The following is a 72,089-nucleotide window of genomic DNA, read 5'->3' as shown; positions in this document are numbered from 1 at the left end:
ACGACTGCTAATCTTCTTCCTTTTCGGCCTGATGACCGTGGAGAATTAAAATACGAGCACCCCGGTGATGAAAGTTCATTAAGAGGCACGAACTCACCGGCACTCAGCCATGTCTCCGTCACAGAGAGGAGGTCCAGTCCGCGGTAGATGAATAAATCCTTCAGGATAAATGTTTTGTTCGTCAAGGATCTTGCCTTAACAACACCGAACTTAACGGGGGTCGGCGCGTCCAAAGCCGCTGCTAATCCAGGTGGGGCCCGACACATAGCCCGCAGGTGGCAGGAATTCACGCCGCGTCTCCGGGGGCGGGGACAGCAGGAGCCAGGCGGGCGAGCTTCCCCTTGCAGGCACAATCCAGGACCCAACGGGATCCAGTGAACGCGGGTGCAGGAAGAAACCAGGTACTGGACCATACCTCCTTCAGGAAGCCACGGAAAGGCGGGCCAGAAGTGCCCTAACTCTCACCAGCTGGCCGCCACGTTTGCCGCAGGGCCGGTGGCGCTTTCGCCGGGGGGGGAGGAGCCAGTAGACGAAAAAGGAAAGCAGGAATTCAGCCAGGTGAGAACCCTGACTTGGACGTCAAAAAACCAACGTCGAAGTTGATCATGTCTATGTGAGCGGGACACAGATCCAACAGCGTTTGGCGATCATACACCAACAGTGAGTTGCCAGGGACAACAAAAAACGTGAACAGCACAAAAACTAACAGAGGCTCAGACTCCCAAAATGCAACACGGAACGACAAAGGAGGTCCTTCATACCGACAGCCATCAGACTGTATAATGCATATGTTCCTTCTTGACTGCACTTAAATGTAGAATATATGAATAATATATTTATATTATTCGTGGGCTTCACGGTGGCAGAGGGGTTAGTGCGTCTGCCTCACAATACGAAAGTCCTGCAGTCCTGGGTTCAAATCCAGGCTCGGGATCTTTCTGTGTGGAGTTTGCATGTTCTCCCCGTGAATGCGTGGGTTCCCTCCGGGTACTCCGGCTTCCTCCCACTTCCAAAGACATGCACCTGGGGATAGGTTGATTGGCAACACTAAATTGGCCCTAGTGTGTGAAAGTGAGTGTGAATGTTGTCTATCTATCTGTGTTGGCCCTGCGATGAGGTGGCGACTTGTCCAGGGTGTACCCCGCCTTCTGCCCGATTGTAGCTGAGATAGGCGCCAGAGCCCCCCGCGACCCCAAAAGGGAATAAGCGGTAGAAAATGGATGGATGGATGGATGGATATTATTCATATATTATATATAATCAGAGGTGGTAGTAACGCGCTACATTTACTCCGTTACATTTACTTGCGTAACTTTTGGGATAAATTGTACTTCTACGAGTAGTTTTTAGGCAACATACTTTTACTTTTACTTGAGTATATTTATAGAGAAGAAACGCTGCTTTTACTCCGTTCCATTTATCTACATTCAGCTCGCTACTCGCTACTTTTTTTATCGATCTATTAATGTTTGTTTTAGTTAATGACAGAGCTTCAAAGTAGAATCTACGCATGCCTGCGTTTCACCAATCACATGCAGTCACTGGCGACGTTGGACCAATCAAACAGAGCCAGGCGGTCACATGACCCGACTTAAACAACTTGAAAAACGTACTGGGGTGTTACCATTTAGTGGTCAATTGTACGGAATATGTACTGTACTGTGCAATCTAATAATAAAAGTTTCAATCAATCAATCAAAAGTGTAAAGGAAAAAATACTTTTTATTTCAACCGTACTTCCCGTCAAAAGCCTAAAGACTGATCGCACAGTTCCTTTCTTCACAATAAAAGTGCCGCTCCATCGCGCCTGCACTAACAAAATAAGAATCTCCGAAAGCCAGAACAAACAAGCTAGCAAGCTACGGAGTTTGCCGCCAATGTATTTCTTGTAAAGTGTATAAATACGAATATGGAAGCTGGACAGATAAGATGCCCAAAACCAACGACTTTCATGTGGTATTAGACAGAAAAGAGGAACTTTTTTTCTCCTACATTTGAAAACGTGGACGTCTGATTCCAATCGATGCAAGTCATCAGAATCAGGTAATACACCAACTTATATTCTCGTCTTCATAAAAGATAGGAATCTATATGTTAAACATGCATGTATATTCATTAAAACACCTTCGACATGTGAACAAAAACGGCAAAATAAATAAATATAAATTATATACTGTATATATAAATGTATGTATATATATATATATATATATATACATACATATACACACATGTGTATATATATATATATATATATATATATATATATATATATATATATATATATATATATATATATGTGTGTGTATAAATGATTTGTGTGTGTATGTATGATATGTGTGTGTATAAATGATATGTGTGTGTATGTATATGTATATATGAAGTAGATCACCTCAACTTGGTCATTTACTAAGTAATTGATAAACGTTGAAAAACTTATTGGGGTGTTACCATTTAGTGGTCAATTGTACGGAATATGCACTGTACTCTACAATCTACTAATACAAGTTTTAATCAATCAATCAATCAATCAATCAAACCAATGAATGCCTACTGAGGCAATGGTACTGTTAAGTTATTGTGGCTCAATGTGCCATTTTTTTAAATTTTATTTTAATGTACTATTATTTAATATATATTATTGTTTTAGTTGCTTAAGAGATATTCCTGGCTCTGAATTTGCTCATTGCTATTTTTATGTTTTTGTGCATTATTAGTTGCCGTAATCAGGTTACTCATCAGTTACTCAGTACTTGAGTAGTTTTTTCACAACATACTTTTTACTTTTACTCAAGTAAATATTTGGGTGACTACTCCTTACTTTTACTTGAGTAATACATCTCTAAAGTAACAGTACTCTTACTTAAGTACAATTTCTGGCTACTCTACCCACCTCTGTATATAATATATGTCATATATTATTTATTAATATTATTGTAGAAAATGATGGATGGATGGTGAGCAAACTGTGGTGCTGAATTTCCCGCAGGGATCAATAAAGTGCTTTCTATACTACTTGATTCTATAAATTAACTTTGATAAATATATTTCTTTGCAGCTTATGTAAAAATAAATATTGTTCAAGTTATATATATACATATATATATATATATATATGTACACACATGTATAGTCATATATAGTCATATTGTCAAGTTCTTCAGGTTTTTCACAGCCGTGCACAAACTTAAAAGGGCCAGTTGGACTCAGGAAGGACACAAAGGGACAACTCAATCCTCTTTCCTTGTGATGTATTGATCTTTGCTTTGAAGCATTCAAATAAACTGGGTTATCGGTGTAAATGAATGGATGAACAGAATGAGTAGTTGAATAGTGGAATAGTTAGTAGTTAATTAGTAGAATAGTAGAATAGTACAGTAGAATAGTAGAATTGTAGAATATTAGAATAGGTTGATAACCTTGACCAAAAAGAAAAAAAAAACTGTTTCATAAACATACATCATCATACATGCTTTGTTTTCCTTTAAATTAATCCAACCAAAATTAATTTCCACTGATAGGGCCTAGGTTCTCCTCTCTGAGCTGCAACCTTATCGTGGTAGAGGAGTTTGCGTGTCCCAATGATCCTAGGAGCTATGTTGTCCGGGGGCATGAAGCCCCATGGTAGGGTCTCCCAAGGCAAACAGGTTCTAGGTGAGGGATCAGACAAAGAGCAGCTCGAAGACCTTTATGAAGAAGAAAAATCATGGACCCAGATTTCCCTCGCCCGGACGCGGGTCACCGGGGCCCCCCTCTGGAGCCAGGCCCGGAGGTGGGGAACGATGGCGAGCGCCTGGTGGCCGGGCCTGTTCCCATGGGGCCCGGCCGGGCCCAGCCCGAAGAGGCAACGTGGGTAACCCCTCCAATGGGCTCACCACCCATAGCAGGGGCCATAGAGGTCGGGTGTAATGTGAGCTGGGCGACAGCCGAAGGCAGGGCACTTGGCGGTCCGATCCTCGGCTACAGAAGCTAGCTCTTGGGACGTGGAACGTCACGTCACTGGGGGGGAAAGAGCCTGAGCTAGTGCGCGAAGTCGAGAACTTCCGGTTGGATATAGTCGGACTCACTTCGACGCACAGCAAGGGCTCTGGAACCACTTCTCTCGAGAGGGATTGGACCCTCTTCCACTCTGGCGTTGCCGGCAGTGAGAGGCGACGGGCTGGGGTGGCAATTCTTGTTTCTCCCCGGTTCAAAGCCTGCACGTTGGAGTTCAACCCGGTGGACGAAAGGGTAGCCTCCCTCCGCCTTCGGGTGGGGGGACGGGTCCTGACTGTTGTTTGTGCTTATGCACCAAACAGCAGTTCAGAGTACCCACCCTTTTTGGGAACACTCGGAGTACTGGAGAGTGCTCCCCCGGGTGATTCCCTTGTCCTACTGGGAGACTTCAACGCTCACGTTGGCAACGACAGTGAAACCTGGAGAGGCGTGATTGGGAAGAATGGCCGCCCGGATCTGAACCCGAGTGGTGTTTTGTTATTGGACTTTTGTGCTCGTCACAGTTTGTCCATAACAAACACCATGTTCAAACATAAGGGTGTCCATATGTGCACTTGGCCGCAGTTCCATGATCGACTTTGTAGTTGTGTCATCGGATTTGCGGCCTCATGTTTTGGACACTCGGGTGAAGAGAGGGGCGGAGCTTTCTACCGATCACCACCTGGTGGTGAGTTGGCTGCGATGGTGGGGGAGGATGCCGGACAGACCTGGGAGGCCCAAACGCATTGTGAGGGTCTGCTGGGAACGTCTGGCAGAGTCTCCTGTCAGACAAAGTTTCAATTCCCACCTCCGGAAGAACTTTGAACATGTCACGAGGGAGGTGCTGGACATTGAGTCCGAGTGGACCATGTTCCGCACCTCTATTGTCGAGGCGGCAGATCGGAGCTGTGGCCGCAAGGTAGTTGGTGCCTGTCGGGGCGGCAATCCTAAAACCCCTTGGTGGACACCAGCGGTGAGGGATGCCGTCAAGCTGAAGAAGGAGTCCTATCGGGTCCTTTTGGCTCATAGGACTCCGGAGGCAGTGGACAGGTGCCGACAGGCCAAGCGGGGTGCAGCTTCAGCGGTCGCGGAGGCAAAAACTCGGACATGGGAGGAGTTCGGGGAAGCCATGGAAAACGACTTCCGGACGGCTTCGAAGCGATTCTGGACCACCATACGCCGCCTCAGGAAGGGGAAGCAGTGCACTATCAACACCGTGTATGGTGCGGATGGTGTTCTGCTGACCTCAACTGCGGATGTTGTGGCTAGGTGGAAGGAATACTTCGAAGACCTCCTCAATCCCACCAACACGTCTTCCTATGAGGAAGCTGTGCCTGGGGAATCTGTGGTGGACTCTCCTATTTCTGGGGCTGAGGTCGCTGAGGTAGTTAAAAAGCTCCTCGGTGGCAAGGCCCCAGGGGTGGACGAGAACCGCCCGGAGTTCCTTAAGGCTCTGGATGCTGTGGGGCTGTCTTGGTTGACAAGACTTTGCAGCATTGCGTGGACATCGGGGGCGGTACCTCTGGATTGGCAGACCGTGGTGGTGGTTCCTCTCTTTAAGAAGGGGGACCGGAAGGTGTGTTCCAACTATCGTGGGATCACACTCCTCAGCCTTCCCGATAAGGTTTATTCAGGTGTACTGGAGAGGAGGCTACGTCGGATAGTCGAACCTCGGATTCAGGAGGAACAGTGTGGTTTTCGTCCTGGTCGTGGAACTGTGGACCAGCTCTATACTCTCGGCAGGGTTCTTGAGGGTGCGTGGGAGTTTGCCCAACCAGTCTACATGTGCTTTGTGGACTTGGAGAAGGCATTCGACCGTGTCCCTCGGGAAGTCCTGTGGGGAGTGCTCAGAGAGTATGGGGTATCGGACTGTCTTATTGTGGCGGTCCGTTCCCTGTACGATCAGTGCCAGAGCTTGGTCCGCATTGCCGGCAGTAAGTCGAACACATTTCCAGTGAGGGTTGGACTCTGCCAAGGCTGTCCTTTGTCACCGATTCTGTTCATAACTTTTATGGACAGAATTTCTAGGCGCAGTCAAGGCGTTGAGGGGTTCCGGTTTGGTAACCGCAGGATTGGGTCTCTGCTTTTTGCAGATGATGTGGTCCTGATGGCTTCATCTGACCGGGATCTTCAGCTCTCGCTGGATCGGTTCGCAGCCGAGTGTGAAGCGACCGGAATGAGAATCAGCACCTCCAAGTCCAAGTCCATGGTTCTCGCCCGGAAAAGGGTGGAATGCCATCTCCGGGTTGGGGAGGAGACCCTGCCCCAAGTGGAGGAGTTCAAGTACCTAGGAGTCTTGTTCACGAGTGAGGGAAGAGTGGATCGTGAGATCGACAGGCGAATCGGTGCGGCGTCTTCAGTAATGCGGACGTTGTACCGATCCGTTGTGGTGAAGAAGGAGCTGAGCCGGAAGGCAAAGCTCTCAATTTACCGGTCGATCTACGTTCCCATCCTCACCTATGGTCATGAGCTTTGGGTCATGACCGAAAGGATAAGATCACGGGTACAAGCGGCCGAAATGAGTTTCCTCCGCCGTGTGGCGGGTCTCTCCCTTAGAGATAGGGTGAGAAGCTCTGCCATCCGGGAGGAACTCAAAGTAAAGCCGCTGCTCCTTCACATCGAGAGGAGCCAGATGAGGTGGTTCGGGCATCTGGTCAGGATGCCACCCGAACGCCTCCCTAGGGAGGTGTTTAGGGCACGTTCAACCGGTAGGAGGCCACGGGGAAGACCCAGGACACGGTGGGAAGACTATGTCTCCCGGCTGGCCTGGGAACGCCTCGGGATCCCCCGGGAAGAGCTAGACGAAGTGGCTGGGGAGAGGGAAGTCTGGGTTTCCCTGCTTAGGCTGTTTCCCCCGCGACCCGACCTCGGATAAGCGGAAGATGATGGATGGATGGATGGGCCTAGGTTTAAGAATAAACTTAAACATTTCCAATAATATGAATGAAATACATTTCAAACAATCCATCCTAATTATAAGAATAAACTTAAACATCACTGATAACTTTTTAAATTTACTTTCAGTCAACTTAAACTATTTTGTAAACATCAGTGAAATTATCTTCTTTACACATTTTCCCCAGTGAAATTATTTTCTTTAAACATTCTCCTCAGTGCAAACAAGCACTTCTTTCCTTTGAGTCCACACAGGAGCTGTCTTCCTTCCTCTTAGCAGCATGTCAAAAAGGGGTGATTGACTGAAGCTCAAACATTTTGAGCATGTGCTCTGAGCAGGTGAACAGGTGAATTCAATCAACCAATCTGTTGGAAGCAGGCGGAGATGTTCAGCCCTCAGCTCTCACTGTTGGCCCTTCAGGCCTGGAGTGTGCTCTACAAATCAGAGGTGTTTGTGCTGCTCTGTACTTTGACTTGACACTTATTGTTAAATGCTGCCCTCTGAGGGCAACCATAACCTTGATGTGGCCCTCAATGAAAACAAGTTTGACACCCCTGCTCTAAAATATAATACTAAATAAATGCATATATTAAATCAACCAGTACTGAATGAATGTAGATGATCATTGCAGTATCAATTTAAAAAAAACTAAACTATGCTGAAACATCAGCAGGTGCTGAGAACCCCGCCTATGACACATTGTGACCAAGTCTGTACTGGAGTCCAAGATAATACTGTCCTTTTCCTCTATCTTTGCTCTGTGTACGATAATACACATTTTGTTGATGAAAGATGTTGTCTCCTTGTGTTCTATATTTGGATAGACAGAGAGACACTTAAAAAGATTACCGTCTCTAAAACCAAATGCAGTCTTGCACAGCCTGCTGTGTACAGCCAGATACAGATAGCTAAATATAGATGGCCTGCCTCCTTTTCGTGTATCTAATACTCCTCTATACTCACGTCATCAAATAAGGAAGAAGTGACTATTGGTATCTATATCTCGATTATGTGCTGCTGGTTGACACATAACCCTTAAGTGCAAAGGCAGAGGATTATTGCTAAAAGTCACGTGACATGTCTCTCAGATGACAATTTATAAAACAAGTTCACTGACTCCAAAAGAAAGAAGACAACTGTCAATTAATTTTTGTAATTAAGTCTGTCAGAACTTAAATAGGCTGAAAAGATTGTAGAAGACCCTAATTTAACTCAACTACGATAGGTTTTCATGAGTTTGATTTCATACATCAACTATTGACAGGAGCTTGTCAGGTTAGGACAGGGGTCAGCAACCCACAACGTTGACAAAAAATACAAAAAAAAAAATCAGTCTGGAGCCACAAAAAATGAAAAACCTTATACAAGCATTAGGATAAAGGCAACACATGACGTAAGTGTCTATATTAGCTGTAATAGCCTACTATCAAAATGATTGTGTCACAGGCTGACACAAATCTTTGTTGAGAGAAATGTTGAAATGTAAAATGTATCGTTCATATTTTTACAACTTTGGAAAACATTAGTACATTAGAGACTACTCGGAGGGTGAGATCACTCCTGGAAATTACTGGCCTAGAATGGCCACAGGTATAGATGTGTGTGTCCAAGTTAAAGGAAACGACAGACTGTTTCCTATTGGTGGATTTAATACAGTCTTTGCAGGCTGTGTAACATTTGCTGTGGTATGGAACAACATGGCACACAAACAACTATCTGACATGCAGCCAATATTACATACAGATAATGTGTCATGATACATGCACATTTAAATTAAAAATAGACAGAGGACATAAGTAAAGGAAATTAAATGAGCTTGAATATACCTACTGTGGAGAGGCGGAGCCGACAGGCTGGCAGCGGGGTAGCGGTCCTGCTCAGGATGGCGGCTAGGGGGCGGAGTGTGCGGCGGAGCGGAGAGGCGGGGCACGCTTGGAGCGACGCTGCAGCAATCAGAGTCAGGTGCGTAAACCACACACCTGCTCTCAATCCCTGCATCTTCTCCTGTAGTTTAAAAGGGGAGAAGGAGGAGCGATCGGGGCAGAAGACGGAGAAGAATTCACGGCAAACGACAACGAAAGCGACCAGACGAGAGATGAGCCCGCGAGGAAGACGCAGTCACCGGCCACCGAAAGGCGAGCCGTGACGAGCAGAAAAGGAGGTCGCGCTAGAAATTGGCGTGACCGACTGGGACCAAACAAGGTTAATTGAAACAATAAACAAGGGTCAAACCTGCTTTGATGCGTCTTGTATAGATGGTCCATGCAACCCACACGATGACGGCTGGAGACCTGTCACACCTACAAACGAGGCATAATGATGCAAAGTGTACATACAGCTAGCCTAAATAGCATGTTAGTATCGATTAGCTTGTAGTCATGCAGTGACCAAATATGCCTGACAAGCACTCCAACAAGTCAATACCATCAACAAAGCTAACATTTGTGCATTCAGGCACAGCATACAAATTTTGGTGGACAAAATGAGACAAAGGAGTGGCATAAAATATGTCTTTCTGTGGCAACATCGGAGAAAGTTGTAAAAGGAAACAAACTATGGTTAATTCAAGAACCGCGAAATTAGTAGGACAAAACGGAACTTGCCGAATACTCTCATCAGTGAAGCATGTTTAATATAAACAGCGAGATTTCCAACAATTAGGAAGGTTTGTGTCATGTTTGTTATCCTACAAAAACCGTATTGTAACAAAAAATATATATTTTACCTCATCTCTCTCTATCTTCATACATTTTTGAAAAAGCACCAAAGAGCCAATCTGGCGGTGCTAAAGAGCCGCTTGTGACTCTAGAGTGGCGAGTTGCTGACCTGCGGGTTAGGTTCCTAATAGGGTTGTGGCTATGCACTTATCTCACAAAACTAAACGACATAAGATACCATGTTCTCGAGAACGAGATGAGATATTTTCACGTTAATTTTAAGCAGGGTTGCCGTGTAGGGTGGCAGAGTTGTGTTTGTGTATTGTGTACATTGAAGTATTTTGTAACCTTACCCATACATCCATTTTCTACCGCTTATTCCCTTTGGGGTTGCGGGGGGCGCTGGCGCCTATCTCAGCTACAATCGGGCGGAAGGCGGGATACACCCTGGACAAGTCGCCACCTCATCGCAGTGTAACCTTACCATGAGCTTTTTTTAACTGATGAACTTGTTTCCATAGAAAAAGAAAAATGCCAAAAGCTGGTTAGAGTAAATACTAAATATGACTTTTTTGAGTAGCTTTGCAGGGTCTCATGTGTCTCTGATATAGCAGCTGTCAAGTACCGTATTTATTGGACTATAAGGCACACTTAAAAAGTCCTTTCATTTTCTCAAAAAACGACAGTGCGCCTTATAACCCGGTGCACCTAATGTACGGATTAATTCTGGTTGTCCTTACTGACCTTGAAGCAGTTTTATTTGGTAGATGGTGTAATGATAAGTGTGACCAGTGGATGGTAGTCACACATAAGAGCTACGTGTAGAATACAATATGACGCCAGTAACCAACACCAAAGCCTTAAATGTTCCATTAAGAATATAGAACAATACACACGACAACTTTGGTAAGTTATGAAGCCGCACACGTTGATGGATTTTTGGCTACCATAGTCAGACATACAGGTATTACTATGGTGTGTGTATATGGACCACAAAATAGCACCCATTAGCAGACATATAATCTGGAGTTTTGTTTCACAATATTATGCAAAACCAACAAAAATTAAGATTTTACTGGTAAAAACAGTAGACCAATAAGCATACTTCCTGTTCTTAGTAAATTGATGGAAAAAGTTGTTTTCAAACAGATTCAAGATTACTTTGCCTACAACAAACTGATGTCGTGTTCCCAGCATGCTTATAGACAAGGTCACTCAACATCTACTGCTCTAGCTCAGCTAACTGATGGCTAGCTGTCACAAATGGATGTCAAGAAGATGGTTGGTACTGTCCTGATTGACTTTAGTGCAGCATTCGATGTCGTAGATCACAACATAATGATCTCCATCCATCCATCCATTTTCTACCGCTTATTCCCTTTTGGGGTCACGGGGGGCGCTGGCGCATATCTCAGCTACAATCGGGCGGAAGGCGGTGTACACCCTGGACAAGTCGCCATCTCATCGCAGGGCCATAATGATCTCCAAACTGAGAAAATATGGTTTTAATAGTATGTCACTTTTTTGGATGTTGAGCTATCCATCAGGAAGATCACAGAGAGTGTGTTTTAATGGTAGCCTGCTTAGGTCCTTTACTTTTTATTATTTTTACTAATGATCTTCCCTGTGTTACAACACACACCAATGTGGTTATGTATGCAAATGACACAACTCTATATAGCACTGCCTCTACCTTAAATGACCTAGAAAATAACTTAAATCATTACCTGAAGAGAGTGTAACGCTGGGTAAATGATAGTAAACTTGTTGTGAATATTGACAAAACAAAAAGCATTCTTTTTGGATCCAGGCATATGCTTGTTGAAGAGCCTCAGCTTCACATTTCAATGTTAGATATACCTATTGTGCAGGTCAAAAAAGCATAACTGCTTGGTGTGCTATTAGACAGTCAACTGTCATGGTCCGATCATATTGATAGTATTTTAATGAAAATGGAAGAGGTTTAGCCATGATCAGAAAGTGCTCCACCTTCTTGACATCCTCAACAATGGGTCAAGTTATACAGTCCTGGGTTTTCTGTCATCTTCATTACTGTCATATAATATAGTCCGCTACAACTAAGTCTAACATGAACAAACTTCAACTTGTTGAAAACAGAGCGGCTGGACTGTTACTTAAATGTTCATTGCGCACTAATATTTCATTCATGCATTCACGCCTGTCCTGGTTGTCTGTTGAACAAAAGATGCAGTGTAGTATCCTTATGTTCTTAAGAACTATCATTTTAGATCAATCACCAGATTACTTTTACAAACAGTTTTTAAAATCAACTAACACACATATTTATGACACTAGGAATGCCAGCGATGGCTATTTGGCACTTCCTGCTCCCAGGAGCAATCTCCTCAAACATACAGTCATGTATAGATGTATATCATTCTGGAATGTATTGCCATCACACGTTAATCTCTCACAAAGTAAATTGTCATTCAAGACAGCTTTGAAGATACACCTATTGCAGCTGGTTTTAATACTGGTTTTAACTAGATTTTTTATCTTATGTTGTATTTTTCCATTGTATAATGTTTGGTAATGCATGTATTCTTTGTATTTTCATTTTGACAAGCAGTCGCCTTGGCGTCAGCTAATGGGGATCCATTCAATAAACAATAAACGCGCCTTATGGTCCGGAAAATACGGTAATTGAATGATTCAGGTACAACAGACCCATTGTGCATGCTTTGCGTGCTTTAAGGTGGAAGTCAGGAGGAGGCAGTAACTTGGCTAAGGTCAAAACATCAAGTGAACAACTCCCCCTGACCAAGGCTTCATTCACTTAAGGTTATTGAACAATAAAGTATCTTTGTGTGTACGTGTAATCTTTCTTGTTGAGAACCATGACCTCAGATTTTCTAGAATTTCCTAGATTTCCTGGCATCAAAAAAGCTTGATAGTTCACAGCTTGATAATGACATCAAGACCACATCATCTGAGATGCAAAGGGTCACATTCATTGCTGCATGTTGTTTTCTTTAATGTTAATAAGGATACAATGTTAAGAAGAAATCTACTATATTTTCCGGACCATAAGGTCCACTTAGAATCCTTCTATTTTCTAAAAAATCGACAGTGTGCCTTGTAACTCGGTGCGCCTAATGTACCGCATAATTTTGGTTGTGCTTACCAACCTCCAAACAATTTTATTTGATACATGGTGTAATGTTAAGTGTAACCAGTAGATGGCAGTCAAACATAAAAGATATTTACAAACTGCAAGATGACGCCAGGTAACTACCAAAACTTTAAATGTTCCATTGAAAATATAGAAAATTACATACAGTGCTCAAAAATCTGTCAAAATGTTTTATTACGACTTTGGTAAACTATGAAGCCGCACCGATTAATGGATTGTCGGTGTATTTAACATTCACGTAATAGGACCGCAGAACTGCAGCTATTAGCTGACATATTACCTGCCGTTTTGTTTCACAATATTATGCAAAACCAACTTTTCTTACCTTCTGGTCTTAGTCCTTTGGGGGGTGTAACATAAAAAAGTTGAGAAGCACTGCCTTAAAGAAAGATACATTAGGTCAATCTCATGGACTGAAAGCAGTCTGGATCTCAATCCAATTGTAAATCTGTGGAGAAAATGGAAGGAGTGGGTCCATGACAAGTCTCCAACCTACAAAGCTGATCTGACAACAGCAATTACAGAAATTTGGAGCAAGACCGAGTATGGTTTGTCACTGGCTAACTCCATATCTAAGAGGCTGCAAGCTGTAATAAAAGCCAGAGGTGGTGCAACAAAGTACTACTGTCATGTTTTTTTGTTTTTGATGATTTCATAATTTTTTTTCTTAGAATTCAGTGACTCAATAATGTTTTTACTCTGCTTGATATAAAAAAAAAAAATAATCTGTTACTGACTACCACAATTAATTTTCTTGACTTTTAAATGAATTAACTAACTCATATGTTCAACATATGTTGAATGTTTGTATTCAACTCGGAGAAAGCGAACCACCAGGTTTAAGTAAATAATGGTTGAGTCCATAATAAATTAAGAAGCCTTAGTTGGACATTCACTTATGGACTGGGGTAACTCTCTCGAAAGAAGAGGCAATATATTCAGACTTCAGGATGCAAAAGTAAGAGCTCTATCCTGGAGGATTGACTCAATGTCTATTTTCACGTCAACTTTAAAGTTACAACATATTGAGGTTGTTTTGTGGTTACTTACACATAAACATCTCCTTACATGGTCTGGCTGTAGCCCCCTAAATTAGCACACACTCAGACAGAGAAAGAAGGAATATAAGACTGTGGTTCGGCTCCTCCAAATTAGAAGTGCCTCATTTTTTACTTAACCTCCTTCAGGTACTGCAGTCCTATATAATGACACTTGCGTGTAATAAATCAACTTTTTGTTTAGCAAAGCGTCTCCGGCTTCTCTTTTGATCCAGCCACACTGCCGTGTCACCCTTCTGTCCGAATGAGGATGACAAGACCAGAAATACACATCATACTTATTTTAGTGTTTGTTTATATGCTTTCTGTTGTAGCTCTTGGTAAATATGTTCGCACTCTCTTCCCTCTCTGTGTCTGCCTTACTTGCGTCTTTGTTTTGTCTTATCTTAACTTTTTTATAACCTCTTTTTGCACTTCAATCCAAATCTAAACAATGGAATTCATCAACTTGCAAAATTAATAATTACAATCAAATTCCTAGGGCTCCACATGTTTAAGGACCTCTCCAGAGTTATGCACAAAAACCTGGGTACGCCCCTTTTTATAGCAGAGTTAAAATTGTGACTTTGATTTCAACAAGGATCTAGGCACACAGACACCAAATTCACTTTTTTGCCGATGCATTTAATGCTTCATATTCATATTCATATTTGTGAGGAAGTCCATTAATATATCCAGGTGGTCATTTTGCCCCATATTGTTGTCATAATGTGTTCCTCTGACTTTTGCACAGCTTTGGGCGGTTGGGCGGACATTAGCATGATGCTAATAGGATTAATCCGTTTTGCCTTTAAATAACCAAAAAAGAACATTAAAAAAACTGATAGTGTGGCATTAATATCTCTGTGTGCTCTAAAAATAATTACTGTATGTGTTGTTTTTCAGTATATTGTGTTGTTGTTGCGTCCAGAAAATGTCAAAAATTACGGCACTCTTTACAACTTTCTTTGTCAATCTTGTGGTAACAGGTTAAATTCCGACACATTTTCTTTCTCTTGCGCACACGTGTTTTACTCTCAACACAACACTATTATTAGTGTTATTATTATTTATAATAGCCAGCATTAGGCTGGGCGATAAAACACTATCCATATACAGTACAGGCCAAGGGTTTGGACACACCTTCTCATTCACTACACAACTTTTGGTCCTAACCCCATTGATAAAGCAAGACATTCCACTAATCAACCTTATAGAGCACACCTGTGAGGTGACTACCTCTTGAAGCTCATCGAGGGAATGCCTCTCGCGCAGTAATCAGAGCAAAGGGTGGCTATTTTGAAGAAACTAAAAAATAAAACATGATTTCAGTTATTTCACCTCTTTTTTGTTAAATACATAACACCCCGTGTGTTCATTCATAGTTTGATGCCTTCAGTGACAATCTACAATGTAAATAGTTATGAAGTCCTGTACTGTACACTGCGATAGACACAAAATCAATATTATTAATAAATGTGTTCGATAAAGCGTTAGATACATTTTTTTTTTTCTTGGTCGGAAGAAACAGGAAGTTGCGAATCAAGGTTTGTTGGATAAACAAAGGCACTCGCTGTAACGTAGGAGGTGATCACCGATCAGTGGGAGCGAAAGCTAACAGTCAATACAGTATCAATTATCAAATTTGGTTGTGCCATCTTGTGTCGCAGTTGATTCTCTGCATGGAGTGACAAGAGAATCCAAACATCAGTGCTGCACCGAGGTTGTTGTTAGGTTTTCGATAAGAATTTAGAAATGTGTTTACATTGATTGTTTGAGTGTTATTCATGGTTGTGTTGACATTTCATTTCGGTTTTGCTTTGATAGCTGAGGGGATTATGATCAGAGGAAGTTAAAATTTTCAACCAAAATGTTTAACATATTTTTCCTTGTTTGCAATGGGTCATAAACATATCAATAATTATTGATAAACTGATATAAAACAATTCCAACATTATACAGTTTTAAGGTATACTGTATCGGGCAGTCCTCGTCAGTATCGTGTTGTGCTAATCAAGGGTTGTTCGTATGGACTCAGTATGACGCGTTCTGGCAGCTACCTGCTGTGACAGTCGTCTTTCGTCTCTTTCACCCATTTATTTTGTTGCACCAAAAATTAATAGTTTCAAATTAAAGAACCACAAATACTGTACATAAAGGAAAATCATCAAAGCAGTGTTCACAAGGTGGTCGAAACGGTTTGCCTTCCCTTCCAGTAGGGTTGTATGGTATATCGGTATTATTATAGTATCGCGATACTATACCGCCTCTGAAAATTACCGGTCCCCCAACCTCGTCATCACGTCGTGTCATTGCTGGTTTACGAGCAGAGGAGCATATTCGGCAGCGTGCAGTGTGTAAACAGAAAAAGGAGAAAGGACGCATTTTAGCTTAAAAAGTAAAGATAAAGGGGAAGTTATAACACTGAAATGCCCCAAGGAAGAGGTGCTGTAAGACATGGCTAGCTAGCTAGCGGCTAAAGTCCATCCGCAGTCTGCATTGTTTTAGCTACTTCTAAATCACTAATCCTTGCTTCCGTGGCGACAAATAAAGTACGTTTCTTCCAAGTATCATCCGTGCGGGACGAACAATAGCTAAACATGCTTCACTCCACACTGTAGCTCACCGACGTCAAAATGTAAACCAGGGGTAGGGAACCTATGGTTCTCGAGTCAGATGTGGCTCTTTTGATGACTGCATCTGGCTCTCAGGTAAATCTTGGCTGAAATTTCTTAACATGATAAGTAATGACTCATTCAGCTAGTAATCACAGTGTTAAAAATAACATTCAAAATAGAAAACATTCTCATGTATTTTTATTCATTCATCCCTTTTCTACCGCACCTGCTCAAGAAGTCACATTAATGGTAAGAAGTATTTTATTTATCATCGGTGAGCTTCCGAATAACAATGTTATTAAAAATATAATTTCTGTTTGTGTGTCTTTGTTTTGTATTTACTTCCCATCAGTGCTCTTATTTTGTTTCCATTCCTTGCTTGTCCTGCTGAGCGCTGTGTTTTTCCCCCTCACCTTCTGTTGATTGGCAGCCGGTCCACACCTGCTGCCAATCAGCAGGTTTCTATTTATGCTTGTCTTGCGCTCCTCAGGGCTCAAAGATTGACTATTGTTTAGGACTGTACATGCAAGACTGCTTCATTCTCCTCTGTTGATGATATTAAAAACATCTTACCTGCTCTTCGCTCTCCTGGTTCCTGCATCTTGGGATCGCTACTACTGCTGTCATGCGAGTTTGCGACATATTATACTCTATAAATGTTGGTCTTACTTAAACATGTAGACATTTAGTTGTATTCAGTGTGAAAAAATATCATATGGATCTCACGGAGAGACATTTTAAAATATTTGGCTTAAATGGCTCTCTCAGCCAAAAAGGTTCCCGACCCCTGATGTAACCAAACGCTATTGGTGGATCTGCACTTAACATCTACTGTAGTGATACCAAGGAAGGAGCGTATCTAGTCGATACTACCATGATTTTGTCGATAGTTTTTGGCTTTACAAGATGTTCTTTCCTTTAAAAAAAAATATATATATATTATGTTTATAAACTCAGGAAATATGTCCCTAGACTAATAGGGGCTTTAAATATGACCAATGTATAATCCTGTTACTACTTGATATCGGAGTGATACCCAAAGTTGTGGTATCATCCAAAACTGATGTAAAGCATCCAAAGAACAGAAGAATAAGTTATTATTATGTTTTAAAAGAAGTGTAGATAGAACATGGTAACAGATAAAGTAAGCAGATATTAACAGTAAATGAACAAGTAGATTGATAATAAATTTTCTACTACATGTCCATAATTTGGGCAAAAATAATAGAATGGAAAATTACACAATATGTTACTGATACGTCAGCAGACTAAATCAGGAGCCTTTGTTTGTTTACTTACTAATAAAAGACAAGTTGTCTAGTATGTTCACTATTTTATTTAAGGACAAAACTTGCAGTAAGAAACATGTGTTTGTGGTCCATTTTATTTAGAAAAGTATCAAAAAGTACCGAAATGTATCAAAATAATGTTGGTACTAGTACCAAAACATTGGTATTGGGACAACACTACCTTCCAGTAACAAAAACTGACAGCACCTTTATGCTTGACTCTGCAGTGCCCCCTAACTTGCCAAAACTATATAAGTAGCACATCTTAGTTCCTATGATATTATCATTATTATGTGAATTTTCCTCAGCATATGTTTTTCTGCACCAAAATTATTCAATTTCTTATACTAAACATATATTTTTTGCTCAGCTATGTACATATTTCTCAAACTAAATATTTCGAATGTCCAGTATGAAAACATTATTCTCATTTCAGACATCGAAGCAAGAAACATCCCTTCTTGCGAACATTTCAACATTTCCTAAAATGTCACAAATCCACAAGAATAATTCCTTTTTGATCTGAAAAATTATTCTGAGATACTAGCTTTTTGTTATGGGTTAGGTTGGGGTTATGAGTTGTTGTTTTTTTTCCAACTGTGCGCCCAATCATGAGAACAGAGAAAACGTGAAGAAGAATTGGACAACACCTGGGGAAGGTGTGGCGAAGTTGGGAGAGTGGCCGTGCCAGCAATCTGAGGGCTACTTGTTCAATCCCCACCTTGTCACATCCGTTGTGTCCTTGAGTAGGACACTTCACCCTTGCTCTTGATGGGTCTGGTTAGCGCCTTGCATGGCAGCTTCCGCCATCAGTGTGTGAATGAGTGAATGTGGAAATAGTGTCTAAGTGCTTTGAGTTCCTTATAGAAAAAAAGGTAGAAAAGCGCTATACAAGTACAACCCAAATACCATTTAACACACACCAAATCAGAGAAATACATGATTTAAAAATGTAGGCAGCCTGTATCATATTAAGCAGGGGCAAGCCTCCGCACCTAGCAATGCCCAAAGGACAGACATTTATCCATGGAACTATGAAGATACACTCCATAGCCTGCCCTACATGTTTTTCTGTTACCTGACTCAAACTGGACAACCGAGCTTTAGCCTTGGTACGCTTATTGCTTGCTTACAACTATGACCTCCAGTCCATCACTCAAAGATGACCGTGTGCAATTTTTCATTTACAACCTGAGTCTTTAAATTATGTCACTTTGGGATGGTGACTTAGGAGTGACCCTATCATAGGAGAGCTGGACAGAGATTTTAAGTACCGCATTTCAAGTAGAAGACTTATGAACTCTACCGTATTTTTCGGACTATAATGCTCACTTAAAATTCTTTCCTTTTCTCAAAACTCGGCACTGCGCTTTATAACCCGGTGTGCCTGATGTAATTTTGGTTGTGTTTACCGACATCGAAGCTATTTTATTTGGTACATGGTGAAACAACAAATGTGACCCGTAGATGGCAGCCACACATAAGAGATACGCGTACACTGCAATATGATGGCGGTCACACATAAGAGAAATGTATAGACAGCAATAAGACTCAAGTAAACAACACCAAAATGTTGTATGTTCCAATGAAAATACAGAACATTCAACATAGGGCGCACCGGTATATAAGGCGCACTGCCTTTGAGCGGGTCTATTCCGGTCTATTTTCACCGGATTTTAGGTTGCATTCACGGGGCAATATTATTATAATTTTTTTCTAAATGAAAAATACTTCCTTGTGTTCTACATAACGTCTAATGGTGGTTCTTTGGTCAAAATGCTGCAGTGATTATGTTTTACAGATCATCTTCAAGCCGTATTCTGACAGTCGCTTCAGGAAGCGCCGTTTTGTGGGCGGTCTTAGACAGCATCTTCTCCCCGTCATCTTTGTTGTAGCGGTGTAGCATGCACGGACCGGAGTGCAAAAAGTGTCAAAAGAGAGAGCTAACTGTTTTAATGACATTCAGACTTTACGTACATAAATAATGGAGCAGCATCTCCTCATTCGTGGCTCACTCGTGCAACAACAATACGGCCGGAAATGTGTCCCGTGAAATACCGTCCGAGAGAAACTCTAATAACTAAAGTTCCTTGGGTGATTAATATAAACTCACTACACGAGTATGTTTTAGCGCTTTCATGGCGAGTTTACAGACAGATATAAGTAAGAACTTTACACTACTTTAAGAAATGGCAACAGCAGAGGATGAATATCCCATAACAAGAAGATAGAGAAAAAGAAGAAACTTATCAACAGACTACAAAGGCGGACACACACACATTTTCTGGACTTATGCAGATCCCAAACACAGATCAGCAGGAACCATAAGGTAAGAAAAGTTGCTTTTGCATAATATTGTGAAACAAAACGGCAGATAATATGTCTTACTTTATACACACACCATAATGATACTTGTATGTTGAAGCACAGTACAATCCAACAAGCGGTGCGGCTTTATAGCTTACCAGTGTTGTACTAAAACATTATGATAGATTTTTGAGCGCCGTGTGTAATGTTCTATATTTTCAATGGCGACTTGTCCAGGGTGTACACCGCCTTCTGCCCGACTGTAGCTGATATAGGCACCAGTGCCCCCCGCAACCCCAAAGGGAATAAGCGGTAAAAAATGGATTGATGGATGGACTTGTCCAGGGTGTACGCCGCCTTCCGCCTGAATCAGCTGAAATAGGCTCCAGCACCCCCCGCGATCCCAATAAGGGACAAACGGTAGAAAATGGATGGATGGATGGCACTTAAAATGTTTGTGTTGTTAATGTAATGGTACAGTAGGAGAAGGAGACGACACGGAGGCAGGCACGTTGTTAGCTTGCAGCGTGTTTGTTAAAATATATAAATGAAGTGTGTGACAAATCTAAGTGTATACGGTGAGACTATGTGTAGCGATTATATGTGGAGTGTTACCGGGTGGTGTTGAAAGTGCGTGTTGAGAATGGTGCGGAATTCCAGAAAGGGCAAGGCAGGCTCGGAGTTCCAGAGACAGGCAGGAGGTTAGGGGCTGGAGCGAGGCGTCATTGTCTGGGGGCAGGCATGAGATCGAGATCCAGGAAGGAAGCCCCGAGTCCAGCGGGGATCCAGGGAGGCGAGACACACATCTCACAACCAGGGGATGTTGAACCGCTACTGGATGGCGACACAGGACAAGACAGAATGAGCACAACGGAGGGGAAACACAAGGAGCGAGGAAGCGCATATGTATGGAAGCTAGTGACGTGTAAGGCTTACTTTACGGTACAGGTAGCTACGTTCTGGCATTGGAATCTAGGACACGCTGGCTCAAGACGGCAGGGGAGGTCTCATCAGCGTCAGCTGTGTTGACTGCTGAGTGCATGCAGCCGCCCGTGGGTGGCCTCAGCGGTGCGCACATCAGAGTGAGAGGCGGCAGGTGTTTGAACCGTAACAGCAAGAACGGGCCCAGTGGTGCACTCAACAGGGTCTGTCGAGGAAGCCTGCGCTCCTGCCGTAACAGTTAACTTGAGTACTCTTGCAGTTTACACTTATCTTTTTTGTGTGACTTCCATCTACTGGTGACACTTATCACTTCACCATGTACCAAAAACAATAGCTTCGGGGTCGGTAAGTACAACCAAAATTATTCTGTACATTAGGTGCACCGGGTTATAAGGCGCACTGTCGAGTTTTGAGGAAATAAAAATAGTTTAAGTGCCCTTTATAATCCGAAAAATACAGTATTCCACATTGTATTATTATTGTTATGAGTAATGTTATTAGGGACCAAATGTCCCTTTGGGACAGAGGACCCTAATGAATATCTAGCGTTTTATTCTTTCTTTATTATTATTCCGCAGCTTTGAGCTGTAACTTGACCCACTTAACATGCTTCAAAACTCACCAAATTTGACACATCAGGACAGGCGAAAATTGCGATTTAATCAAAAAAACCTAACCCCAAAACTAAAAATGCGCCCTAGCGCCCCCTAGGAAGTAAACACAGACAAAATTGCCTTTAACTTCCAGTAGGAATGTCGTAACGACATGAAACAATAACCTCTATGTAGGTCTCACTTAGACCTAGATTTCATACACCACTATCCTTCAGCAAAAATCAACAAAAAGTTTGCAATTCCCCCTTCAAAACAAAAGTTTTGTAAAAACAATCACCTTTGCCTCTTTGAGCTGTTATTTGACCCCCTTAACATGCTTCAAAACTCACCAAACTGGACACACACATCAGGACTGGCGAACATTGCGATGTAATCAAAAAGCCTAACCCCAAAACTCAAAATTGCGCTCTAGCGCCTCCTAACAATAAAACACAGACAAAACTGTTCCTAGGAAGAAAGCACAGACAAAACTGCCTGTAACTTCCTGTAGGAATGTTGTAGAGACATAATACAAACACCTCTATGTAGGTTTCACTTAGACCACATTTCATAAATTGACAAGCACCAGCAAAAATCAACAGGAAGTTTGCAATTCCCCCTTCAAAACAAAAGTTTTGTAAAAACTGGTCACCTTTTTTCAAACATTATCTCCTCTGAGGGCGTTTGTCATGTCGGCTTCAAACTACCACAGGAGAGAGATTGAACTCTTCTGAGTAAAAGTTGATGAAATAGTTTTAATTACTACTACAGTTTTGATTTTATCAGCCTTCAAATAACTGCTGCGGTGAAAACCATTTCAAAGCTGGCCGCCGTGCGCAGTGAGGTAGATGTTTTTTTTCTTTCTTTTTTTTCCATACCGTCTGCTGCTGGTGCGCACGCACCAACATTCGTGAGGGAGGGGCTGTGATCCTCTGTACCAAGATGGCTGCCAGGTGCCGTAGTTAAGCCAGTATGTTTTAAAGTTGTTGTTTGCCTGCATATCATAAAAACAACCGTCCAACATTTTACAACTAATTAGGAACTTATAGCTGCCTACCTTCAGGGCCAAGTTGAGACGAGAGAGTTTGTCGATGTTAATATATTACGGTGAGTTGGTAAGTCCATCTGTTTGCTAATACTAGCTACTAGCCGTACCCATGTATTTTCAATGGGCGGTTAGCATCGGGTTTTAATCCCGTTTCCTCCTATGTTTCTGCTCTGATTTAATTTCTTTGTATGTCGAGTCTTTATTTTGGGCACTTACATATGGTGCCTGACTGTTGTAGCATTTTAAGGCCATCTGCACTTTTTATGTGCCGAGTCGGTAGGTCTATCTGTTTGGTAATAGTAGCTACTAGCCGTACCCATGTATTTTCAATGGGCGGTTAGCATCGTGTTTTTCAAATTTATATCTGTCAGTAGCCACGTTATGGAAGGTAAAATCTACAACATTTATAATAAAAAGTAGTGTATAGTTCTAACTTATATCTGTCAGTAGACACGTTATGGAAGGTACGAACTAAAATATAATACAAAGTAGTGTGTTGTTCTAACTTATAACTGGGAAACCTAGACTTCCCTCTCCTCAGCCACTTCCATATATACTCGGTCCCATCCATCGCTGCTTGCAGCTTTAATTATCAATATCATTTATTATTTGAGTAACAGTACACTATGCTCTGACTAATCTAATGCATGCAATTATTATAAAGTAGAGATTAGCTGATACACATAGGATTATCATCACTGAATATTAGGAATCATAATAATTCATTATTAGTATGATAATTATATTATTAATAGTGAAGCTCCGTGTGTAATGTTCTATATTTTTAATGGAACATTAAACAATTGTGTGGTGTTCACTTGAGTCATATTGCAGTCAACACCTATATCTTATGTGTAACTGCCATCTACTGGTCACACTTCTCATTTCACCATGTACCAAATAAAATAGCTTCGAGGTCGGTAGGCACGACAAAATTATTTTGTACATTAGGCGCACCGAGTTTATAAGGCACACTGTCGAGTTTTGAGGAATTGAAAGGATTTTAAGTGCCCCTTATAGTCCGAAAAATATGGTAGTTCACATTTTATGATTATTCTTATGAGCAATATTATTGTCAATATAATTTATTATATGAGCAGCAGTATACTATGCACTGATCTTGCTGATAATATCAGTTATTATTAGTAATAACTGATATTACTAATAATAATGCAATTTTAATTATTATTATTTTAAATGACAATATAATAATCTATTATTATGAGTAACAGTATACTCTGTACTCATGCATACAAGTATGATTGTGTCATATCCATGTGTGTACAGGTTTTTTTTGTGTCTGTAGTCGTGTGTGTGTGTGTGTGTGTGTGTGCGTGTGTGTGTGTGAGTGTGTGTGTGTGTGTGTGTGCGCGTGTGTGTGTGCGCTTGTGCGTGTGTCACGTGACAACCACAGGCAGGTAAAAGGTCACGTGGGTTGCATGTAACTGTTACAGGTTACTTTCTGGCTTCTCGCGCTGACTAACTGTCGTGCCTGTGACGCAATTGATCCTACTTAAAGTGGAATTAGCGCGGGGTGCTCCACAGTCCACGCACACACACTTACACACGGACACGCGTGGACACGCACATGCGCGCAGCAACTATGCCCTCAAACGGCTGTCATCGGGAGCCCACAGCTCATCTCGCACAGAAGTGCCGCGAAGGTAGAAGCTGTCACTTCCACGCCTTTTCCAATGTGAAAATGTGGGATTTTTTGACTTTTCCTTTCTTTTTTTAGTCGTGTTTCCTTTTTTTCTCAATTGCACACTTTGCGTCTGAGTGAGATCGTGTCCGAATGAACAATCATGGGAGAGTGGACCATATTGGAGCGTCTCTTGGAGGCGGCTGTCCAGCAACACTCCACTATGATAGGAAGGTAAGAACTTATGATTATTGGTAAAGTGGAAAAAAAAAACAAAAAAAAAAACGTTTTTAACCTATAAGAATGATAATATTGGATGAAGCACAGACCCTGTGGAACATTTAAAAACAACAAAATAATTGATGTATATATAATATACATCAGGCCTGGAGAATTATTTTGACTCGGGGGGGCACATTTTGAGTAGAAAATGTGTCTGGGGGCCGGTTATATCCATCTATCCATGTACAAACCCCGTTTCCATTTGAGTTGGGAATTTGTGTTAGATGTAAATATAAATGGAATACAATAATTTGCAAATCATTTACAACCCATATTCAGTTGAATATGCTACAAACACAACATATTTGATGTTGAAACTGAATTTTTTTTTTTTTGTGCAAATAATCATTACTTTTAGAATTTGATGCCAGCAACACGTGACAAGGAAGTTGGGAAAGGGCATGTTCACCACTGTGTTACATCACCTTTTCTTTTAACAGCACTCAATAAACGTTTGGGAACTGAGGAAACTAATTGTTGAAGCATTGAAAGTGTTCTAAAAAAGTCGTTCAACAGTCCGAGGTCTCTGCTGCGCTACACATTTTCAATGGGAGACAGGTCTGGACTGCAGGCGGGCCAGGAAAGTACCCGCACTCTTATTTTACGAAGCCACGCTGTTGTAACGTGCTGAATGTGGCTTGGCATTGTCGTGCTGAAATAAGCAGGGGCGTCCATGAAAAAGACGGCGCTTTGATGGCAGCATATGTTGTTCCAAAACCTGTATGTACCTTTCAGCATTAATGGTGCCTTCACAGATGTGTAAGTTACCCATGCCTTGGGCACTAATACACCCCCATACCATCACAGATGCTGGCTTTTGAACTTTCCGTCTTACAGTCTGGATGGTTTGCTCAAATATGTTGTCTTTGTAGCATATTCAACTGAATATGGGTTGAAAATGATTTGCAAATCATTGTATTCCATTTATATTTACATCTAACACAATTTCCCAACTCATATGGAAACAGGGTTTGTATATATATATATATATATATATATATATATATATATATATATATATATATATATATATGTGTGTGTGTGTGTGTGTGTGTGTGTGTATTCCATCTATATAAGTATAGACGGAATACAATGATTTGCAAATCCTTTTCAACCCATATTCAATTGAATGCACTACAAAGACAAGATATTTTAATGTTCAAACTCATAAACTTTATTTTTTTTTTTTGCAAATAATAATTAACTTACAATTTCATGGCTGCGACACAGGCCAAAGTAGTTGGGAAAGGGCATGTTCACCACTGTGTTACATGACCTTTTATTTTAACAACACTCAATACACGTTTGGGAACTGAGGAAACTAACTGTTTAGCTTTGAAAGGGGAATTATTTCCCATTTTTGTTTTATGTAGAGCTTCAGTCGTTCAACAGTCCGGGGTCTCCGCTGTCGTATTTTACACTTCATAATGTGCCACACATTTTCGATGGGAGACAGGTCTGGACTGCAGGCGGGCCAGGCTAGTACCCGCAATTTATTTTAAAAAGCCTCGCAGTTGTAACATGTGCTGAATGTGTCTTGGCATAGTTTTGCTGAAATAAGCAAAGCAGGGGCGTCCATGAAAAAGACGGCGATTAGATTGCAGCATATGTTGTTCCAAAACCTGTATGTACCTTTTAGCATTAATGGTGCCTTCACAGTGCCCAACGCCTTGGGCACTAATGCACCATCACAGATGCTGGCTTTTGAACTTTGCGTCGATAACAATCTAGATGTCAGGGTATGACTTGAACGACTTAGGTACCTTGAGTCGAGCTGTGACAGCGGTGATCATCCGTTCCACCTCATATGGTCCTATGAATCTGGGGGCCAGTTTCCTTGACTCCCCTGGCAGCGTAACGTCTCTGGATGAAAGCCAAACCTTTTGGCCGGGTTTGTAGTCAGGGGCTGGTCTTCGGTGACGATTAGCCACGGTCCGGTTTCGTCTGGCAGTTCGAGACAAACACGGTGCGGCCGGCGCAGGAAGGTATTCACGGAAGGAACTGCGGACTCAACTTCCTGAGAGGGAAATATAGGAGGTTGAAAGCCATGCACAACATGAAAAGGAGAACGGCCAGTAGATGAACAAATGAGGGTGTTACGGGCATACTCCACCTAAGGGAGATAGGTGGACCACAATGCTGGATGTTGGTGACAGACACATCTCAAGGCCGTTCCTAAGTCCTGGTTGGCTCTTTCGGATTGTCCATTAGATTGCGGGTGGTATCCTGATGACACACTGACGGTCGCCCCCAACAGGTTGCAGAATGCTCTCCATGTAGCTGAAGAAAACTGAGGTCCTCTGTCAGATACCACATCCATTGGGATTCCGTGAAGACGAACCACGTGAGTGACCAGCAATTTTGCCGTTTCCAGGGAGGAGGGAAGTCTACGAAGGGGGATAAAATGTGTAAACTTACAAAACCTGTCAACAATGGTGAGGATAACAGAAAACCCCCTGGAGATGGGTAGACCTATGACGAAGTCCAAAGCAATGTGCGACCATGGACGAGAGGGGATGGGGTGGGGCTGCAGCAACCCCACCGGAGCCATATGGGATGGTTTGCTCCTGGCGCAGACCTGGCATGCGGCCACAAATCTCCTTGTGTCCTTTTGAACGGTTGGCCACCAAAATCCTGAGTCAGTAGGAACTCAGTGCGTTTGGCCCCAGGGTGGCAGGCGATCTTGGAGGAGTGAGCCCAAGACAATACTTCTGGACGGAGAGTCTTTGGTACAAAAAGGCGACCAGGGGGGCAACCAGCCGGAGTAGGAGAGTCCCTGGTAGCCTCCGACACCCGCTTCTCAATTTTCCACTGTACTGCACCAATGATCCGGGACTGGGGAATGATTGACCCGCTCGACATCCATTGCTTTCGGTCCCCTAGAGAGGGGGGGTTGCCCACATCTGAGGTCCTCTCCAAGGTTTCTCATAGTCAGCATTGTCACTGGCGTCCCACTGAATGTGAATTCTCCCTGCCCACTGGGTGTGAGTTTTCCTTACCCTTTTGTGGGTTCTTCCGAGGATGTTGTAGTCGTAATGATTCGTGCAGTCCTTTGAGACATTTGTGATTTGGGGCTATATAAATAAACATTGATTGATTGATTGATTGATTGATTGTCTCTGGGGGGGTGTCTTCTGTAGGGGGAGAGAACATCCTCGACAAGGCATCAGGTTTAACATTGTGTGACCCTGGGCGAAAAGTGATGCAATAATCAAACCTTGTGAGGAATAGTGACCAACGGGCCTGGCGGGGATTAAGACGTTGAGCAGAGCGAAGGTAGGCTAGGTTACGATGATCAGTGTATATGATGACAGGATGTTTGGCCCCATCCAGCCAGTGCCTCCATTCTTGAAGAGCCAGGATGACTGCCAGCAGCTCTCGGTTCCCAATGTCATAGTTCCTTTCCACTGGTGACAGGCGTTTGGAGAAGAAAGCGCAGGGGTGCAGCCTCTGATCGACAGTGGAACGCTGGGACAAAACAGTCCCTACACCGGGGTCAGATGCATCTACCTCAACAAAAAATTGGAGATCAAGATTACAGTGAAATAATACAGGAGCAGAGGTGAAAAGAGATTTAAGGTGCCGAAAGGCTTGATCCGCCTCTGAGGACCACTCAAAAGGAACCTTGGAGGAAGTTAGTCTATTTAGCGGCTGCGCAATCTTACTAAAATTCCTAATAAAACGTCTGTAAAAGTTAGCGAACCCGAGGAACTGTTGCAACAGTTTTCTGGAAGTCGGAATTGGCCAGTCTACCACTGCTTGGACCTTAGCTGGGTCTGGTTTAACCTGCCCCTTTTCTACAATCAGCCCCAAAAATGACACAGTGGGAGAATGAAACGTGCACTTTTGGGGCTTAACATACAATCGGTTCTCTAACAGTCTCTGCAAAACCAGACGAACATGTTGGCGGTGTGAAAAGATAAGTATGTCATCTAAATAAACTACTACAAATCGACCTATCATGTCGCGGAGAACGTCGTTGATCAAACACTGAAAAACACCGGGAGCATTAGTGAGCCCAAACGGCATCACGCAATATTCAAAGTGGCCTAATGGGGTGTTAAAAGCAGTCTTCCATTCGTCGCCCTGACGAATACGCACAAGCTGATACGTGTTGCGTAGGTCCAGCTTGGTAAAAACTACCGCCCCATGCAGAGGTGTGAAAGAAGATTCTAGCAGTGGAAGAGGGTATTTGTTCTTAATAGTAATCTTATTTAGCGCCCGATAGTCAATACAAGGTCGCAGCCCTCCATCCTTCTTTTTGACAAAAAAGAACCCCGCCGCCACGGGAGCGGAAGAGGGACGAATGTGTCCGGCGGCGAGTGAAGAGGAGATATATTCCTCCATAGCAAGCTGTTCGGGACGTGAAATATTGAACAACCTTGACGAAGGTAGCGTAGACCCTGGAAGGAGGTCAATGGCACAATCATATGGGCGGTGGGGGGGGTAGGGCTGTCGCCCGGTCTTTACAAAACATCTCCCTAAGTGAATGATACTCCTCAGGGATTAGTGATAAATCAGGGGGTTGCGGACTGGACGGAATGACTGGCTTAATAGGAGACGCAGCGGAACGCAGACAGTGACTATGACAAAATATACTCCAGTTCATAATCTTGAGTGTAGTCCAATCTATGCTCGGACTGTGACGTTGCAACCAAAGAAGACCAAGAACTACGGGAGCCGAGCGAGACGGCATAATAAAAAAACAAACCTTCTCACGGTGGTTTCCCGAAATAAGGAGAGATGTGTCGAGTGTTTTATGCGTAATATTAGCCAGGTGACGCCCGTCAAGTGAGCTAACCGTCTTTACACGTTCGATACCCACAGCAGGAATTTTTAATGACTTAACAAGATCACAGTCAATAATGTTCTCATCTGCCCCTGAGTCAATAAGTGCCTTGATAGGGCATGATCCCCCCCACCCAAAACAGAGTACCTTCTAATTGAAGTCTTCCCATCTGCTGAGGAGGTGCAGACGTAGCAGCCGGGGCAGGCGGCGAAGATGGTAATCTTGGCGGCGGAAGATCTCTGGTTGAAGCAAGACGGCCTTTGATAGGGCGCGCAGGGCAGCGAATGCGGAAGTGGTCCGCAGCTCCGCAATACAAGCATAGCCTCAGTCTTATCCTTCGACTCCTCTCCTCTGATGACAGGCGGTTGCCACCCAAATGCATGGGCATAGCTCCCTCTGGCCCCTCCTCCGGGGAACTGCAGTCAAGAGGCGGAAGCGATCCCCCCTGAGGTTTGGACGGCGGTAGTAGAGGGCTGGTCGGTGACTGCCACCTGGTGGACGGAGGATTCCTCTCCTTTTGGGCTTGACGTTCTCGTAGGCGGTTGTCCAAGCGGATGGAAAGCGAGATGAGCTCTTCAAAGGTCTGGGTCTCGTCACGGGCCGCCAGCTCGTCTTGGATGCGGGGGCTGAGACTAGCCAGGAAAATTCCCCGCAATGCTCTCTCCTCCCAGCCGCTCTCTGCTGCCAGGATCCGGAAGGAGATAGAGTGGTCGGCTACGGAGGAAGTCCCCTGTCGAAGCGCGAGGAGGCGGCTGCCTGCCTCTCGTTCCCTCACAGGATGGTCAAACACACTGCACAGCTCAGCAGAGAACAGGGTTAGACTAGAGCGAAGTTCTGGTTTGCTCTCACATACCTCCATAGCCCAGCGTGCTGCTCTTCCGGCCAGTAGGCTGAGTATATATGCCACTCGAGCAGGATCTGATGAATATGAGTGAGGCTGCTGTGCAAACACTAAAGAGCACTGGTACAAGAAGAGTCTGCATTTACCAAAGTCCCCTTCATACCTAAACGGGTGTTGTATGCTGGGTTCCCGGGCACAAAAACTCGGTGTCGAGACATCGGGGGAACCGAAGTTTGCTGCTGCCGGTTGAACTACCTCCGGGTTTTGTAGCGGATGAGGGGCAAGCATGTGGGTGTGCATCTCCCGCACCAGGGCTGTCAGTTCGGCCAGACTTTGATCATGTTGACTTATTTGCTGGCCATGAGCCCTGAGGGCCCGTCGAACTGGATCTTCGTCTGCGGGTTCCATATTGACTTGGCGATTTTGTCACGGTTTGGTATTACAAATATGGCGAGGAACCCAAGGATGCAGACACACAAAAGGTGAGTAAAACAGTCTCTTTACTCAGTAGAATGTACTTACAACTAAGGGTGCTCCAAAAAGGAGAAAACTAAGGACGACGAAGCAAGAAGGTAAACTCAAAAAGGGCTTTGTGGCAAAAACAACAAAAGTTATCCAATCTGAACTAAACTTGGGCTGGAGTTTGCAAGACGTGCAACTACAAACTAAGACACAGGCTGGATGGCACCAGGAGCAATCAGGAACAAGTGTAGTAAAATGCAAGGGAGGTCTCGGAGTGAAGCCACAGGGTTGAATCGCCAGGTACCATCCAGCTGCCAAATTGCAGGTTAAATATCCTCAATCAAAATTAGAAACAGCTGTGCACGTCTCGCAGCTCCACCCACGAGAGAGATGGGAACTGCAGGGGAAAGAGAACTGGAGTGAGGTCACAAGGTCAACTGCACCAACAAAGGAAACTGAATACAAACCACTAGGTGGCAGCAGGTGGTGACACTAGATGGTTCGTTTCTCCTTTGGTCCGGATGACACAATGTCAAATATTTCCAAAAACAATTTGAAATGTGGACTTGTCAGACCACAGAACACTCTTCCACTTTGCATCAGTCCATCTTAGATGATCTCGGGCCCAGAGAAGCCGGCGGCGTTTCTGGATGTTGTTGATAAATGGCGTTCGCTTTGCATAGTAGAGCTTTAACTTGCACTTAAAGATGTAGCGACAAACTGAAGTGTTCCTGAGACCATGTGGTGATATCCCTTAGAGATTGATGTTGGTTTTTGATACAGTGCCGTGTGAGGGATCAAAGGTCACGGTCATTCAATGTTGGTTTCCGGCCATGCCGCTTACGTGCAGTGATTTCTCCAGATTTTCTGAACCTTTTGATGATTTTATGGACCGTAGATGGTAAAATCCCTAAATTTCTTGCAATTGCACTTTGACAAAACGTTGTTCTTAAACTGTTTGACTATTTGCTCACGCAGTTGTGGACAAAGGAGTGCACCTCGCCCCATCCTTTCTTGTGAAAGACTGAGCATTTTTTGGGAAGCTGTTTTTATACTCAATCATGGCACCCACCTGTTCCCAATCAGGCTGCACACCTGTGGGATGTTCTAAATAAGTGTTTGATGAGAATTCCTCAAATTTATCAGTATTTATTGCCACCTTTCCTAACTTCTTTGTCACGTGTTGTTGGCATCAACTTTATGGCAGCATAAAGTTAATGATTATTTGCAAAAAAAAAAAATGTTTCAGTTTGAACATCAAATATGTTGTCTTAGTAGCATATTCATATGGGTTGAAAATGATTTGCAAATCATTGTATTCCGTTTATATTTACATCTAACACAATTTCCCAACTCATATGGAAACAGGGTTTGTAATACTAATCAAATATAATCCCGGGGTCAATATATAAGTCATTCAGATCTGGCCCCCTGGCCTTGACTTTGACACCTACGAGTGAGACAAATAAAGTGTCCTGAAGTGAACGTCGCCGCCCCATAGACACACACTTTGTATGCTCACACGCATGCACTAAAAAAAGTATTATTGCACAGATTTGGTCCAAAAAATGTTTTAAACACACGAAAAAAATGTAAGTAGGGTTCTGACTTTTTAAAGATGTGATTAACATATCTAGAATTTATCTTGATAAACACCATGAATATTTTTAATTGTTGTTTGTTTTTTTTCCACAAGAAAGCGACAACAAATTCAATATAAAGTGGCCAGAATTTGAATTTGAATATTTCTTAAACTATAGAATAGTAGAGATAAACTGATAGGATTATCATCAGTGAAAAATAGGAATCATAATAATTCATTATTAGTATGATGATTATATTATCAATAGTGAAGCTCCTGGGAGTTAAGTCTCCGTAGTTTGAAAAACTGCTGACGCCTTTTTAATCTCAAATCAAGGGTCTTTGAACACACCACAATTATGAGATGCAGAAGTTAAACTTGTGCATCACTTTCTCCATCTCCGCCACAATTTTTTAAATTTTTTTAAAATTTTATTTTAATCTTCTATTTTTTCTCCCATCCCCCCCCTCCCCCCTTGTTTACCTGTATGTCATCTTTTTTGTAAGGGGCGCTGGAAGCCGGCAGACCCGTCAGCGATCCTGTTCTGTCTCCCTGTAATGTTTGTCTGATCTTGAATGGGATTGTGCTGAAAATTGTAATTTTCCTGAAGGAACTCTCCTGACGGAATAAATAAAGTACTATCTAATTTATCTAAAATGCATTCATTATAATTTTGGATTTCTTCTATCACATTATCCTTGTTCCAAAATGCTGGTGCTGTGTGTGAATGTTTAAAAGTGATCCTTTATGACGTCTGTGCTGAGTGAAGTGTTCAAAATTAGGTTGGCTGCTTAATTTGATTCAAGCTCCTTTATTATTGAACTTTCACAACTATTTTAATTGTATGTGACCATTTATGACATTATGTCAATATATATGAAACCACATAAATCTGAAGAACACCTACACTTTTAAACTTTTTGTTTAACCTCTTAAGGCCCAAACTGTTTGTTTACATGTTTTTTTTTTTATTTCTCTTTACTATTTGGGCTTAATGGACCCTAAGTAGAATAAAAACAAAACAATCTTCTTTTGATATGATGTACTTAGTCCATTAGTACACAATTATTATTCCTTTCAAGTGATTCTTTTTTTTAAATCATATTATCACACTCTTGAACTGTGATTACTAATGATTAATCAAAGTTGTTTATTTTTGCCTGCATAAATAAAATTTGTTTAGGATTTGGTTTTCAAAATGCCATAAAGGAACATTTTTAAATGTTTTACTGTACTGCCAGTCAACCATAAACAACGTTACATAGTGCACCCTATACATCTACATTTACTCTTCCTTAGTAAATGTTGTTTAAACAAGCTTCTTTACCTTTTCAGATGACAGCGCTGATCTCTTAGTTGGCAACGTGAACAACGCTTGGTTTTCACAGATGTTAGGTGGCTTATATTGCGGTGGCTGTCCACTTAAAAAGGCATTGTTTAACTTATCCCTGGTAAACACAGGTAGATATAGCCAGCGTAGTTTGTTTTCCTCTGTTTGCTGTCCATGTAGCATCCGTGCTAGTGGCGCCATCCTGACGTTAATGTTTCACTAGTGCTATTTTAAACTTGATAATAAATAAACAATAATGAAAAAGTTTTTCGCTGCAATACTAACTAATTACGATAGTTTTTTTGTTTTTAAGTTCCAGTAAAGTTTGTTTTGAATGGTGCCCAACATGCCGCTCTAACTAAAACTAAAACTATGAATAAACACTTGTGTAGTTATGTACTTGTGGAGGTGTTGCTTCTCTGGGTTCTTCGGACCACCAGATACCAACATGCCAGGCTCTTCCAGGTTGACAACACCGTTTTATCTTACAAAAAAAGTGCAAATTATTTTCTCTCAATCGAGCACATTAATGGTTTCTCTCCAGCGTCATTTGTCTTGCTCTCGCTCTCTTTTGTGATCGTGCTTCACCAACCCTCATCAACAACTTCCCTTCTCCTCTGTCCCGGCTGCTCCTTTAACACAGCAACTGGTGATCAGACAAACACCCTCAGCTGGGTCATTTACGCACCTGTCGCTGATCTCGAAGCCTATCCTGGCACACCCCGCTTCGCTGCAGGTCCATAGGCCACGCCCCCCCACATACTTCCACCACCAGGCTCAGGCCGGAACGCAGTCCGGCCGCACCTGCTCCCCCCGGTGAGGGAGCGGTCTGTGCACCCTGTCTGTGAATCACTCGGAAGTTGTAGGGTTGCAAAGCTATATACCACCTGGTGATCCGCGTCTTGGCATCGTTCTTGCGGTGTAGCTACTGGAGGGGTTTGTGGTCCGAGCAGAGGCTGAATGACCGCCCCAGGAGGTACTATCGGAGGGCCCCGAACGCCCACCTGATGGCGAGGCACTCCCTCTCCACTGTGCTTTACCTGGCCTCCCTTTCGGATAGCTCCCGGCTGATGTAAAGGATGGTTCGGTCGACGCCCTCCACCTGCTGGGACAAAACCGCTCCCAGTCCTCTGCCCGACGCGTCAGTCTGCAGACAAAACGGAAGAAAAAATCAGGCATTTGCAGGACCGGCTCCTCGCAGATGGCCTTTTTAACCATCTCAAACGCCTGCTGCCACTGCTCCGTCCACTGGACCAGATCTGGAGCACCCTTTCGGGTGAGGTCAGTTATTGGGCTGGTAAGGTCCGCAAACCGGGGGATAAACCTCCAGTAGTAACCCGCCAGACCCAAAAACTGCTTCACCTCTTTTTTTGCCCTGGGGGTTGGGCAGGCCACAATTGCCGCTGTTTTGTCTACTTGCGGCTGCACCTGCCCTCCTCCCAAATGGTACCCCAGATACTGTCCTTCACTCCGGCCAACTGCACATTTCGACGGGTTGGCGGTTAGCCCTGCCTTTCTCAGGGACTCAAGCACTGCTCCCACCCGCCGCATGTGTTCTTCCCAGCCACTACTCTGGATGATGACGTCATCCAGGTATGGCGCCGCGTATGCAGTGTTGGATCGCAGTACCCGGTCCATTAGGCGCTGGAACGTGGCGGCCGCACCGAACAAGCCAAACTGAAGTTTCAGAAATTGGTACAAAACTTCCGGAGGGGAAAAAGGCCGTTTTTTTCCTTGGACTCTGGTGACAAGGGAATCTGCCAGTAGCCCTTGGTTAAATGCAGTGTCATAAAAAAACGAGCAGTGCCCAGCAAATCCAGGAGCTCGTCGACCGGAGGCATCAGGTAGACGTCAAAACATGATATTTCGTTCACCTTGCGGTAAGCAACACAGAACTGCACAGACCCATCCTTCTTCCCTACCAGAACAATGCACCAAGCACTGTGGGATTCCTCTATTACCCCCAATTTAAGCATGAATTTCAATTCCTCCTGAACTACTTTGCGTTTGTGTTCGGGGAGCCTATAGGGTCGAGACCGCACCGTAACACCCTGGCTGGTCTCAATATGATGCTGGATGAGGTTTGTTCACCCAGGCCGAAGGGAGAACACATCAGAGAAGCGCTGCTGCAGCTAAGCAACATCCGCTCTCTGCGCTTACGTGAGCTGATCGTCACAGAGGAGGGGAAGGGGTAAACCAGAGCACGGGACCTCTGGCCCGAACTCCTTTTCCTCCTCAACCACTGTCATCATGGAAACAGGCTATGCCTCCTTTCATGCTTTCAGTAGGTTTATATGATACATTTGGGTATCTCTGTCCCATTCAGAGCACCGGACCTCATGGTCCACATCCCCCCCTTGCCGTGTGACCTCAAAGGCTCCTTGCCACCGGGCCAGTAATTTCGAGCTGGAAGTTGGAAGTAACACAAATACTTTTTCTCCTGGTGAAAAGTCCCCCTGTTATATGCGCGCTGCTGACGTTCCTGGGCCCGGAGTAAATTCTCGCATGACAAGTGCTCGCATGTCCACGACGTACTGAATTTCATTTTTGTTGGAGCTTGGACCTTCCTCCCAGCTTTCCTTAATTACGTCCAACACCCCAAGGGGCTTCCTGCCGTATAATAATTCCAAAGGCGCAAAGCCTGTGGAGGCCTGAGGTCCCTCCCGCATTGCAAACAGTAGGGGATCCAGCTATTTATCCCAATTGGATTTGTCCTCGTGCGTAAACTTACGGATCATGGTTTTCAGCATCTTATTTAGCCGCTCCACCAGCCCGTCTGTTTGTGGGTGGTATACGCTGGTGCGGATCGTTTTTTTTCCCAATAATCCGTATAGTTTCTTTATCGTGCGTAATATAAAGAACGTGCCCTGGTCTATCAGAATCTATTTCGGGATTCTAACTCGGGTGATGACCTAAAACAAGACCTGCGCTACACTCTTTGCCTAGATGGAGCGCAGTGGCACTGCTTCGGGATAGCGCGTTGCATAATCCACCAGGACTAGCACAAAGCGATATCCCCGTGTGCTCGGGTGGAATGGTCCGATGAGGTCCATACCCATTTTTTCGAAGGGGAGCTCCAAGGGCGCCTTTGGGGAGGCCGCCAGGTTCACCAACTGACAGTCCGGGCAGGCAGCATACCAGCACCGCACATCTGCCCGGATGCCCGGCCAATAGATTCGGCCCATGACCCGATTGAGTGTTTTATTGTACCCCATGTGGCCAGCCATGGGACTGTAGTGCGCTACCTGGAAAACCATTACCCGGAGGTGTTTCGGACCAACAAGTGGGTGATTTCCTCTCTTGCCTGAGTGTCACAGCTCACTCGGTATAATCTATCTCTTATAATTGAGAAATGAGGGAATACCCGTGCTGTTCACCATCTGACAGTCGATGTAATCCACCTGGTCCCAGGCCGTGCGCAAAGTTTCATCGCGGGACTGCTCGAGGGGAAAATCCTCCACAGGGTGCCAGTGGGGGGGCGGGGGGGCTTACCGCTAAGCCCCCGCCAGTTCCTGCTCGGCAGTGTCGGATGGACCCGCGTCGCCACTGAGAACTGCTCGGAAATTCCCCTTTCCTATGATCAGTGAACACACCCCCATGCATTGTGTCAGTAGACGGTTAAACCCCAGCCAATTTGTGCCCAAAATTACGGGTGCGAGCAATGCGTACTTATAGCTACCTCGACCCTATGCTTTTGTCCCTCATACCAAATTTTCACTGGCACCATAGGGTACTCGTGCACATCCCCATGAACACACCTAATTTTTAGCCATGTTGCCTGCCCCAAAGCCTTGGGTCCAACCAGGTTCTGGTGGATCATGGTCTGCCATCAGCCCGAATCCACCATCACCTGGTATGTACTCCCTTATATCTTTACCGTGATACAGTACATCTCACCTGGGTAGGGGGAGGGCCTGCCACCCGGGTCACGCGCCCCACCTCCACCTGTGAAAGTCCCTGACGCATGTGACTGGGCCGCCCACGCATCAAGTACGCCTGCCCAAGCGTTTGAGGGGCCGTCTTATAGGGAGATCTTCTGGAGGCAGCAGCCGGGACCTGCGGAGAAAGAGCAAAGGGAGGGTCACGCGGGTTAAGGTGGGGAATGTGCTTTACTCTCTCCTTCTCCTGTTGCGCACTCTGTCCGTGTGCCGTTGGTGCCGGTTACGCCTCGCGGTGGACGGCCAGGTGGCCCTATCTCCAGGAACTGCTCCCGAATGACTTGGTTCAGCAGCCTGCCCGTCTCCCTCTCCCGGCTGCTGCCAGCGTCGCCGCCTCCTGGAGCTGCTGGCCAAAGGCGAATGGCCGGTCCTCCTCCCCCAGACGCATGGATCGTAACTGCCGCAGGTACTCTTCGGCGGTGCAGCCCTTCCGGTCCAGCAGCTTCCTCCTCAGGTAGTGAGCATACCGTGGAGGCCGCCGGCAGGCTGTGCGCCGCTCGCTGCGCCTCCCCTGCTAGGAGCGGCAAGAGCCGTATGCCCCACTCTTCTTCCGGCCACGCGCATCCTCTCGCCGTGGCCGCAAAAATGTCCAGAAAGGCATGGGGTATTCTTGTTTCCCCATGCGGTGTACGGTGACAGCCGTTGACCTTGGCCGTGCCCCACCCACCCGGTCAGCCAATGCCTGCAGGACCTGGCTCTGTTGGCGGGCCTCCTTGAGCTGTTGGCGGCAACTCGCTGCCACTTCAGCGAGCACGCCCGTGAGAGCCGACAGGGGGTTGTCTTCCCCCGCCTCCAGTGGTCCAGCCAGATTGGGCGCCAATTTGTGGAGGTTTTGCTCCTCCTGGTTCTTCGGACCACCAATTACCAACATGCCAGGCTCTTCCAGGTTGACAAAACTGTTTTATTTTATTTTTACACGGATGGTTTATCTCCAGCATCGTCTGTCTGGCTCTCGGGGGATCCCGAGGCATTCCTAAAGCCAGCCGGGAGACAAAGTCTTCTTAACGTGTCCTGGGTCTTCCCCGTGGCCTCCTAACGGTCGGATGCGCCCTAAAGACCTCCAAAAAGCAGGCGTCCGGGTGGGATCCAGACCAGTTGCCCTAACAACCTCATCTGGCTCCTTTCGATGTGAAGGAGCCAGATGGACGAAACTCATTTTGGCCTCTTGTATCCTTGATCTTGTCCTTTCGGTCATAACCCAAAGCTTATGACCATAGGTGAGGATAAGAACGTAGGTCGACCGGTAAATTGAGAGCTTTGCCTTCTGGCTCAGCTCCTTCTTTACCACAACGGATCGTTACAGTGTCCACATTACTGGAGACACCGCACCGATCCGCCTGTCGGTCTCACGATCCACTCTTTCCTCACTCGTGAACACGACTCCGTGGTACTTGAACACCTCCACCTGGGCAAGATCTCATCCCCAACCCAGGGCTGGCACTCCACCCGAATCCAGTGAGAGCTGAAGATCCTGGCCACACACACAGTTTATGAATACAGTACATTCCAAATTAGTATTAATTACATGAGTGATTAATCTGATTTAAAAACTGAATCACCTGATAGCCCTAATATATATATATATATATATATATATATATATATATATATATATATATATATATATACACTATATATATCAATATTTATACACATATATATATATATATATATATATATATATATATATATATATATATATATATATATATATATATATATACATATATATGTATGTATTAATATACATATATATATATATATATATACTGAAAGACGGGTGTTTGTTGAACCTACTAGCTAGCATGGGAATACTTCGCCGGCTACATCCAGCGGCCTGTGAAGCAGCGGAGTATAGTACCAGCAGGGGCCATCTACGGAACAGAAGCAAGCGGTGTGATCGGGAGCAGAAACACGGATGCCGAGCGGGGCTAAAAACAAAGCAAAAGGCTAATCCCCACAGAACACCACTTCCCTCCGTACTGAAGCCGAATTAAAATGGAAGATATGAGCCTACTGCTCTAGGTAAGGAGTCAGTTAAGTTAGAACAACTTTTTTCTGCTATGACTATGTCAAAGTTGGACATGCGTTCCACTGAGGTGGCAAACAATGATGCGTTCAGTTTATCAAAGCACCAAGCAAACAATCGGAAAATTCCCGTCATATCAATTCGTAATTATTTTAAGTGCACTACGCATAATAAATGCAACATAATTAATATTGCTACTACGGAAAATGTGGTCAAAAACTCCTTAAAACAGCCCACTACCTATAATATAGGTTATTTAAACATAAGATCATTGTCTCCCAAAACGTTAATGAGGTCATCAGAGACAACAATCTTAACATCGTCGGTCTCAGCGAAACCTGGCTTAAACCAGACAACTTTTATCTCCTCCTAACTATACGTATGCGCATATTGCCCGTCCACTTAAAAGAGGGTGGGGGGGTCGCACTAATATACAACGAAAACTTTAATCTTAGTCCTAACATAAATAATAAATATAAATTGTTTGAGGTCACACCGCTGCCTCTATACCTGGCTGTTATCTACCGCCCCCCAGGGCCCTATTCGGACTTTATCAATGAATTCTCAGAGTTCGTTGCTGACCTAGTGACACACGCCGATAATATAATTATAATAGGGGACTTTAATATCCATATGAACACCCCATCAGACCCACCGTGTGTGGCGCTCCAGACTATAATTGATAGCTGTGGTCTTACACAAATAATACATGAACCCATGCATCGCAACGGTAATACGATAGACCTAGTGCTTGTCAGGAGTATCACCGTTTCCAAAGTTATGATACTCCCATATACTAAAGTAATGTCCGATCATTACTTTATAAAATTTGAGGTTCAGACTCATGTATGGAAAGCTAATAATAATAATAATACCTGCTATTGCAGCCGCAAAATTAATGCTGCCACAACGACAAATCTTGCTGACCTACTGCCCTCAGTAATGGCACCATTCCCAAAGTATGTGGGCTCTATTGATAACCTCACGAACAACTTTAACGACGCCCTGCACGAAACCATTGATAGTATAGCAACGCTGAAGATAAAAAAAGGCTCCAAAAAGGCGTACTCCATGGTGTACAGAAGAAACTAGAGCTCATAAATTATGTAGAAAGCTGGAACGCAAATGGCGCACGACTAAACTTGAGGTGCACCATCCAGCATGGAGTGATAGTTTAATAACTTATAAACGCATGCTTACCTTAGCTAAAGCTAAATATTACTCAAATGTCATCCTCCTTGAAAAAAAACTATCCTAAAATTTGGTTTAGTACGGTAGCATCGCAAACCCAACAAGGGACTCCTTCCAGTAGCTCTACCCAATCAGCAGACGACTTTATGAAATTCTTTAAGAAGAAAATTGAAGTCATTAGAAAGGAGATTAAAGACAATGCGTCCCAGCTACAACTGGGTTCTATTAACACAGATACGACTGTATATACGGCGGATACTGCCCTCCAAAATAGTTTCTCTCATTTTGAGGTAATAACATTAGAAGAATTGTTACAACAAACAACATGTTTACTTGACCCACTTCCTGGGAAACTTATCAAGGAGCTCTTTGTAATATTAGGTCCATCAGCGCTAAATATTATAAACGTATCACTTTCCTCTGGCACGGTTCCCCTAGCATTCAAAAAGGCGGTTAATCATCCTCTTCTTAAAAGACCTAACCTCGATCCTGACCTCATGGTAAACTACCGACCGGTGTCTCACCTTCCCTTTATTTCAAAAATCCTTGAAAAAATTGATGCAGAGCAGCTAAATGAACACTTAGCGTCTAACAATCTATGTGAAACATTTCAATCCGGTTTCAGGGCAAATCACTCTACGGAGACAGCCCTCGCAAAGATGACTAATGATCTATTGCTAATGATTTTTTCTGATGCATCATCTATATTGTTGCTCCTCGATCTTAGCGCTGCTTTCGATACTGTCGATCATAATATTTTATTAGAGCGTATCAAAACACGAATTGGTATGTCAGACTCAGCCCTGTCTTGGTTTAACTCCTATCTTACTGACAGGATGCAATGCCTCTCCCATAACAATGTGTCCTCGGACAATGTTAAGGTAACGTGTGGGGTTCCCCAGGGTTTGGTCCTTGGCCCTGCACTCTTCAGCAACTCCATGCTCCCGCTAGGTGACATCATACGCAAATACGGTGTTAGCTTTCACTGTTATGCTGATGACAGCCAACATGCCCCAAAAGCTGACCAACACGCCGGACTGTAGTCAGCTGGAGGCGTGTCTTAATGAAATTAAACAATGGATGTCCGCTAACTTTTTGCAACTCAACGCCAAAAAAACGGAAATGCTGATTATCGGTCCTGCTAGACACCGACCTCTATTTAATAATACAACTTTAACATTTGACAACCAAACAATTAAACAAGGCGACACGGTAAAGAATCTGTGTGTTATCTTCGACCCAACTCTCTCCTTTGAGTCACACATTAAAAGTGTATAAAAAGGCCTTCTTTCATCTCCGTAATATCGCAAAAATTCGCTCCATTTTGTCCACTAACGACGCTGAGATCATTATCCATGCGTTTGTTACGTCTCGCCTCGATTACTGTAACTTATTATTTTCGGGTCTCCCCATGTCTAGCATTAAAAGATTACAGTTGGTACAAAATGCGGCTGCTAGACTTTTGACAAGAACGAGAAAGTTTAATCATATTACACCTATACTGGCTCACCTGCACTGGCTTCCTTTGTACTTAAGATGTGACTTTAAGATTTTACTACTTACGTATAAAATACTACACGGTCTAGCTCCAGCCTATATTGCCGATTGTATTGTATCATATGTCCCGGTAAGAAATCTGCGTTCAAAGGACTCCGGCTTATTAGTGATTCCTAAAGCCCAAAAAAGATCTGCGGGCTATAGAAAGTTTTCCGTTTGGGCTCCAGTACTCTGGAATGCCCTCCCAGTAACAGTTTGAGATGCCACCTCAGTAGAAGCATTTTAGTCTCACCTTAAAACTCATTTGTATACTTTAGCCTTTAAATTGAGCCCCTTTTTAGACCAGTTGATCTGCCATTTATTTTCTTTTTCTCCTCTGTTCCACTCTAAAAAGTGGAGGGGGTCCGGTCCGATGGCCATGGATGAAGTACTGGCTGTCCAGAGTCGGGACCCAGGATGGACTGCTCGCCTGTATGTCCGCTGGGGACATCTCTGCGGTGCTGATCCGCCTCCGCCTGGGATGGTTTTCTATTGGCTCCACTAATAACTTAGATTTATATCCCGCTTTTCTAAACACTCAAAGCGCTCACAGAGAAGTGGGACTCAACATTCATTCACACCTGGTGGTGGTAAGCTACATCAGTAGCCACAGCTGCCCTGGGGTAGACTGATGGAAGCGTGGCTGCCAGTTTGCGCCTACGGCCCCTCCAACCACCACCTGTCATTCATTCATCATTCACTCACCAGTGCTAGCGGCACCGGGGGCAAAGGGTGAAGTGTCCTGCCCAAGGACACAACGGCAGCGATTTTTTGGATGTCAATACGTGGGAAGCGAACCTGCAACCCTCAGGTTTCTGGCCGGCCGCTCTACTCACTACGCCATGCCGCCCCACTGTGGACGGTACTCTCGCTGCTGTGTTGGATCGGCTTTGGACTGGACTCTCGCGGTTGTGTTGGATCCACTATGGATAGAACTTTCACAGTATCATGTTAGACCCGCTCGAGGGGGGTGGGGGTGGGGGGGTGGGGGGGGGTGTTGCCCACATATGCACTCCTGTGCAAGGTTTCTCATAGTCAGCATTGTCACCGACATCCCACTGGGTGTGAGTTTTCCTTGCCCTTATGTGGGCCCTTCCGAGGATGTCGTAGTGGTTTGTGTTGTGGTTTGTGCAGTCCTTTGAGACACTAGTGATTTAGGGCTATATAAATAATTATTGATTGATTGATTGATATATATATATATATATATATATATATATACATATATTTTTTTTCTATGTATATATGTGTGTATATTTATTTATATACACTATATATATATATATATATATATATATATACAAATATACATATATATGTGTATTTATATATACTACATATATGTACTTATATACACTATATATATATAAATATATATATATATATATATATATATATATATATATATATATATATATATATATATATATATATATATATATATATATATATATGTAGGTGTGGGAAAAATCACAAGACTACTTCATCTCTACAGAACTGTTTCATGAGGGGTTCCCTCAATCAAAATCTCCTGATGATTGAGGGAACCCCTTATGAAACAGTTCTGTAGAGATGAAGTAGTCTTGTGATTTTTCCCACACCTACATATTGCGCTCTACCACGGTATCGAGCACTATTCTCTGGATAATCCAATCAAGACATATATATATATATATATATATATATATATATAGATATATATATATATATATATATATATATATATATATATATACGGGCCAAAAGTTTGGAAACACCGTCTCATTTAATGTCTTTTATATATAATGTAGATTGTCATTGAAGGCATCAAAACTAGGACACCTGTGAAATGAAAACAATTTCAGGTGACTACCTCTTGAAACTCATCAAGAGAATGCAAAGAATGTGCAAAACAGTAATCAGAGCAAAGGCTGGCTATTTTAAAGAAACTAGAATATAAAACATGTTTTCAGTTATTTCACCAACTCCACATGTGTTCATTGTGGACATGATTCATTGTTTTGATCATTTTGTGAACTTGAAGTTTCCACCACAAGTTTTTTCTAAATACGGTTAAAAATAAACTTCACAAGGGTTGTATGGATTCACCTGATCACAACATTAGGTACACCTGCACACTCTCCAAACAGTTTGGAGAGTGCATAAAAAAGCTGATTTTAGTGTCACTGCATGTTGCACGTCTGTGTTATTATACGCATGCCAAGATTAAAATAAAATAATACTTTATCCTACCTTTTTTTGTGTTTTCTTATAGCTGGAAGCAGAAGGGGAGGAGCGTCAGCCTCTGGCTGAGAGCTTTACCTAATTTCTAAATGAGTGGTTCCACTAAAATGTAGCCGGACTGCAAAACCCCACTAACAGAGACATCCAAACCTTTGCGCAAGCTCTCGCCAAAATGCGTAAACCGTACGATTTAACATTATGGCTTTGTTTAACTCGACGTTGTAACAATATTTATAAGTTAGAAAAGAGGATAAAAATTGTAGGTCTTCGTTAATAATGGGGACGATTGATAATGACGTCCACCAGCCTTGCTGCTACGCCTCCAGGATGCAGGAAGTGGCCAAAATAATAGTTGGGATAAAGACTTTGACAGAAACTGTATTTCAGCTTATGCATATTGTTCATAATTGGAAAATTATACACCGTATTTTCCAAACTTTAAGGCACACTTAAATATTTTTTTTCTCCTTTAAACTCGAGAGTGCACCTTACAACCCGGTGCGCCTTATGTACGGAATAATTATGGTTTTGTTTACCCGACCTCAAAGTTACTTTATTTGGTACATGGTGTACCAAATAAACAAACATAAGATATATGTGTACTATGCAATATAATGGCAATATGACTCAAGTAAACAACACCAACATTTTATATATTCCATTGAAAGTATAGAACATTATACACACCGCTCAAAAATCTATCGTAATGTTTTAGTGCGACTTTGGTAAGCTATGAAGCTGCACCGCTTGATGGATTGTTGTTGGCCCATTAAACATGCAAGTATTACTATCCAATATGTGTATAAGGTAAGGCATATTATCTCCCATTTTGTTTCACAATATTATGCAAAAGCAAGTTTGATTACCTTCTGTTCCCTGCTGATCTGTATTTGGGATCTGCATGAATCCTGAAAAATCCTGATAAATCCGCCTTTGTAGTCCGTGGCGACACCGTAGTCGATATGCTTCTTCTTTTTCTCTATCTTGTCGTTATGTGACATTCACCCTCTGCTGTTGCCATTTCTAATATAAAGTAGTGTAAAGTTCTTACTTATATCTGTCAGTAAACTCGCCATGAGAACGCTAAAACATACCGGTTTAGCGAGTTTACATTATTCACCCAAGGAACCTTAGTTACAAAGGAGTTCCGTTTTTCACGGGACACATTTCTGGCCTTGTTGTTGTTTCCGGATGAGGAGATGCTGCTCCGTTATTGATTTAAGTAAAGTCTGAATGTCATTAAAACAGTCTGCTCCATCTTTTGACACGTCTTCCACGTCCTTGCACGCTATAACAAAGATGACGGGGAGAAGACGCTGTCGAAGGTAAGCCACGTAAATACAACCACCAACAAAACAGTGCATTCGGAAGCGCCTGTCAGAAAGCGGCTTGAAGATGATCTGTAAAAGATAGTCTATGCAACATTTTGACTAAAGAACCACTATTATATGTTATGTAGACCACAAGGAAGTTTTTTACATTTAGAAAAAAAAAAAATGTTAGAACTCCTTTAACGTGCCCTGCTCTATAATCCCTATAATATATATGAAAAAAGATCGAACATAGACCATTTATGCGGTCCGGAAAATACGTTAATTCAAATTGATGAGTCAGTGTTTTGTTTTTTTTTTCTTTCAAAATTAACCAAACAAAAACAAACCAATGCAGGTTTTGGACAACTGTATATGACTAATGCGTCCATTTGTTTAATTTATTTTCAGGATCCTGCTCACTGTGGTGGTGATTTTCCGCATTTTAATTGTGGCCATAGTCGGAGAAACGGTATACAATGACGAACAGGCCATGTTCGTATGTAACACTCTACAGCCTGGCTGTAACCAGGCCTGTTACGACAAAGCCTTCCCCATCTCCCACATCAGGTACTGGGTGTTCCAGATCATTATGGTCTGCTGCCCCAGCCTCTGCTTCATCACCTATTCTGTCCATCAGTCTGCCAAGCAGAAGGAGCGACGCTACTCCTCAGTGTTCCTCTCGCTGGACAAGGAACAAGACTCGACCAAGACAGACGACAGCAAGAAGATCAAGAACACCATTGTGAATGGCGTCCTGCAGAATTCCGAGAACTGCAACAAGGAGACGGAGCCCGATTGCCTCGAGGTCAAGGAAATTCCCAACTCAGTCCTGCGAACTACCAAGTCAAAAATGAGGAGACAAGAAGGCATATCCAGGTTCTACATCATCCAGGTGGTGTTCAGAAATGCACTGGAGATCGGCTTCTTGGTGGGCCAATATTTCCTGTACGGATTCAACGTCCCTGCAGTGTACGAATGTGACCGATACCCTTGCATAAAAGACGTTGAGTGCTATGTCTCGAGACCTACAGAGAAAACTGTGTTCTTGGTCTTCATGTTCGCAGTCAGTGGTATTTGTGTAGTGTTCAACTTAGCAGAGCTCAACCATCTGGGCTGGAGGAAAATCAAAGCTGCAGTTCGAGGCGTGCGAGCAAGGAGGAAGTCCATTTATGAGATCCGGAACAGAGACCTGCCTCGGATGAGTATGCCCAACTTTGGACGTACTCAATCCAGTGACTCTGCATATGTGTAAATGTGTGTTGTACATGTACAAATACTGTATATGGAAACTCCTGGTACCAAGTATCTGTCGGCACTTCTTTGGGGGCATGTTTAATCTTTCCCAAAACATATCTGAACCTTTGTCTTAGCCTGATCATTTCTATGACTGACTCTATGACTGAATTGTTGGGTCCATTTTTTCGTTTTATGACATGAAAAACTGAATGGTTTGATTCTTTAATTGTGAGGTTCTGATGAGGATGGTTGTCACCTTTTAGTAAATCTTACAGGTATTTACTAATACGCTATGACAAATGTAGAACGGCAGTTTCAACATTCAGCTCTTTTTTTCTCATTCTTTTTTTTTTTTATTCGACATCAGCATCTTCTGAAAATAAAATTAAACCATTATCAATAGGATATACAAGTGTCCCAGAAGTTTGGACATCCATCCATCCATTTAGTTCCACTCACCAGCTCAGTGGCCTTGTGGTTAGAGTGTCCGCCCTGAGACTGGAAGGTTGTGAGTCATTCCAAAGACTAAAATAATGGGACGCATTGCCTCCCTGCCTGGCACTCAGCTTCAAGGGCTGGAATAGGGGGTTAAATCACCAAATGATTCCCGAGCGTGCCACATGCTGCTGCTCACTGCTCCTCTCACCTCTCAGGGGGTGAACATGGCGATGGGTCAAATGCAAAGGACACATTTTACCACACCTAGTGTGTGAGTGACGATCGGAGGGACTTTAACTTTAACGTATCCAATGACGGCCCGTGCGTTTCCCACCTAGGCCTTCAGTGATGTCCGACTTTCATTATTACCTCTCAAAATACCATCATTTATGTCACCACATGACCATTACTGGAGAAATACTATACAGAAACACATTTACGCACTACTGGGGATTGAATTACCTCAACAGTGGACAAAACGGGTTAATTTATGGCGCAATTAAAAAATCAATAAACCTGCATCAGCTATTAAAACATATCTTATGTGGTTCTGTCAAAATTTAAATAACAAAAAAACATATTAAACGTGAAAAAATTAAGATATAAAAGATTTTAACTTAAATTTTTAGCACCCAATCGACGGCGTACAGCCCCCATAGTCGGTTGATTTGAGTGGAAATGGTGGGCATTTCCTCATTTCATCGCCAACATCGTCTCAGAAGATGTACTTTCTCTTTAAATATCTTTCTTGAAAATGGCCTTGCAAATATATATCAACGTGTTGTTCTCCTTCTTTGAAGGGGAACATTCACTTTTGAATGACACGTAAGTATCCAATCACAGTCTTGTTAACATCAGGCTACTTAGATAGGCTACTGTCAACAACTTAGGATCTGATTGGCTGTCTATCAACTGTCTATCAACTCTATGTGTTCTCAAATTCATCCACTAACGGTTCTGGTGAGTATCCAATCACGTTCAACCTTGGGCCATACAGAAGGCCTTACTGACAACAACTAATGATCTGATTGGCTATCACAATTGTCTATCAACTGTATGTGTCCATTCACTTACAGTGCACGAATGCCTACATTGTTCATTCTGAAGGCCCCGGGCAGATTTGGTACAGCATGGCAACATAAGCCAGCTGAATTCTGATTGGATACAAACTCGAACCTAAAAACAACAGCACTGGAAGGAGCATAATATGACAAGAAAAGAATATGAATACTTTTAGATATTTAGGGAAAGTAAATAAAAAAATAATTGTGTCTTTAATTAGGATCATGATTTCTGGTTTGTGTTAGGCCAGCAGAGAAGGCCTTGCTGGCCCTGACGGCCCACCACTGTGCTTATCCCTTTTTGGGTTACAGGGTGTGCTGGAGCGTATATCAGCTGCCTTTGGGCAGAGACTTTGTTATTCTGAGGCATGTGTACTAACCACTGCAACACTGTGCTGGACACATATGCTATAATGTATATATTCTACAATTATCTTAAAAAAATATTTAATTCATTTTAATACAGGATTCATGGATATATTATAAACAGTGATGTCAGACAATTACATGTGTGTATAGAATATGTGTGTATCATAAGTCCAGACTTGAGGGACACCCTATAATATTTGATCTAACATTAATGGACACTTCTTTTCAGATGGCTTAACTTATGTTGACCTTCTTTTAATTTTTCTGGATGCGAACCTCATTGGAAAAAGTTTTGGACAACACTTAATGGTGGTCATATATACAGTATTTACAAGCCCAATCAACTGCAACTATATTGTCTTCATATTCAAGTGGTTCAATATCATCCAACAGAAAGATGAGTAAGATTAATAAGACATGTATAAATGTTATAAATACAGGATATTTTTTGCATTCACCACTGACCTTACTTAAAATGATGTTACATCACACCTAAGCGCTATTTTTATTCATGTATTTATTTTTTTAGTATTGTCAAGTGCCATACTTCTACTGTATATACACTCATATAACTTATCTAACCAATATAGACAACCTCTATTTAAGGAAATTCATGTGACACGTCACACAGTCTTTGTAGACAGTTTATGTGATGGCTACATCATGTTTTTTGATTTGGTTCCACACTATGTCACTTTAAAAAAAATATCTGCAATAAAAAGGAGCCATGAGACCAGATTTAAAGTGTCTGATTTTGACATGAACGACAACACTACAGGTTTTAAAAGATTCTGAGACACATATTCTGATGTGTCAATACTTTACTAGTACAGTTGGGGGAACAAAAAACTACTTGATCCCCTGCTGATATTGTAAGTCTACACTGATAAAAGTGACTTTTTGGTGCTGTAAACTCTATTAGAGTAGCTGTCATTATTTACACCTAGTATTTTTAACATTCAGTAACAACTAGAGTTTCTTAAGTAAAATTAAACATTTTATTAACGAAATACATGAATTATGGGGGAAGAGTAAGTTTTACTTATGTTTCCTCATACTATTTAAAGGTTTAATAGTTGTACGTACATAAACCTAAAAATATTACATAAACTTTACTCTGAAAATCTACTGTTTTGAAACGCATGCACGACGACGCATGCGCACAGCACAACAGGCTCTGGCTGACTGGCTCTGCTCCGGCAGTTAGGATCACTTCAAAGAGCACTGCAAGTCATTCCACAGGTAAGTTATTACGTTCTATTTTAAATTTGTGATAATATACGTCTGCAAGTAAGTAAGTAAGTAAGTAAGTTAAGTAAAAAAGTTAGCATAACGCTACATTGGTTCGTGCTGGCCTGTAGTGTGTGTGTGTGGGGGGGGGGGGGGGGGGTGCAGTTTTTCCTGATAAAAACTAAATTTAACTAATATAAAGTCAGGATATTAAAAAAACACCAACCTAACGGTATAACTTTTATCAACTGACGTCAACATAGTAGAACATGGTATTGTTCCCTGTAAAACTTTTGGCGGCGACACTGAAGTGACGTTAACGTTAGTGAATTAATGTTAATTAATGTGCATTGGGAATGAGGGGGCGATACTGCTGAATGTTTGGGAGAAATGCCCCAGAATAGGTTTTTAAAACACACATTTACTGACAGAAGTGCCAGAGGTCTTTGAGAGCATCAGTTTGGGAGAAATGCCCCAGAATAGGTTTTTAAAACACACATTTACTGACAGAAGTGCCAGAGGTCTTTGAGAGCATCAGTTTGCGATTACAAAGAGACTTCGCTGGCAGTTTTCTTTCTTTTCTTTTTTTTTGAAAAGAAGCTAGTTATCGGTGTGAAGCCCATAGCAACATGTTTTTGTAATTCAATGAAAGAATGGCTTGTTCATTCCAACTTCTACTCGCAATTAAATCTGTCATGTGTTAATTGTTTTATTTAGTTAGACAAAACAAAATGTTCATTAATGTTTAGATGTAGTTTATTTCTTATTAAAATATTTTTTCATCAACAGGAAGCAAATCAGAACAGAACATTATTCTCATAATTCAGGCAAGTAGAAAATCATGTATGCATTATATTGCTTTGTTATTTTCCCTTATTCATCCATCACAATGTAATATTAAAATTGTGGCTGAATATTTTAGACCATTGTTTTAATACCACAAATTGTGTCTCTTCATTTTCAGGGTGCCCTTTGGAGGAGCCAGTGGACTTTGTGGACAGTTGGAGTTGAGGGCTAGGGAGAGGAAGTCGAGGAGAAATTCATCAGGGAGAAAGATATAGGCCTCTTGTGGTATGAGATGGTCGTGCAAACGATGCAATTTTAGGTCATCAAATCGTTTAGAGCTTATAAAACATTATAGATTGAAGCATCCACACACTAGTCAAGGCCGATCACTACCCTGCTTGTACTCAGATTGTCCTTGTTTATTTAAAAGTTGGGGTGCACTTCATGCACATTTGTCTAGAAATCATACACAGACTCAACAGTTAGGGCAGATAGTTTCATTTTCGTGTCTTGTATGTAATTCATGTAGTTTTAACACAGAGAAACACTGTTTTGAACACCTCGGGACTCATCTGAAAAAGCACAAAACTGTTAATTGTGTTTTTAAAGATTGTGACTACAGTACGGATATATATTCAACTTTTGCTTCACATAAAAGTAGGAAGCACAATCCTCACTGCATTGAAGATTTTAAAAATACTGTATTCCAGATACATTCAAGTCAGGCAAGTGAGGTAACAAAGGGTAGTAGTTTGATTGAAAGTGAAGTTATTTATGATGAAACATTTGTCCAAGAGGGTGAAGATTTAGTCCAGGCTATTGTTGATGAGCTTGGTTCCTTATTGCTTAAACTAGACTGTATATTCAATGTGCCTAGAAGATGTATAGATGAGATTGTAGAGGAGCTTCAATTTATTACTTGTTCAGCATCTGCACCTGTTATTAAACATATTGTCCATAGTACATTACAAAACCATAACTGCACTGTTGAAGAAGTGGTGATCACAGATATAGTAAAAAGCCTTTGCCAGTTAAATCCTCTTAGTGTAGCCTTTAGTGGAGAAGGCCCTCTTGGCACGGCATACAAAAGAAATAGTTATTTAAAAGAACATTTCTCTATTGTTGAACCTGTTGAATATATACTAGATGCGAAAGAAGGAAAGACCTTTCAGTATATACCTATTTTGCAATACATGTCACAAGTTCTGAAAAATAGTGACAATCAGGACAAGGTTTTGAAAAGTGTAAGACGTTGTAGTTCTTCATGTCAGTACACTAGTTTTCATGATGGTACCCACTTCAAGGAAAACATATTTCTTTTTGGAGAAGAGTTAAGGCTTTCACTCCTACTTTACTGTGATGACTTTGAAATATGCAATCCATTAAGAACATCTCGTAAGGAGCACAAGGTCAACAGGTGTCTAAAGGGTGTTTGCTGATATTCTGTCTGTATTGAGGTCTACATTATCATCTATTTACTTATCTGTTTTGCGCAAGGCAGACGACATTAAGAAATTTGGTTATCCCCAAGTGCTAGATCCAATTAAGTGATTTGAAAAGACTTGAAGAAGATGGTCTTTTTGTGCCCTGTTTAGGAAAAATAATAAAGGGCACTGTTTTTTCTGTGATTGCCGATAACTTTGGTGCCCACTCAGTTGGGGGGTTAATTGAAAGTTTCAGTGGGTCACACGTTTGTAGATTTTGTGTAGGAGACAGAGCCCAGTTTCAGGAATTTGAGGTCAGGACAGGAGCACTTCCAGGTAGAACAAAAGAGCATCACAAGTTGGACATTGAAGCAGCATTTACTAGTAACACTGATAGTCGTGGAGTTAAAGGACAGTGTACTATTACTGAAAGATTAAATCATTTTCATGTGACAACAGGTTACCCACCTGATGTATTACATGATTTACTTGAGGGTATTGTACCTTTAGAACTGGCATTGTGTTTAGATATTTTGAAAAAGAAAACATATTTTTCTCTTGAAGAACTCAATAAAATAATCAAACAGTTTCCATACAAGTGGAAAGACAGGACAAATTGTCCCCAAGTTATACCACCAACATTTGCCTCCTGTAAAACCTTTGGTGGTAATGCAACTGAAAATTGGTGCTTATTGAGGCTACTTCCACTTATGATTGGCTCCAAAGTAGAGGAAGAAGAACAAGCATGGCAGTTGTTGATCAATCAATCAATCAGTTTACTTATATAGCCCTAAATCACTAGTGTCTCAAAGGGCTGCACAAACCACTACGACATCCTCGGTAGGCCCACATAAGGGCAAGGAAAACCCACACCCAGTGGGACGTCGGTGACAATGATGACTAAGAGAACCTTGGAGAGGAGGAAAGCAATGGATGTCGAGCGGGTCTAACATGATACTGTGAAAGTTCAATCCATAATGGATCCAACACAGTCGCAAGAGTCCAGTCCAAAGCGGATCCAACACAGCAGCGAGAGTCCCGTTCACAGCGGAGCCAGCAGGAAAACATCCCAAGCGGAGGCGGATCAGCAGCGCAGAGATGTCACCAGCCGATACACAGGCGAGCAGTACATGGCCACCGGATGACACTCAAAAGATCTTGTTGAGCTGGTTACTCAGATGAAAGCATTGGTTTCCTCGATAGCCTGATTTCTGAGCACAGACAGAGATTTAACAGTGTTCTTCCACAAGCGAACCTGATCCCTAAACATCACTTTGTAGAGCACTATCCCCAGTTCATCAAATCATTTGGCCCACTAGTGTCTTTATGGACAATGAAGTTTGAAGGAAAGCACCGATTCTTTAAGAAGATTGTAAGACGGACTAGTTGCTTTCGGAACATTTTAAAGTCTATGGCAAACAAACACCAGTCCATGATCGCATGCCATCTCGATGCTTCAGTTGTAAAAAAGCCTGCTGTGTCTGTATCAAAGATGTCAAGAGTTCCATTAGAAGTTGTAAATGAGAACATACAGGAATTTCTATCACAGAAATTTCCTGAGGTGACAGGTGTTAATTTGTCCAACCAGGCAGAATTTCAGGGCACCAGTTACAGAGTTGGCATGATGTTGGTACATGACTCCACGTCTGGGTTGCCTGACTTTGCTGAAATACTACAAATCATCATTGTTCATGACATCTTAGTGTTTGTAGTGAAACTGCAAAGTGCATGGTACTCTGAGCATATTAGATGTTTCAAGTTGGAGTCCACAAGAGTTGTCAAAGTAATTGAGCATTCACAACTCACTGACACATACTCACTGGCTACTTATGCAGTGGAAGGCGATCGCATGGTTTCTTTGAAACACCACATCTGGGTGTGAAAATATATTTATTGTTTTTTAGTACTTTTTTTATTATTTGTTATCACACCATGTCCTATTTTTTTCTCTCTTGCAGTTCTGCTTGTCCAAGACTGTGATCATGTCTGCCCCAACTCAACTATGTGTTGTTATTGAAGAGACACAAGTTTACAAGTTAACCCTACCAGATGGAATCCCTAGCACTGTAGATGAACTTTTGGCAGCTGCGCAGAATCATTTTAAACTTGAGGGAGTTACACTGTAATGCACATGGACAAAGATTTCGATAATCAATTCTTCACACTAACATCAACCGATGTGGTTAATGACAAGGACACAATGAAACTAGTTCAAACAGAACCATTTGTAATTTTGACATTGACTTCTATCAGTGAGCCTTCAGGTTCCTCCACTCCAGTGCCGCAGGATCAGTCTTCTCAAGATGAGAGTTCCTCCGCCAGCTAATCTGACACCATTATTTTACAACCTTCAGTATCGATCCGAGCCATGGCCAACCAATTTTGTGATAGCCATCTTTTCATATGGTGTCGAAATGATTCTTGAAGCTGGAAATCAAGCTTATGAACGCGATGGCTCACTCCTTCAGGATCCAAGTATCTACTCTGACATTCTAGAGAAACTTGCACAAGCAATCTACCATTACCAGGCCTATCCCAGTGCTCTTCAACAACTCGAAGTTGTAGAAGCTCTACTAAACAAGCACCCATGCTTGAGGGAGCCTGGAACCTCATATTCAGGCACATATGGGTGGAAAAATCGTCTCCAAATGAAGATGGCCAATTTCCGAAGCAAACTGAAAAGGCGCAATGTCCCTTGTCACGAGCTTCACATCAACTTCTTGAAAAGCAAGGCCCCTGGTGAGAGATATCCTGCAAAAAAATCCAAGAAACCGAAGAGAGCCGAGGTGAACTTCCTTCCCTCACATCCAAGTGGATAAAGCAACGACAGTCTGGAGAGGGACAGACAGGAGCTCCTTGACGAGGTTAAGAAAAAGGACAACGCTAAAATAATTAAAGAAAAAATGGCCAACACATTTTCCTATCGAAGACTCGAGGTTGTGAGTGATAATCCTGCTGCTGCTGACTTCAAACAGAGATGGCCTGCTTTGTTTTGTGAAGCTGAGGTAGGTGATTCTATAAAGCCTTAAACCTTTCATTTGCTTTATTGAGCTGTAACAATAATTAATGAATTAATTTTCTTTTCAAACATGTACATCTATATAAAAATAATATCGATGTACTTGTGAATCTTTTGTCCATTCAGATCAAGGAGGAATTCGGTAGAATAACTACCATTCCCCTGGAGCGAACCTTCATGCACAAACTGGACGAACACACACCAAAACTTATTACCCTGTTGAAAGCCAAGGGAGGTGCCGTGGGGATCAAGATGAGGCCGCTCCTGGACAGACTGAGTCAGGTGTTCTTGTTTTGCTTGTTCATGCAGTATGTTTTCCAGGGAGATGGACTTACTTTTTTTCTCACTCACAGACACATACAGTATACACATACAGGACAAGCCTCACCCTTCGTAGATTCCATGCCCTTGCATGCTCTGGGTCCATGCACTTAAAACACGAGCAAATATATGCACTTGTGTTTTCACTTGACCGTTCATTGTGTATGTATAATGGTTATGTTCATGTTCTTAATCTGTTCACAGAAACAGAGCATTGAGATGAGGCGTGAAACCATTACCCGCAGCCTTATACTGTACCTTGGCGAGAAGGAAGAGGAACTTTTTGAAGACTGCTTGGTATAGCATTATTTTAATTATTTTAAAATATTTTTAATGACAGGTTATTTTAATGTTAAAGTTAAGAGGGAAGCAGACAAAGGAACATATATTCTTGTGTTCATTCTTCCCTGATAATGAAGTCACTTTGAATGATTCATGCAGTTCTATTATTTGATTCTCAATAACATTCTTCTTTTTTGTTGTATATTGTATGCAGGAGGACAGCCGGAGTGATGTTAGTAACCACATCCTCAAAATACTCGTCGTCCACAGTGCTGATGTGGATCCAGTCGTTGTCTCCATCCTTGTGGAAGGCCATGAGATTTTGCCAGGGTGCAACAGTACTGCGAAAGCTTGCTCACTGCTCATGGGACTGATTTATGCCCTGAACTTGGCATACCCTCCCACTTTGCGCTACACTTTTGAAGTCTTCCAAAAACTCTGGATGGATTCAAACTGTCCCCAAAAGTAAACACCTTAAATTTGAAGTTACTTTCCTAAATGCATGTCATGACTTTGTCATCCTAGAGGAGGAAAATGACATAATTTATGGACCCTTGTTGAGGACTTAGCATCATGCATGGACTCTTGTGAAGAAATGCCAAGAATTAGCTCTGAGCTCCAGTTCATCTTGGTTTACTAGTGGGTTGCCTGTCATAAAAGTTTTTCATTTTTTGTCAAATAAGTTATCTGTTAATTACAGTAAAAATGGTATTCTCCAACAAGAATGGTTAGACACCTTAAGCTCTTTATTTTTAGTTGATTCTGTTGATTTTATTTCATTAATATTTTAATTGCCTACTTAAAAGTGCACTAGTCAGAGGACTGGTTTATATGTTGAAATTGCACTTTTTCAGTGTGTAGGTTTGTAAGATTTTAATTGCATATTTCAGAAGTGACTATGTTACCAGATCTATGTTGGTTTTGGTGTATAATGTGTAATACTGTGTATTTGTTGTTTAACAGTCATAACAACCTTTGGATATTTTCTTAAAAAAATATACTATTACTACTATTTACTTTGAATACCTTTTGCTGGAGATACATCTTTAATTTACTGTTAGTACAAATTCTAATGCAGTACAATATAATGCAATTTTACTATTAACGCAGTACTTGTACAGTACATTCTGTTTTTCCCCCCATTTAAATAGGGGTATACATAATCCATACACCACCGCTCAAAGTTTAAGAGGCGGTTTCTGTCCTGACCCTCTCTCAGAAATTGTTGTTGAGTATTATATTTCTGCAATGAATGTAGAAACTATGTTTCAGAGGGTTGTAAGATTGAATGAAAAAGAAACTGTTTAATTGCATTGTAATTTAGTTGTGTGATATGTGATACATATATATTAAATGCATAGAGTATTGGTTAAATTTATTTGGTAACATTTATCAAAAGAAAACTGAAAATGATTACCTAATTTTAGTAAGTAATGTAACGTAATGCAACCAAGTAAATTAAAATGTCAAGCACAAGAAAATAATTAAAATCTACTGAATTACTTCATAACAGCAAATACTACAGATATATAATATTTACTTAACATTTTGAGTAAAATTATGTTCCTGCCGATGAAAAACAAGTAGACTTTACTTAATTTGTTTAAATAAATATAACTTAAAACTTGGAAGTGAATAAGTAACTGTTATATCTTCACAACTGTTATGTTGTATGGTAAGTAGAATTTACTTGATACTGGCAAATGAGTGTTACTTGATATTGCAGCATTAAATTTTACTTAAATCATATGCATGCAAATACTTACATTGATTTTTTTAAGTAAATCTTATGAGTTATTTTTTTCAATTTACCCACCTTACAAAAAGTTACAAACGTGAGTGTCATTAAATAGGTCCACAGTACCTGGAGGAGTTCAGGTCAAAAATGAAGGACTCCTGCCTTGGAGAAGCCAAACAATCAGTTTTATATTCCTACTCCTTGTCTGAGTGTTTGTGCTGGGTCAGGAGTGTTAATCCTGACCATGAAGGGTGTGTTTGTGTGTAAGTGACAGAAAAACAACAAATGCCGATCGTAGCTTAGATGTTTACATCAAGGTAAACATGTAGTCTCTTGTCACGGATAGGGCCATCACCTTCGCATACACATACAAAGGTCCAATTGTATTGCATTTTCTTCCGTGAGAACTAATCCAATCCACACACAAATGTCAGTACTAAAGGCCCCTATTTTATTATGTGCTCAAACTGAAATACCTACGAGTTAACCTGGTGGTTTGCTTTCTCCAAGATGAATATAAACATTCACCATATGTAGAACATTCATCCATCCATCTTCTTCCGCTTATCCAAGGTCGGGTCGCCGGGGCAGCAGCCTAAGCAGAGAAGCCCAGACTTTTCCTCTCCCCAGCCACTTCCGGCTCAGCTCCTTCTTCACCACAACGGATCGATACAACGTCGGCATTACTGAAGACGCCGCACCGATCCGCCTGTCGATCTCACGATCCACTCTTCCCTCACTCGTGAACAAGAATCCTAGGTACTTGAACTCCTCCACTTGGGGCAGGGTTTCCTCCCCAACCCGGAGATGGCACTCAACCCTTTTCCGGTCGAGAACCATGGAGTCTGACTCAGAGGTGCTGATTCTCATTTTGGTCGCTTCACACTTGGCTACGAACCAATCCAGTGAGAGCCGAAGATCCCGGCCAGGTGAAGCCATCAGGACCACATCATCTGCAAAAAGCAGAGACCTAATCCCGCGGCCACCAAACCGGAACCCCTTAACGCCTTGACTGCGCCTAGAGATTCGGTCCATAAAAGAACCATGGATCAATCCAGACCTAATAGCTGCCATAAAAGACAGAGACAGAAAATACTTTGAATACCAAAAGTGTAAAACCAAAGTAAATAAACAACCCAATTATAATAACCTCAAATCACTCCTTTCAACGCTCAAAAAGCAATGCAATAAATTAAGAAATAAGAATAACAACCTGACTAAATCCTTAAAAAAAAAATTATATCAACGACGAAATAGAGGAAAACACAAATAAGCCACGTGAGCTCTGGAAAATTCTCAACAACCAGCTTCCTGGATGCAGCCAGAAACTTAAAACCAGACTCACCAACATCAACATCAAGGAGGGTGACAAAATGGAGGTAGCAAGCCGACTTAACACCTTTTTCACCAGCATAGCTACAACTCTCGTTAACAAGCTGTCCCATCACTCTGGTCGCTTTGGTATAGAACACATTAAAGCCTTCTACAGAAAGCTAGGAGTAGTCAACAACAATTTCAAATTAGAAATGGTCTCAGCTAACGAGGTGCTTAATAAATTGAGCGCGCTCCACCCAAACAAGGCCACTGGCCTTGACAATATCCCCTCCAGATTCCTCATGGACTCTGCCACCACCATTGCCCCAATATTCACACATATAATAAACCTCTCAATCAAACAAGGCCAAGTACCCAAGGATTTCAAGATAGCAAGAGTAACCCCCCTTTATAAAAAAGGAAGCAATTTAGAACTTGGTAACTACTGACCTGTTTCTATTTTTCAGTTCCATTTCGAAAGTAATAGAAAAATAGTTTATGTACAGGTTGATTAGACACCTTGCTACTAATAAACTAATGTACAAATTTCAATCCGGCTTCAGAACTAACCACTTCACTGACACATGCCTTCTCTATCTGACCGACAACATCAAACATGAGGTGGGCGCGGGCAAATACTGCGGCATGGTCATGCTGGACATTCAGAAGGCCTTTGACACCCTTAACCACACTATACTGTTGGATAAGCTCAGAGCAATCGGATTCGATGAAACCTCATTGAGCTGGATGCAATCTTACTTGGAGGGGAGGAAACATGTGGTAGAGGTGAACGGCACCGTGTCCCCTCCCCTCTCAGTAAGCTTTGGAGTCCCCCACGGCAGTATACTAGGACCTTTACTGTTCCTAATATACGTTAATGACATGCCATCAGTGGGTCACTGTGAATTGTTCCTGTTTGCGGATGACTCTGCCCTGCTGGTATCTGGCAAGTCACAGGTGGAACAAATCCTCAGTGCTGAACTCCTTAATATTTGCACCTGGCTTGCTGACAACAAGCTATCCATACACTTAGGTAAAACGGAATCCATCCTATTTGGGTCCCATATCAACCTTAAGAAAGTCAGTGACTTCACTATAAAAGTGGGTGACATTGTTATCACCAGGAAAGATGAGATCACCTTCCTAGCTTCCATTCTAGAGGCTAATCTTTCCTGTGATAAAATGGCAACCAAGGTCATCAAAAAGGTTAACCAAAGAACGAGATTCCTCTACAGAATCTCCTCTCTGGTTAACAAAAGCACCTTGAAGATTCTAGTGGGAACTCTCATTCAACTCTTTTTCGATTAAGCTTGCACCTCCTGGTACCTCAGCACCTCCAAAACCCTCAAATCTGGACTCCAAACATCCCAGAATAAGCTAGTCTGGTTACTTTTAGACCTCCACCCCAGATCACACCTCACTCCAACCCACTTCTCCAAATTGGGCTGGCTCAAGGTGGAGGACAGAGTAAAACAACTTGCACTGAGCCTAGTCTATAAAATCCGCTACACCTCCCTGATACCGAAGTACATGTCAAACTACGTCCTTAATGTAAATGACCACCATAACCAGGGGGAGCTCCACAAACAACGTTAAACCCAGATTCCGATCTAACAACGGTCTTAACTCATTCTCTTTCAATGCCACATCAATGTGGAATGCACTCCCAACAGGTGTAAAAGTAAGTGCATCTCTATATTCTTTCAAAACCGCTCTAAAATAACACCTCCAGGCAACTTCGACCCTTTACTAGTACCCTCCTCCATTGACATCCCATCTCCCCGGATTATAAATAACCTAATGTAAATAATCAAATGTACTTCTAATATATTTACTTGCTCTTATGCTATCTGAACTCACTATGTTCTCTGCTAGCTGTACATATCCTACTGTAAGACCTACACTTTTTCAATGTCCATTTCTCTGTTGATCCAATTGTTGATGACTAAAGTACTGATATAAACCAAAGCTCCCCATCCCACCCCCCGGATTGTAAATAATGTAAATAATTCATTGTACATACTATGATGATTAACCTGTGTGATGACTGTATTATGCTGATGGTATATATTTGTACCATGAATTGATTAACGTGGACCCCGACTTAAACAAGTTGAAAAACGTATTCGGGTGTTACCATTTAGTGGTCAATTGTACGGAATATGTACTGAACTGTGCAATCTACTAATAAAAGTATCAATCCATTAATCAATATATATATATATATATATATATATATATATATATATATATATTTATACAATAGAGGCCAAAAGTTTGGACACACCTTCTCATTTAATGTGTTTTCTTTATTTATTTTTATGACTATTTACACTGTATATTGTCACTGAAGGCATCAAAACTATGACACCTGTGAAATGAAAACCATTTCAGGTGACTACCTCTTGAAGCTCATCAAGAGAATGCAAATAATGTGCAAAGCAATGTAAAACATGTTATCAGTTATTTCACCTTTTTTTGTTAAGTACATAACTCCACATGTTCATAGTTTTGATTGTTCTGAGAACTTGAATTTTCCACCACAATTTTTTTCCAAATATGGTTAAAAATAAACTTCACAAGGATTCACCCGGTCACAACATTAGGTACACCTACTCACACACACATATATATATATATATATATATATATATATATATATATATATATATATATATATATATATATATATATATATATATGTATATATATATATATATATATATATATATATATATATATATATATATATATATATATATTTATATACATATATATATATAAACATACATATGCCAGGAGTTTGAAGTTGTATGTATGTTTAATTTTACAAATAATTTGGTTTGCTTGTATTGATGGTTATAAAAAGCGTCCGGTGAAGGTAAAACCCGTAATGGGACATTTAATCAAATATCAGTAAACATGTACAATAAACAGTTAAAAGTTGGATAATGAAAGATACAAAGATACAGTATTTCTGAATAGACATGTAGAAGAAAATTTAATAAAATAATATCAATCATACCATTTTAGTATCACTCCAATACTGATACTACCCACTTTGTTTCATAAGTGTTACTGTATGTTGTTGTTTGTTGTTTGTCTGGGGTCTTTATTCAGGAGACAAACAAACAAACCTGGGCCATCCCCCAGGAATGAATAAAGTACTTTCTATTGTATTCTATTCTATTCCATTCTATTCTATTCTATTCTATTCTATTCTATTCTATTCTATTCTATTTTATTAAGAGTTTATTCAAGCAGAAAACCTATGATCATGAATATTCATACCTGACAGCGACTCGGTGTGTCCACTTAAAATAAATGGGCCAGCCCTAAAGGAATGCGATGGCTGACAGTTGGTTTTGAAAGATGGTGTTAAACCAGTATACGGTTGAATTGTTTTCAGTTAAAACTGATTATTAGTGCATAATTATACCAATTAACCTAAAATAATTTAATGTATTGTGTTAAGCTCAGGCTCTTTACCCAGCAAAACTGCAGTTTTGACACAAAAAAAACCCTGTTATTTCCTGACGACTGATTGTGATCACAGCTACAGGACAGCTTGCTATATAGAAACATTTTGTCTTTTTTATATATATTTTTTTAAATCTTTTTTTACTATTCATATTACCAAATTATTGTGTATGCACCTTAGGGGATCTGCTCCAATTTTGTTGGTATTTGGACCTGTTCACCGTAATAATGACAATAAAACTCGATTCTATTCTCAATCAATCAATCAATGTTTACTTATATAGCCCTAAATCACTAGTGTCTCAAAGGGCTGCACAAACCACCACGACATCCTCGGTAGGCCCACATAAGGGCAAGGAAAACTCACACCCAGTGGGACATCGGTGACAATAATGATCCAGTGGGACGTCTGTGACAATAATGATTATGAGAACCTTAGAGAGGAGGAAGGCAATGGATGTCGAGCGGGTCTAACATGATACTGTGAAAGTTCAATCCACAATGGATCCAACATAGTCGCGAGAGTCCAGTCCAAAGCGGGTCCAACTCAGCAGCGAGAGTCCCGTTCACAGCGGAGCCAGCAGGAAACCATCCCAAGCGGAGGCGGATCAGCAGCGCAGAGATGTCGAGGCGGATCAGCAGCGCAGAGATGTCCCCAGCCGATACACAGGCAAGCAGTACATGGCCACCGGATCGGACCGGACCCCCTCCACAGGGGAGAGTGGGACATAGAAGAAAAAGAAAATAAACGGCAGATCAACTGGTCTAAAAAGGGAGTCTATTTAAAGGCTAGAGTTTACAAATGAGTTTTAAGGTGAGACTTAAATGCTTCTACTGAGGTGGCATCTCGAACTGTTACCGGGAGGGCATTCCAGAGTACTGGATCCCGAACGGAAAACGCTCTATAGCCCGCAGACTTTTTTTGGGCTCTAGGAATCACTAACAAGCCGGAGTCCTTTGAACGCAGATTTCTTGCCGGGACATATGGTGCAATACAATCGGCAAGATAGGATGGAGCTAGACCGTGTAGTATTTTATACGTAAGTAGTAAAACCTTAAAGTCACATCTTAAGTGCACAGGAAGCCAGTGCAGGTGAGCCAGTACAGGCGTAATGTGATCAAACTTTCTTGTTCTTGTCAAAAGTCTAGCAGCCGCATTTTGTACCACCTGTAATCTTTTAATGCTAGACATGGGGAGACCCGAAAATAATACGTTACAGTAGTCGAGGCGAGACGTAACAAACGCATGGATAATGATCTCAGCGTCTTTAGTGGACAGAATGGAGCGAATTTTAGCGATATTACGGAGATGAAAGAAGGCCGTTTTAGTAACGCTTTTAATGTGTGCCTCAAAGGAGAGAGTTGGGTCGAAGATAATACCCAGATTCTTTACCGTGTCGCCTTGTTTAATTGTTTGGTTGTCAAATGTTAGAGTTGTATTATTAAATAGAGTTCGGTGTCTAGCAGGACCGATAATCAGCATTTCCGTTTTTTTGGCGTTGAGTTGCAAAAAATTAGCGGATATCCATTGTTTAATTTCATTAAGACACGCCTCCAGCTGACTACAATCCGGCGTGTTGGTCAGCTTTAGGGGCATGTAGAGTTGGGTGTCATCAGCATAACAGTGAAAGCTAATACCGTATTTGCGTATGATGTCACCTAGCGGCAGCATGTAGATGCTGAAGAGTGCAGGGCCAAGGACCGAACCCTGGGGAACTCCACACGTTACCTTAACGTAGTCCGAGGTCACATTGTTATGGGAGACACACTGCATCCTATCAGTAAGATAAGAGTTAAACCAAGACAGGGCTAAGTCTGACATACCAATTCGCTAAGATCGAGGAGCAGCAACATGGATGACGCATCAGAATCCATCGTTAGCAATAGATCATTAGTCATTTTTGCGAGGGCTGTCTCCGTGGAGTGATTTGCCCTGAAACCGGATTGAAAGGTTTCACATAGATTGTTAGACGCTAAGTGTTCATTTAACTGCTCCGCAACAATTTTTTCAAGGATTTTTTAAATAAAGGGAAGGTGAGACACCGGTCGGTAGTTTACCATGAGGTCAGGATCGAGGTTAGGTCTTTTAAGGAGAGGATGAATAACCGCTTTTTTGAATGCTAGGGGAACAGTGCCCGAGGAGAGTGATAAGTTTATAATATTTAGCACTGATGGACCTAATAATACAAAGAGCTCCTTGATCAGTTTCCCAGGAAGAGGCTCAAGTAAACATGTTGTCTGTTTTATTCCATTTACACGTTGTAACAATTCCTCTAATGTTATTTCCTCAAAACTATTTTGGAGGGCAGTATCCGCCGTATATACCATCGTATCAGTGTTAATAGAACCCCGTTGTAGCTGGGACGCATTGTCTTTAATCTCCTTTCTAATGACTTCAATTTTCTTACTAAAGAATTGCATAAAGTCATCAGCTGGGTGGGTTGAGCTACTGGAAGGGGTCCCTTGTTGGGTTAGCGATGCTACCGTACAAAACAAAAATTTAGGATCGTTTTTATTACGGTGGATAAGATTTGAGTAATATTTAGCTTTAGCTAAGGTAAGCATGCGTTTATAAGTTATTAAACCATCACTCCATGCTTGATGGTGCACCTCAAGTTTAGTCGTGCGCCATTTGCGTTCCAGCTTTCTACATAATAATTTCTGAGCTCTAGTTTCTTCTGTAAACCACGGGGTGCGCTTTTTTGAAGCCTTTTTTAACTTTAGCGGTGCTATGTTATCAATGGTTTCGCGCAGGGCGTCGTTAAAGTTGTTAGTGAGGTTATCAATAGAGCCCACATACTTTGGGAATGGTGCCATTACCGAGGGCAGTAGGTCAGCAAGAGTTGTCGTTGTGGCTGTATTAATGTTGCGGCTGCTATAGCAGTTATTATTATTATTAGTTTGACGAACATGCGTCTGAACCTCGAATTTTATAAGGTAATGATCGGACAATACTTTAGTACACGGGAGTATCGTAACTTTGGAAACGGTGATACCCCTGACAAGCACTAGGTCTATCGTATTACCGTTGCGATGCATGGGTTCATTTATTATTTGTGTGAGACCACAGCTATCAATTACAGTCTGGAGCGCTACGCACGGTGGGTCCGATGGGGTATTCATATGGATATTAAAGTCCCCCATTATGATTATATTATCGGCGTATGTCACTAGATCAGCAACGAACTCTGAGAATTCATTGATAAAGTCCGAATAGGGCCCTGGGGGGCGGTAGATAACAGCCAGGTGTAGAGGCAGCGGTGTGACAGACTTCATAGTAAGCACCTCAAACGATTTATATTTATTATTTATGTTAGGACTAAGGTTAAAGTTTTCGTTGTATATTAGTGCGACCCCCCCACCCCTTTTAAGCGGACGGGCAATATGCGCATGTGTAAAGTTAGAAAGACATGCCTCATGTAGCGCAAAAAAGTCGTTTGGTTTAAGCCAGGTTTCGCTGAGACCGATGACGTTAAGATTGTTGTCTCTGATAATATCATTAACTAATAACGTTTTGGGAGACAATGATCTTATGTCTCTGAGCTGCCACCTTACCGTGGTTGAGGAGTTTGCGTGTCCCAATGATCCTAGGAGCTATGTTGTCTGGGGGCTTTAAGCCCCCTGGTAGGGTCTCCCAAGGCAAACTGGTCCTAGGTGAGGGACCAGACAAAGAGCAGCTCGAAAACCTCTATGAAAAGTAAAAACAAAGGACCCAGATTTCCCTCGCCCGGACGCGGGTCACCGGGGTCCCCCTCTGGAGCCAGGCCCGGAGGTGGGGCACGATGGCGAGCGCCTGGTGGCCGGGCCTGTACCCATGGGTCCCGGCCGGGCACAGCCCGAAGAGGCAACGTGGGTCCCCCCTCCAATGGGCTCACCACCCATAGCAGGGGCCATAGAGGTCGGGTGCAATGTGAGCTGGGCGGCAGCCGAAGGCAGGGCACTTGGCGGTCCGATCCTCGGCTACATAAGCTCGCTCTTGGGACGTGGAACGTCACCTCACTGGGGGGAAAGGAGCCTGAGCTAGTGCGCGAAGTAGAGAAATTCCGGCTGGATGTAGTCGGACTCACTTCGACGCACAGCAAGGGCTCTGGAACCACTTCTCTTGAAAGGGGCTGGACTCTCTTTCACTCTGGCGTGGCCGGCAGTGAGAGGCGACGGGCTGGGGTGGCAATTCTGGTTGCCCCCCGGCTTAAAGCCTGCACGTTGGAGTTCAACCCAGTGGGCGAAAGGGTAGCCTCCCTCCGCCTTCGGGTGGGGGGGCGGGTCCTGACTGTTGTTTGCGCTTACGCACCAAGCAACAGTTCAGAGTACCCACCCTTTTTGGGTACACTCGAGGGATTACTGGAGAGTGCTCCCCCGGGTGATTCCCTTGTTCTGCTGGGGGACTTCTACGCTCATGTTGGTAACGACAGTGAAACCTGGAGAGGCGTGATTGGGAAGAATGGTCGGCCGGATCTGAACCCGAGTGGTGTTTTGTTAATGGACTTCTGTGCTCGTCACAGTTTGTCCATAACTAACAACATGTTCAAACATAAGGGTGTCCATATGTGCACTTGGCACCAGGACACCCTAGGCCGCAGTTCCATGATCGACTTTGTAGTTGTGTCATCAGATTTGCGGCCTCATGTTTTGGACACTCGGGTAAAGAGAGGGGCGGAGCTTTCTACCGATCACCACCTGGTGGTGAGTTGGCTGCGATGGTGGGGGAGGATGCCGGACAGACCTGGCAGGCCCAAACGCATTGTGAGGGTTTGCAGGGAACGTCTGGCAGAGTCTCCTGTCAGAGAAAGTTTCAATTCCCACCTCCGGAGGAACTTTGAACATGTCACGAGGGAGGTGCTGGACATTGAGTCCGAGTGGACCATGTTCCGCACCTCTATTGTCGAGGCGGCTGATCGGATCTGTGGCCGCAAGGTAGTTGGTGCTTGTCATGGCGGTAATCCTAGAACCCGCTGGTGGACATCAGCGGTGAGGGATGCCGTCAAGCTGAAGAAGGAGTCCTACCGGGTTCTTTTGGCTCATAGGACTCCAGAGGCAGTGGACAGGTACCGACAGGCCAAGCGGTGTGCAGCTTCGGCGGTCACAGAGGCAAAAACTCGGACATGGGAAGAGTTTGGGGAAGCCATGGAAAATGACTTCCGGATGGCTTCGAAGCGATTCTGGACCACCATCCGCCGCCTCAGGAAGGGGAAGCAGTGCACTGTCAACACCGTGTATGGTGCGGATGGTGTTCTGCTGACCTCAACTGCGGATGTTGTGGATAGGTGGAAGGAATACTTTGAAGACCTCCTCAATCCCACCAACACGTCTTCCTATGAGGAAGCAGTGCCTGGGGAATCTGTGGTGGACTCTCCTATTTCTGGGGCTGAGGTTGCTGAGGTAGTTAAAAAGCTCCTCGGTGGCAAGGCCCCAGGGGTGGATGAGATCCGCCCGGAGTTCCTTAAGGCTCTGGATGCTGGGGGGCTGTCTTGGTTGGCAAGACTCTGCAGCATCGCGTGGACATCGGGGGCGGTACCTCTGGATTGGCAGACCGGGGTGGTGGTCCCTCTCTTTAAGAAGGGGGACCTGAGGGTGTGTTCCAACTATCGTGGGATCACACTCCTCAGCCTTCCCGGTAAGGTTTATTCAGGGGTACTGGAGAGGAGACTACGCCGGATAGTCGAACCTCGGATTCAGGAGGAACAGTGTGGTTTTCGTCCTGGTCGTGGAACTGTGGACCAGCTCTATACTCTCGGCAAGGTTCTTGAGGGTGCATGGGAGTTTGCCCAACCAGTCTACATGTGCTTTGTGGACTTGGAGAAGGCATTCGACCGTGTCTCTCGGGAAGTCCTGTGGGGAGTGCTCAGAGAGTATGGGGTATTGGACTGTCTTATTATGGCAGTCCGATCCCTGTACGATCAGTGTCAGAGCTTGGTCCGCATTGCTGGCAGTAAGTCGGACACGTTTCCAGTGAGGGTTGGACTCCGCCAAGGTTGCCCTTTGTCACCGATTCTGTTCATAACTTTTATGGACAGAATTTCTAGGCGCAGTCAAGGCATTGAGGGGTTCCGGTTTGGTGGCCGCGGGATTAGGTCTCTGCTTTTTGCAGACGACGTGGTCCTGTTGGCTTCATCTGGCCGGGATCTTCAGCTCTCACTGGATCGGTTCGCAGCCGAGTGTGAAGCGGCCGGAATGAGAATCAGCACCTCCAAATCCGAGTCCATGGTTCTCTCCCGGAAAAGGGTGGAGTGCCATCTCCGGGTTGGGGAGGAGACCCTGCCCCAAGTGGAGGAGTTCAAGTACCTAGGAGTCTTGTTCACGAGTGGGGGAAGAGTGGATCGTGAGATCGACAGGCGGATCGGTGCGGCGTCTTCAGTAATGCGGACGTTGTACCGATCTGTTGTGGTGAAGAAGGAGCTGAGCCGGAAGGCAAAGCTTTCAATTTACCGGTCGATCTACGTTCCCATCCTCACCTATGGTCATGAGCTTTGGGTCGTGACCGAAAGGATAAGATCACGGGTACAAGCGGCCGAAATGAGTTTCCTCCGCCGTGTGGCGGGGCTCTCCCTTAGAGATAGGGTGAGAAGCTCTGTCATCCGGGAGGAGCTCAAAGTAAAGCCGCTGCTCCTCCACATCGAGAGGAGCCAGATGAGGTGGTTCGGGCATCTGGTCAGTATGCCACCCGAATGCCTCCCGAGGGAGGTGTTTAGGGCACGTCCAACCGGTAGGAGACCACGGGGAAGACCCAGGACACGTTGGGAAGACTATGTCTCCCGGCTGGCCTGGGAACATCTCGGGATCCCCCGGGAAGAGCTAGACGAAGTGGCTGGGGAGAGGGAAGTCTGGGCTTCCCTGCTTAGACTGCTGCCCCCGCGACCCGACCTCGGATAAGCGGAAGAAGATGGATGGATGGATGGATGGATGATCCTATGTTTAAAAAACCTATATTATAGGTAGTGGGCTGTTTCAGGGAATTTTTGATCAAATTATCCGTAGTAGCAATATTAATAATGTTGTGTTTATTATGCCCAGTGCATTTAGTATAGTTACGACCATATCTAGGAATTGATACGACAGGAATTTTCCGATTGTTTGATTGTTGCTTTGATAAACTGCACACATCATGGTTAGCCTCCTCAGTAACGGGGATTTTCCGATTGTTTGATTGTTGCTTTGATAAACTGCACGCATCATGGTTAGCCACCTCAGTAACGGGGATTTTCAGATTGTTTGTTTGTTGCTTTGATAAACTGCACGCATCATAGTTAGCCACCTCGGTAAAACACATGTCCAACTCTGAAACACTCAAAGCAGAAAAAACGTGTTCTAATTTAACTGACTCCTTACCCAGACCAGTAGTCTCGCATTTTCCATTTAAATCCGTCTTCAGAATGGAGGGAAGTGGTGTTCTGTGGGGATTAGCCTTCTGCTTTGTTTTTAGCCCCGCTCGACATCCGCGTTTCCGATCACACCGCTGGCGTCTGCTCCGTAGATGGCCCCCGCTGCTACTAGACTCCCCTGCTTCACAGGCCGCTGGATGTAGCCGCCGACGTATTCCCATGCTAGTTAGCACGTTTAGCACGCACGCGTCTATCAGTCCAAAACTGCCCAATATGTCCACATCCAGAAGTGTCTGGCGGTCGTACGTGATCACGGAGTGACCACGATGTGAGCCAGCCATAAAGTTTGTAGAATTGTCCGGTATTTCTGCCAAATGTTCCATCTTTAGCAGCAGCTCCGGAATGTTGCAGCCCGTACGGGCGCCGCCATCTTGCATTTTTATTCTATTCTATTCTATTCTATTCTAACATATTAGCGCAGGATCGAACCCAGGACTACTCAGGACCTTTATATTGTGAGGCTCATGCACAAACCCCTGCCTCACCGTGCTGCTCTAAACAACAGCTCAATGCTAGAAAAAACGATGTCACCAATCTTGGGGTTATCAGTGTTTTGGAAAACATCAAAGAGGAAGGGGATCAGTTTACATGACAGAATGACATCATCTTTGCAGGGCTACGCATCAATCCTGGATACTATGCAAGACCTCGAAGACCTTTATGAAGATGAAAAACCATGGACCCAGATTTCCCTCGCCCGGACGCGGGTCACCGGGGCCCCCCTCTGGAGCCAGGCCCGGAGGTGGGTCACGATGGCGAGCGCCTGGTGGCCGGGCCTGTTCCCATGGGGCCCGGCCGGGCACAGCCCAAAGAGGCAACGTGGGTCACCCCTCCAATGGGCTCACCACCCATAGCAGGGGCCATAGAGGTCGGGTGCATTGTGAGCTGGGCGACAGCCGAAGGCAGGGCACTTGGCGGTCCGATCCTCGGCTACAGAAGCTAGCTCTTGGGACGTGGAACGTCACGTCACTGGGGGGGAAATAGCCTGAGCTAGTGCGCGAAGTCGAGAAATTCCGGCTGGATATAGTCGGACTCACTTCGACGCACAGCAAGGGCTCTGGAACCACTTCTCTCGAGAGGGATTGGACCCTCTTCCACTCTGACGTTGCCGGCAGTGAGAGGCGACAGGCTGGGGTGGAAATTCTTGTTTCCCCCCGGCTCAAAGCCTGTACGTTGGAGTTCAACTCGGTGGACGAAAGGGTAGCCTCCCTCCGCCTTCGGGTGGGGGGACGGGTCCTGACTGTTGTTTGTGCTTATGCACCAAACAGCAGTTCAGAGTACCCACCCTTTTTGGGAACACTCGAGGGAGTACTGGAAAGTGCTCCCCCGGGTGATTCCCTTGTCATACTGGGAGACTTCAACGCTCACGTTGGCAACGACAGTGAAACCTGGAGAGGCGTGATTGGGAAGAATGGCCGCCCGGATCTGAACCCGAGTGGTGTTTTGTTATTGGACTTTTGTGCTCGTCACAGTTTGTCGATAACAAACACCATGTTCAAACATAAGGGTGTCCATATGTGCACTTGGCACCAGGACACCCTAGGCCGCAGTTCCATGATCGACTTTGTAGTTGTGTCATCGGATTTGCGGCCTCATGTTTTGGACACTCGGGTGAAGAGAGGGGCGGAGCTTTCTACCGATCACCACCTTGTGGTGAGTTGGCTGCAATGGTGGGGTAGGATGCCGGACAGACCTGGGAGGCCCAAACGCATTGTGAGGGTCTGCTGGGAACGTCTGGCAGAGTCTCCTGTCAGACAAAGTTTCAATTCCCACCTCAGGAAGAACTTTGAACATGTCACGAGGGAGGTGCTGGACATTGAGTCCGAGTGGACCATATTCCGCACCTCTATTGTCGAGGCGGCAGATCGGAGCTGTGGCCGCAAGGTAGTTGGTGCCTGTCGGGGCGGCAATCCTAAAACCCCTTGGTGGACACCAGCGGTGAGGGATGCCGTCAAGCTGAAGAAGGAGTCCTATCGGGTCCTTTTGGCTCATAGGACTCCGGAGGCAGGGGACAGGTACCGACAGGCCAAGCGGTGTGCAGCTTCAGCGGTCGCGGAGGCAAAAACTCGGACATGGGAAGAGTTCGGGGAAGCCATGGAAAACGACTTCCGGACGGCTTCGAAGCGATTCTGGACCACCGTCCGCCGCCTCAGGAAGGGGAAGCAGTGCACTATCAACACCGTGTATGGTGCGGATGGTGTTCTGCTGACCTCGACTGCGGATGTTGTGGATAGGTGGAAGGAATACTTCGAAGACCTCCTCAATCCCACCAACACGTCTTCCTATGAGGAAGCAGTGCCTGGGGAATCTGTGGTGGACTCTCCTATTTCTGGGGCTG

The 72,089-nt window shown here is 43.2% G+C and overlaps 2 protein-coding genes across 4 annotated transcripts; both read left to right on the top strand.

The window, feature by feature from the left end:
• The first annotated feature begins 24,129 nt into the window (after nt 1-24,129).
• On the top strand, nt 24,130-49,745 carry gjd2b (gap junction protein delta 2b). The gene is made up of 2 exons (XM_061900417.1): nt 24,130-24,392; nt 46,083-49,745. Exons 1-2 carry the CDS (start codon nt 24,322-24,324, stop codon nt 46,924-46,926), a joined length of 915 nt encoding a protein of 304 aa, XP_061756401.1. The 5' UTR covers nt 24,130-24,321; the 3' UTR covers nt 46,927-49,745.
• A 1,074-nt stretch (nt 49,746-50,819) lies between these two features.
• LOC133552348 (uncharacterized) lies at nt 50,820-57,181 on the top strand. Of its 3 annotated transcripts, XM_061899568.1 has the most exons (5): nt 50,820-51,079; nt 54,177-55,223; nt 55,364-55,519; nt 55,763-55,855; nt 56,055-57,181. In XM_061899568.1, exons 2-5 carry the CDS (start codon nt 55,122-55,124, stop codon nt 56,307-56,309), a joined length of 606 nt encoding a protein of 201 aa, XP_061755552.1. In that variant the 5' UTR covers nt 50,820-51,079; nt 54,177-55,121; the 3' UTR covers nt 56,310-57,181. The 3 variants fall into 2 exon arrangements, 2 of the variants coding, with proteins under 2 accessions (XP_061755552.1, XP_061755551.1); XR_009806672.1 differs by having other exon boundaries at nt 50,820-55,223.
• Nucleotides 57,182-72,089: the final 14,908 nt, after the last annotated feature.

The sequence above is a fragment of the Nerophis ophidion genome, linkage group LG05, assembly GCF_033978795.1.
Source record: "Nerophis ophidion isolate RoL-2023_Sa linkage group LG05, RoL_Noph_v1.0, whole genome shotgun sequence".
In the NCBI taxonomy this organism is placed as follows: Eukaryota; Metazoa; Chordata; class Actinopteri; order Syngnathiformes; family Syngnathidae; genus Nerophis; species Nerophis ophidion.
This window is presented reverse-complemented; position numbering and strand designations above follow the sequence as displayed.

Excerpts from the sequence above, each read along its gene's own strand:
- gjd2b (XM_061900417.1), top strand. The coding sequence starts at position 24,322 with ATGGGAGAGTGGACCATATTGGAGCGTCTCTTGGAGGCGGCTGTCCAG. Across the intron at positions 24,393-46,082 it reads CACTCCACTATGATAGGAAG|GATCCTGCTCACTGTGGTGG; the intron begins GTAAGAACTTAT and ends ATTTATTTTCAG.
- LOC133552348 (XM_061899568.1), top strand. The coding sequence starts at position 55,122 with ATGGCCAACACATTTTCCTATCGAAGACTCGAGGTTGTGAGTGATAAT. Across the intron at positions 55,224-55,363 it reads CTTTGTTTTGTGAAGCTGAG|ATCAAGGAGGAATTCGGTAG; the intron begins GTAGGTGATTCT and ends TTGTCCATTCAG. Across the intron at positions 55,520-55,762 it reads TCCTGGACAGACTGAGTCAG|AAACAGAGCATTGAGATGAG; the intron begins GTGTTCTTGTTT and ends ATCTGTTCACAG.